Raw genomic sequence first — 72,089 nt, 5'->3', positions numbered from 1 at the left:
TGCCGCGGCGGCACTCGACAGAGTCTTTGCCGAGTACCCAACAAAAGGCACTCGGCAAAGAGAACTTTGCCGATATTTTTTTTTTGCCGAGTGCAATTAGGCCTTTGCCGAGTGCCTAGGGCACTAGGCAAAGACCTAGTCTCCAGTAGGGAAAAAACATATTAGGTATAATCATCATATAGATAGATACTCATGAACCATCTGTCTTTTTCAAGAGTAACCTTGAGATGTATGGCTAATTAATACTGAAAGCAATTTGAAGTAGCCAACAACTAACTAAAAGTAACAGCTGAAAATTCTTCAAATTAATATCTCTACTATCATACAACAACTCAGAATTATATATTTGGTCAAACATTTCGGTTTGTCACACGGATAGTTATTACACTAATGTGCATGTACTCAGATCAATTGAGCTGCCTTCTTTTGCAAAAAAAACAAAAACAAAACTTGTTAAAACTGGATTACTGTTACCCAGTTCTGAAATTTTTTAACTGTATCTAGTGCCCTTTGATTCAATTAATTTTGTGTTATTTATGTTGTAAGATGATGATATTTTGAAGTTACAATTGCTGTTATATTCATTATAGTTTAACAACATTGGATTATATTTGGAAGGTGAATTCATTACGTTAGTATAACAAAATCTACTACAAATATGTGTTGAAATTAGGTTCGAATGAACTAATAATAGGTAGTTATAGTAAATGTCTATCCATTCCTGAAAACATGTGCTCTGGAGAATAAGGCATATGTTCCATATGCATGCTTTTCAATTAAGAACGTCACTGTAACCTGGATTGCATCCGATGCTGGCCCAAAATACACCATCCTCCCATACGCCATGAGGCAGAGTCCATGGAAGAGCTGGAACACCTCGCTGCTGGGCTGGTGCATGGCGGCCACCACCGTGACCCTCTCGTCCCGCGCGAGCCCGGCGATGCGGCTCATGACGTGGAACGACGCCGCGCTGTCCAGCCCGCTGGTGGGCTCGTCGAGGAACGCCAGCGCCGGCGACGCCAGCAGCTCGACGCAGATGCTCACGCGCCGGCGCTGCCCGCCGCTGATCCCCTTGCACACGCGGCCGCCGATGCGGTGCCCGGCAACCGCGGCGAGCCCCATCTGCCTGATGGCACGGTCGGCGCGCTCCCGCTTCTCGGCTGCCGGCACCGAGTCCGGCAGCTGCAGCTGCGCCGAGTAGTGGACGGCTTCAGTCACCGTCAGCGTCGCCATCAGCAGTGTCTCTTGGGTCACGTAGGCCTTCAATATAATGCAAGGGAATTAATTGGGTGGGTTCTTTGTATGTATACACAGCTTGTTTTTATCGTTTCTTTTGAAACATACTATTAAAGACAGTAGAGCTTACAGATGTTCCAAAAGCAAGTTTCTCTCGTCGGCCATTGATCAAGATGTTCCCCGTCTTTTTCTTGTCAGAACCAAGTCGTCCTACACTCAAATATAACATTCTTTTTATTAATGATGGTCATAGCCTCATAAACGCTTGGATAGAGATTCTTTATGTATGTGTGTGATGGAACTTATTCCAAGTGTCTAGAAGACATCCAAATGTTAGACTCAAATAATCGAGCCGGCACATTTTTGGTATGGTATGGTTTGGTTTTGGAGAAATTCAAATATGGCACATACATTATTGTCGGTGCATGATGTACCTGTTGTTGGTCGTATGGCATAATGATCTAGTCTTAGAGTTAATAGTCATTAGAGTGCTAGGCTTACCTTTATTTTTTGTTTAGGCTATGTGCTTTTATGCAGAGGCTAAAAGTGGATTCATGATTATTGTATCAACTTGATGTAATAATTGTAAATTAATAAAAGCTTTTCTTTATAAAATATGGCATAACAATGCAAACATTCTCATCTATTTTGATGTTCTCAAGGGAAAAATAATATGTCATTGTTACTACATTTATTGTCAAAAAGAACTTATGAAGAGCATGAGAAACTTAAAAAGTTGACGCTAGCGACCTTTCCAATGAAACGGACAACCATGCCGAATTCATGGTGGCCAAATAAAACTTGTGGACGGAGAGCATTACAAATTAAGAAAGTTCACACTACCCATCCACCTTTGCAATGAACCAATGATGACATGCATGCCGAATTCATATAGCCAAATAAAACTTGTGGAACCGACGACATACCGTATTCATAGCTGGATATTAACTCTTTTATCTTACTATGTATGTTAAAACTAGTTTGTATGAATCAAGAGGTGGAAACTCCATTATACACGTACAACTAGGTTCACTTACACATATGCTAGATTCAATTTCAATGAGGAAATTCAATCCTAGCTAGATTCCTAAATAAAGTCTTTGTCGGAGTAGGTGAAATGATAAAAAATATGCACTCAATTATCTTGCTGCTCTTGCTCATTTTTATCTTCGGTACAAAAGCTAATCTACAACAGGCCACAGACAAGATGGACTATGCTGACCCTGTTGAGACGAAGACGGCATCTGGGCAGGTTAATATTTTTGAGTTTCGAGGGTCTCTAGTCACTAACGTGGGCCACTCTCGGCCTAGAGGAGAGGCTAAGGTCCAGTTTGTATATCATATGGTCTAAAGTTTAGTTGGTTAAAATTAAGAACTAAATTTTAGACCACTTGTTCACTTTGGTTAATTGGGTGGGTTCTTTGTGTATATATTTGTTGAACTTATTTATTGTTTCTTAATTTTGAAACATAGATATAACTTACAGATGTTCCGAAAGCAAGTTTCTCTCTTCGGCCATTGATCAAAAGACGTTGCATGTCTTTTTCTTGTCAGGCCCAAGCAGTCGTCCTACGCTTGATATAATATTTTTTCATATCATCCACGCTTATTAGAGTCTTTATTTATGTGTGTGAAGGAACTTGCAAGTGTGTGGAAGACATCCATGTTCCACTGAAGCTCTCGGCAAAGACAACGTCAACATTGACGTTTCTCGACAGCGCAGTGGGTTTTGCCGATGGCGTTTCTGGCCTTTGGCAAGTCTTTGCCGAGAGCCTGCCACGTGGCTCTCGGCAAAGATTAGAAGCCTTTGCCGAAGGCTTTTAGGCTTTTGTCGAGGGCTCTCGGCTCTCGGCAAAGAAGGCAGATCAAGTAGTGTTCGTTGTTGTTCAGGCAATAGGTAATTTTGTCATTGCTTAACTACTATAAGAAAAAAAATATGAATTATGTCTTGTGAGTTGTCCTTTTAATTTAACTAATTAGTTGTATCAAAATATTGTACTAAAAGTTCAGGCACCGAAATATAACAACTCCTTTTTTTTAATTTCTTACTTCAGTCATATATGTGTGTTTGTGTGTGTGTGTTTGTGTACACATTATTGTCATGATGAACCTGTTGTTACGGTCATATGGCAGAAAGATGCAAACATTAATTCTCTTCTATTCTGATATTGTTGAGAGCAAAACAATATGTTGTTACTACATTCACTCCAAATTTAATGGCCGAAATTTACTTTTGCCGCCCTTCGAAAAATTTAATGGCCGAAAGAAACTTGTGGACACCCTGACAGATTTAGAAAGTTGATTCTAGCGATCTTTGCAATAATGGAACCGACGAAAGGCCGAATTCATAGCCAAATAAACTTGTGGAGAGCATGAGAAATTTAAAAAGTTGAGGCTAGCCCCTGCCTTTGCAATGGAACCGAGGACATACCGACTCTTGCCAAATATTGACTTTTTTTATATTATTATTATTATTATTATTATTATCTATAAATAGGTAAAACTAGTTTGTGTGATGAGTCAATCAAGGTAGAAACTCCATTATTTACGTACAACTAGGTTAACTTATATATGGTAACTTCAATTTTAGTGAGGGCATGCAGTCCTAGATAGATTTCATAGTAAGTTTTTGTTGGAGTACGTAGGTGAAAAGATAAAAACTATTTACTCTTTTATTCTGCTGCTCTTGCTCATTTTATCTTCGGTATATATAAAAGCTAATCTACAAGCAGAGGCCACACGCGAAGAGGGACTATGCTACGGCAACCGTGCAGGTTAAATTTTTTTGTGGGTTTGCGGGGGTCTCCAGACTGGGCCTAGAGGAGAGGCTAATTGAAGAAGGCAACCTTGCTGCTGTGGTGAGGTTCCTACTTACTGGTGGTGTTGGCAACAAGTGTCTGGTGGCATGCGTGAGGTTCCCAGGCCACTGGGGCCTTGTCTACACTCAAAATCTAAATTTTTCTTAAGATTATTCTCTGTCACATCAAAACTTATGATACATACATAGAGCATTAAATATAAAAAAATAACTAATTGCATAATTTATCTGTAATTTACGATACGAATCTTTTAATTCTAGTTAGTCCATAGTTGGACAATAATTGTCAAATACAATTGAAAGTGCTACAATATCCAAATCTAAAAACTTTCTGGATCTAAACGAGGCCTGGGAAGGGAGGAGGCTATAATGCTAAAAACATCTTATCACTGTTGATTTTAAACATATCTTCAATGTCGGTTTATAAAACTAATAGCAGTGGACAAACAACAATGATGCCAAATGTTATCACTGTTAGTTTAGCGAACCTACAATAATACCCCCCCAAAAAAAGATGCATGCTTCTAAAATTTGTATTGAATATAAAGGTTGTTAGCTACAAAGTTTTTCATCTCTTTGAACTTTACGGTTTCCATATAAAGTTTGTTGATCCAATTTCATATGAAAAAGTTATGCATTTTTTTCATACAAACCAAGCAATATATAGCTACTAACGGGTAGTGATAAGTAGGTTTTGATTATGTTGGTTCATGGCTACATAATCAGCATTGATACCTATCACACCGTTGGTTATCTTATCACTACTGGTTGTAGCCACGAACCAGCATTATTAGTGTTGGCAGTGATGTGTTTAGATTTTAGCGTGTAGTGTTACTCCGAGAACGTATCTTGTCCATTCCTCCTTTTTCCAGTTTTATTACATTATAAACGTCGCTACTTTGGATTCAACAAGAAAACATCAATCCAGAGTCGGTTGCAGTGAAAATGTTGCATAAAGACATAACCATACACAAAGTTAGCTTAAACACATTATAAGGTGAAATAACAATAAGATTCTCAAGTTATATATATATATTATTACCAGCTAGGGCATCAAGTAGGGTTGTCTTGCCGCAACCCGAAGGCCCCATCAGAGCCAACACTTCACCGGGACGTGCATACCCGCTGATCTTGTCGATAATCACCGCGGCTTTCGCCTTCCCACTAGAGGCTGTCACCGAAAGATCCTCCCATGTCAGGAACACCTCATGGCTAGCCTCCTCTGGTAGACTGGAGCCTCTGGCTCCAACACAGTCCAATGGATGAGAGCCGAGTCGGTGATCATCCACGGCATTGTTGGCGGGATCACCCGCTGGCGACGGCGGTGGTGTAGAGCGCCTCCATGGCGAATAGACGGAGCCGATGAACGAGTGGCACAATGCCCACCAGCTGCTGCTACATGAGGAAGGCATGGCTGTTTGGCCGGTGCTGGACACCCTGAGTGGTCTGGTTGGGCTTGGTGTCGGTGCCCATCTCGGCAGTGGGGAGGCTGCCATGGTTCAACGATTATCTATAGTTCACTATAGCTATGACTATAGTCTATAGGTATATCTTTGTGTGCATATGCACTTCTGTTTGAAAACTTTGGTGATATGCTGTGTTGTGGCATATGAGGGCTCTAGCTGTCTAATTTATAGCGAGTTGCACAAGAGGATGCTGGCTAAGCCGGGAACGACAAACGAAGAGCACCCACGTAGTACTTTATTTGAAATCGACGTCAACAAGAAAGGAATAGCTTGCTTTTGCTGTATTTAATTTCCTGAAAGAGAAAAAAAATGTGTCCAAGTTGAAGTGTATTGCATGCTGACTTGATAAGAAGGAATCAAATAGGGAACCGTAGCTGCTAACAAACCTGTTGCGCTATGATGCCTCCGTGGAGGCACCAAAGCCGTTAATTAGTAATAATTACTGAAAACTGTACAGATTATTGCGGTAATGGAGTATATGTGAAAGAACATTTCTATTATGAAACGACATAGTAGTGTATACGAAATCACAGTCTACTAATTGATGATACTGTTTGCAATAAATTTTGTCATGTGGCTTGTTATTGTGATTAACAACATTGAAGATTAGTAGTAGTGGAGCTGAGCAGATGAATGTTTCCTACTATTTATGTTCCGCCATCAATGCGCATCTACATATAGTTGAGAAAAACAACCTAAGCCATCAACTTCATTCCGTGGACACAGTGGTACCGCTAAAAAATCACTGGCTTACGGTCCTACAGGTATACCGTATACCTCATTTCCTTGACTCTCATTTATCTATAAAAATAGCTCCAGCTCTTCCATCTCCTCGCAAGAAGCCATTTTTAGATGCCCATTTAGCAAAGCTCCTTACAAAGATCCGCTAGAAGCTAGAGCCGGACGTACTCCTGCCAAAGAATCTAACACATAATGTAGAGCACTGTTTATGAAAGCAAAATGAGCATCTCCAAAGGCTTTGGCAAATTGAGTTGGCATGGCATTTGGACTTGGCAAAGAATAAAAATAGAAGGTCTCCACGCGCGCACGCTTTCTTCGCGCATGACTTTGCTCGCACGATCGGGTTTGCAAAGTCATCCACAGCTTGACATTTTTGCCAAGTTTGCTGCCTCATTTACTGTAATACCCGATTTTAAGGACAAAACCAGATATGCACCATATGTGAGTTTTAGAGGTCAAATCTCACATATAGCTACAAATAAGGGGTAATATCAAAACACAATGCATAAATATATAACGTACTTAGTATAAAAGAGATAACCTTTGATAACAAACAGCGGATAGACAACTCCAAACTTCGGGTATTAACTTCTCTCTACAGGATCCAACTGACTGTCTACAGGATCCAACTGACTGGTTGATCACAAGCCTAACATCTCCTGAAGTGTGGGGGAAATAGCAAGAGTGAGTCCATGTCGAACTCCACAAGTATAGCAACTAGATTGTATAGCTTCCACAATCTCATGATCGATGTGACATAAATAATGTAAAGCATGAAACAATAAATAATGAGCATATTTAACACACAAGAGTCATCACCCTTAATGTAGATGTCCCCAAGGCCGCTCCTGACCGTGAGCACGGCTAGTATACCAATTTTACACTCTGCAGAGGTTGTACATCTTTACCCATGAGTCATGATTTACCCTTTCGTCCGAGGGGATCAGCCTCTTAACCCACTTCCAAGGAAGGTCGGCAGGGATCACTATGAAGCCTTCCAAAGGTTTCGTCTAACAAGTTAGGGCCATTAGATTCACTCGGCAGGCAGATATAGAGCCCCTCTTCCATGGCACATAACCCGCAGCCTATACACACGGACAGATGCCACACTATACCCAACGTGTCTAGCCATTCTTACGCCATTTAAGGTAACCGCTAACAAGCTAGAAAAAGGTCCTCATACTGAGCTAAAGCCAGAGCCATTATAGCCCTCATGGTTGCACTCTTATCCCGGGTGATCACGTACAGGCAAATCATCAAGTTACTAAAAAGTCACTTTTATCATTTATTACTTAACATTAATCTAGCCACAGGATCATGATCACAGAAATAAAATCCAAATGCTATACTTGCCTTAATCCAAATGCTCTTGCTGATCCTTTTAGCTCTACTGGTCTTACTAGTTGTCCAAGGCTCAGATCTTGATCACTGAAGTACTCTTGTTCACCACGAATTGTTCACCGACTAAACTCGATCATCGATCATCAACACACAAACAATTGGAGACAACATACACGAAGCAAACAAGGCTACAATTAGAACAGTACAGCAATCATATAAAAACAGTATGAAAAGTTTGTGAAATGATTCTACGCATCGCTACGATATCATAGACGTAAAGATCACGAAAATCGGAGTTAAAACGGAGAAGATATGGCCTAAACAAGCTAGTGTATTTTCTATGTATTTTTAGATTTATTTTTTAAAGAAAAACGGCCACAAAATCTTGTGATGTCATCTTTTGGTCACCATGACATCATCAAGCTAGCAATGAGCAGAGCACACGTATGAAGAGACTCCATTGCCTGGTGACCAAGATCTCATCGGCGTTTGATGAGAACGGCTTATATGACTAGGGTTTGGAGGGAACATAGAGAAACTCATGATGAACTCACCTAGCTGTTTACCGGAGACTATAGGAGAGCTCGTCCATGGCATGGCGCTTCTCGGCACGGATGACGGCTTCAAGACTCGTACGGCAGGATGGCTGGATCGGCTCTACAGCACCAGGAGTCGAACGTGATCTCGGATGACCAGTCTTCATCTGCGATGAGATCACCACGGTGTCTGCTCGCGGCATCTCCCAGGCAAATTCATGGGAGGCTCTTTGAACCATTGGCTGCAACGGAGAGGGAGATCTCACTGCAGCGACGGTGATGTTCCAGGCGATGCTCGTCCACAGCGTCGACGTTGGTCATACGGGGCGAAAACAGGAGGTGATTGGTGGCGGCGCTACGACGTCGAGAGATAGGGCATAGGATGGATGAGAAATTAACGAACTAGGACAGATATATATGTACTGCCTGAATTTATTGTGGCCAAGATATGCGTCGATCTTGACTTGCAAGTCCTGAATCAATGTGTGGTTGAGTCCATCTTGAACACGGCTTGGTGTTTGCTGGCACCTGATGCATGGTACCTCTTCCGACTTCATATGGCAGTATATCCTCTGTATATATATTTCTCTCCTACTTGGGATAAGAATTAAAGAAAGATAAAAGATAGAAATTGACATGTGATGATCAGAAGATGATTTCGGGAAGCTCCGAACATAAGAGGGTTAAACTGCCGACACAATGAATTTGGTTTGAGAAAAAAAATGTGCCACAGACGCAAGATCGATCTACTAAACATATTTTAAACATTTTGCTCACTCACAACACGCAAAGGAGCAACAAGCAAACATCATCTCAAATCATATGCACCGGCATGTATGCATAACAATATTGCTAAGCCTTATGTTAAATTTTAATTTAAAGAAAAATTTTATTTTACTATGTTCTCAAGAGCACAAAAATAGATAATTAAATTATTTTAGCCCTACTTCGAAAGGAGCAAATTTTTGGGTGTTACATTTACCAAGTTGCCCAAATTGCAAACTCCAAATGCAAAACCACTGGATACCTCTTTTGGAGCTTTTTGGCAAATTACTCAAATGCAAACCTCAAATACAAAATCCTTAGAGATGCTGAGAATCATAATAATTTTAAGCTTAGCACAGCTCCTGGTTAGTGTAGTGGCTCCTACAGAGCCACCGGCCATGTGCTTCAACCTAAACGTGTACTAGCTACCACCTACAGAGCTCTACAGAGTACCATAAAGTTTGTACTAAACTTGTGGACCAATTAGCAAAGCAATCTATATTTAAAAAACAAGAAGAAGAAATAGAAGCAATCTGCTTCATGTGCAGCGTGCTGGCCTAAGGCCTTGTTTACTTCCACCCAAAGTCCAAAAACTTTTCAAGATTCTCTGTCACATCGAATCTTTGGACATATGCATGGAGCATTAAATATAGACGAAATTAAAAACTAATTATATAGTTTATCTGTAATTTACGAGACAAAGCCTAATTAGTCCATAATTGAACAATAATTTTTAAATACAAACGAAAATGCTACAGTATCCTGAAAAAATTTCAAAAAGGAACTAAACAAGGCCTAAACGTGTTCACCTAGCTGAGCCCAGCCACCCGCAATCTGCTTCATGTGCAGTGTGCTGGCCTAAACGTCTTCACCCAGCTGAGCCCGGCCACCATCCCCGGGTGGCCAGGCCTTAGCTCCGCAAGTGTTTAAAGGCACAAGAGCATTACTCACAAGAAAAGGAAACAAATTAAAATAGATATGATTAATTGATTCCAAACATGGTTACAACAGGTAGACTCAAAGTTGAGATCTGTAATTTGATTAGGAGAAAAGCACAATCTTTTGGTCTATATGATTGACTAGAAATAGTATGATATATATTTTTTTTAAAAAAAGTACTCTATTTATAGGTTACTTTCAAGGCGACCTACTAGATTTGGTTCTAGTCCATACTTCCAAACGAGTCTGACCAACCAAATTTGAAAAGGCAGAGTGATGGAACTGTAGCAACGAAGATTTTTGTCAAGTATGAAAGATTATTTTCTAATTGGCTTAGAGCTTAATTTTTTGCTGGTTATATGGTCTGCCGCACTTTTTACCACTTTTTGAGAGCTCTCTTCATCCGTTGATGCCTGAAACTTAAAATGGATGGCTCAGTACAAAACCCTTGCAGGGTCAGGAATAAAATTCCTTTGTCTAAAAAAGAATCCCAGAGTCCCAGGTATAGTTCTGTCATATGCTCATTTAATCCTAGCTAGTTCCTTAGTCATACAGAGCGTCCTAGTACCTTTTTTTGAAGGGCGGTCACAATGCTAAAAACTATATATAGTTTTTATATATATATATAGTTCTATATATAGAGAGAGTATATTCCGTAGCTAGCTACAAATAAGTTATTTTGTAGCCACTTCCATTTACGATAATTTTATATACTAATTTATGATAATATATATATATATATATATATATATATATATATATATATATATATATATATATATATATATATATATATATATATATATATATATATATATATATATATATATATATATATACACGATAGTTGGATTACTATAACACATGAGGATATTTACCGTAACGCTATAGCAAACCACTTAGTAAGAAGTTACTATAATCTCATAAATTAACATAATTATTATCGTAACTCAAAGTGGCTACAAAATATGTTATTTTGTAGCCAGCTGTAGGATAATAGTCTACACATAGAAACCATGGTCTCAATAGATAGTTTTTACAAAATTAATTTTTTATCCAATCACATATATTCTCTCTCCATTCTACGCCAATCATATATTTTTCTATCTTGGTTCTTGTATAGATATGGTTTCTAATTTAAACCCGGTTTTCTATGGTTTTTTGTTCTCTCTTCAATAACCACCTTGACACATTAGCAAAACACTTAGGTGATAGTACAATTAATAGTTTTCTGTATTGGGAGTGCCCTAAGAGTTATATCACATAGCTCATCCCATTAATACACACCCACATGAACGTAATCAAACAGGCGGCGATGCACCATGAAGTGGGCAACACCATCCATAGGTTCCCTTAAGCGTAGGACAGGGCCTGTATGTTTCCATGAGAGAAGGGACTAAAGACTAAATTCTAGTCTTATTCCCTTTTAACCAAACACCAAGGATTAAATCAGAGTCATAGACTAGGGACTAAAATGCAGAAGTCCCTTGAGGTAAGACTTATTGGGACTTATGGGAAAAATTGACACCCTATGCCCCTCATATGTTACTGGTCCCCACCATTCTTTCTCTCTCTCTCTTCCCTCGCTCTCTCCTCTCACCCGATGTGCCGCCCCGTGACCCGTCCATCACGCGGTGTCTTGGCCGAAATTCACCCTACACATCCGCTGCGACGCGGCATGGCACCAGCGCCAGCGAGCGAGGCTGCCCCAACCCCATCCGCCCCACCAAGTAGTGTGAAACTTGAATTTTTTAGATTTTATAAAATGGTCAAATTTGCTTTTATTTCAATATGAAAATATCATATTTAGTTGAGTCAAAATTTTTGGTTTTCCAAATCAACAACAACAAAAAAAAACCATAGGCAAACAAACTTATTTATTATTGCACATCAACGCTGCCGCATAATATTTCCTTGCATGCATTTTCTAAATTTTGCTGTTATAAAAAAAATGTATCTGAACCTTTAAATCAGAGTTCTGAAAATCCTGTAAATAGAAAAGTTGTGTTCTCTGTGGGAAAACGAAATGGAGAAGCCTTTTTTTTTTTTGTGTGGCTGATTCTTTTCGGCCTACTCCTGCATCCTTCTGGGTTCGGTCCTTTCCCTCATGAGTCGTAACTAGTTGGGCCAAACCCAACTCACCAGCCCAGGATGCTTTGGTTCTTGCCTGCCGTGAGCCGATTTCGTGTGTGGCCTTCTTCAATTTGATCCAGAGGGGGACTGCACGTCGAGGAGAGGTCGGAGCCAGACGCGTTCAGACTTCAGGGTCCCATGCAGCAGGGCCTCGCCTATTTTTCTGGCTAATCTTCTGACACTCTAATAATATAAATAAAAATAAAAACTAATTGTATAGTTTAAATATAAATCATGAGATGAATCTTTTAAGTATATTTAGTTCATGATTAGACAATAATTATCAAATAAAAATAAATATGCTACAATACGTAAAACTAAAAAATTTTCGGACTAAACAAGACCAGAGCCTATGATGCTACCTGCCCTCTCTCTCTCTCTCTCTCTCTCTCTCTCTCTCTCTCTCCTGTGGTTTAGCTGCCGCCATTGCTCTGTGCTGGTGCGGCTTCTTCTGTGCAAAGCAACGGCCGACCAAGCTCGACGTCTCTCATCCTGAATTCCTGGTGTCGTGGGACTGCACGGCGCATCGTCTCGCAACTTCTATGTGGACATCTGGAGCCGATCGTGTCTAATGTGTTGCCCAGGTTTAGCATCCATGGCCAGAGCTAACAGAAGCCAGAGTAAGCTTTTCAAAAAGTGCCAGGGCATTTCAATCAGAGTCCCTATTAAGTCATGGTAACCGTCCCAAGATATAAGACTATTCTACGGTATGAATTCAACTTATAAAATGTATTGGACTTGGACTCTTTCCTTCCAAGTTGAGATCGTTCTGTAGTCCGGAGTTAACTTTTAAAACGTGTTAGACTTAATTTTTCCTTTGGCTAAAAGTGACGTGGTGGCCATCCGTGCTTTTCATATGCCATCAAACCTTCTATTTGTCCATGTAAGTAATTCTTTGGGTTAGAAGTGGTTAATATGGTCATATCTGAGTTGTTGATGTCCTCATTATTTTTTCCTTCTTGACAGCAAACCGTCCTTAGTTTAACCATTGTTCGAGGACTGTTAGCCAAACATTTTTACTCCATTTTGCGTGACTTATCATGTTTCTATCAACAAAACTAGGGGAAGTCAGAGATGGCATGATTACAGCTATTGCGTAACTCTAGTTGATCATTTTTTATAACAAAAGGAGATTCCATATTTGAACAAATATAAATTCGGTGTACCATAAGTTCTCTTTACAATTATATTTGTCAATAGCACGAAACAAACATTAGAAGAACATGGCAATTCAGATCCAACAAACAGATTATTCTCTAAACAGCTAAGCTCACAAAGATCATAAAATTCAATGTACCCCATTGTATGTAAAGATGACAATAATTGAGCTTCTTCATTTTCATTTGCAATATGAACAACATGTTTGAAATCAGCAATCATTAATTTAGAATTTCTAGCTTTATTCACTAGTTATGCTATGGATATAAGTGATGCATTATCAGACAACTCTTGTTTGTCACAAGGAACATCAAGCATATCAAAGTGCAACAACGGAAAATCGGTAACTACAGTTTCACAATTGGGTTGCTCTATGATAGCATGATTAGTGGACAAATGCAGTTCAACCAAAGCATGCTCACCTTGATTTATGTTACAATCATTTGACTTACTCTTGATGCTCTTCTAATATTTTGTAGGTGCACCTCGATTCACTTTTTTCTTTTAATGTTTCATCGAGTATCTTAAATTGCTCGCTCCGCATTTGTATATTGTCGTCTACTTGCTGCAAATTGTTAGTAATAGGATAGACACGTGCTTCTATAGTATCTGTTTGATCCTTTTTTAATATTTATTTTATAATCAACAAGAATGTTCTGAATTTCCATATTAAGACCCTGCAAAAATCTATGTTCCAAAAGTTAATTGGTTTCTTCTAAGCCATAATAATGCAGCAAACATAACTTTGGTTTATCCAAGTATTCTACTACATTTTTTGTTTCTTGTTTTATACATTGCAATTTTGTAAACAAAATTTTAGAATAATACTCGAGAACAAAAACATCTCTAAAATTTTTTTTACATGTTTTCATGATTGAGGAGATTTACTAAATCTATAAAGATGTTTCCATTCAGTTAAAGTATATTTTGTGAAAACACTAGAAGAAACTCTAACTTTTGTTTTTCCAAATGGATCGTACTTTTAAAATTCATTATCCATTGTTAGCTCCCATTCAATATATGTATAAGGATCTACTTTCCTTGAAAATAAGGTAGTGTTGATTTTATTCTGTCAACCACAACATCACATACCTCATGAGTAGCATGCTTATCACTTGCCAAACCTTTAGCAAACTGATGAGAATATGCAACTTGATCATCTCATTTTCAAGTGGATTCCTACCATGATTAGAAGAAAACAAGAAGCACACACAATAATATGAGTGCTCCTATCAACTACTAGGATGTGGTTGCTGTAATGCTCTCGCTCTCAACTTGTTCCGTTCTTACCAAGCCAAACAGGAGGTGGCAGTAACTAATAAGCCAGAAACTAGGAAAAGAGTATATCAATGTTGCAGCAACAACACCTGTCAAGTTGTTGTCGTATATGTGTACCTGTAGGAGATTGAAATTACATGGGAGTACTAGCAAAGCATCAATCACAATAGAGCAATGCAAGCCGAGAAATCATTCAAGGCTGGTACTATGCTGGATACACTATACCACACACTAGAATTAGCGTCAGACATCTGTACCTAAAACTAGTTATTTAGCGATGCAACATTAGTCGGTAAAGAATTTCCACTAAGTATCGGACGGTAAAGGTGCCTTGAGCAGCTGTACATTAGTGTCTAGAGATTATGTGATGCTGGATCAACACCAGGCAGATCTGTCTAGTAATCAGTGGCGTTATTTTGTATTTGAGTAAGATGAGACATTATACGGAGTGTAAGGCCAATATATGCCATTTGATCTAGTTTCTAGACTGTGTATGTTGTTGCTCCTTTTGTAAATATGGCACAATTACTAAATGTTGGCTTCATGAAAACTTGAGACATGTTTATCCATGTTATCTAGCTATGTGTATTGTTCTGTGATATTTATACATAAGGTATATCTAGGTGCATACCGAAAGCTATCTACCTAGGAAAGCAAGAACTACTTAGGCCTTGTTTAGTCCATGAAATTTTTTAGCTTTGGAACTGTAGCACTTTTATTTGTATTTTACAATTATTGTCTAATCTTAGACTAACTAGGCTCAAAAGATTCGTCTCGCAAATTATATATAGACAAACTGTACGATTAGTTTTTGTTTTCATTTATATTTAATGTTGCATGCATGTGTCGCAAGATTTGATGTGATAGGAAATCTTAAAAAGTTTAACTTTTAGGTGGAACTAAACAAGGCCTTACAATTAGGGAGTCTCCTTACAACTAAAAAGACTAAAAGTAAGACCACCAAATGGTGCGACATTTTTTTTGGGTCGCTTCCGTCTCCCCTCGGTGCGAAACAATCGACGTCACGGGAGGTGGAAGGGTGGAAATTAAAATAAAGAATAAGAAAAGATTTCTGATGCAAATTTATAATAAAAAATAATATATAATCAGGGATGTGAAAGGGTGCGAAAAGAAAGGATTCCTGATGCAAATGTAAATGTAAAATAGCAATCCAATTTTCCCCAATCAAATCAGTCGGCCATAGAAAGGAAACTCAAATCAAAATCGCCCCCATGCCTGACCGTGCCCTCGTCCCATGGCCTCGCCTGCCTGCTCCCCGCCCTGACTCCTGCGGGCCACTGCAGGGCACGCCGCCTCTAGGCATTGGGGGGGGGGCATGGTGGATGGCAGCGTTGTCTTGGCTAGCCTTGCCGGTGGCTGGCCCATGCGACGATGGTGCACCGCTTCTCCTTCTCCTCGCCGGTTGCTACGCTCGGCGACCCACCCGCTTCCGCCCAACATCAGGTGCCCATGCCTTCATCTTCGGCACTTTCGCCTTTGGCGAGCACCAAACAGGTACGAACAACCCTTATCTTTTGTTCCTGGTGTGCGAGATCGGCCACCCAAACCCTGCCTATCTATATCCTGCTCTGATATGATCCAGTTACAAGTGTCGATACATGTATTATGCCTAGAAAATTTTTCCGTTTTGTTTTTGTAAAAAAGATTGGGTTTACATGTGGACAACCATGTTCTTTACTCCTGATTCGTCCTTCATTGTTCGTTGTAGGTACATTAGGTGGCACACCTTCTGCCGGGATCATCTGCATTGGAGCAAGTATGCATCCTAACCCCTGCGAAATTCAACTAGGTTTGGTAGTTACTGCATGATGGTCACTACAATATGCACGAAATTTTGTATTGAAAGGTGTCATCTTCCTCCTAATCGCATATAATTATGCAATGCCTGTTCTGGAAACAAATAGAAAAAATCCATAAATATTAATAGCTTATTTAGACTGGCTTTGGAGCCCCCATATTTTTGACAACTACGACATTTTCAATTTTCTCATTTGTTTGAAGCCAAATTAAAAGCTTGTTACTTAGCCAAATTACATTGCAGATGCTATGTTTGACTGACATTGGACTAAACCTTTGTGCATTGAAAATCGGCATTTGGAACTGACATAATAAATCTCACTGAGATTGTTTTCTGGTGATTACGTTTGCAGGAATCAAAAGGACTACCTGATGGATGTCCTGAACACTGAATCACTTTTGGTCAAGGAGGCCAGCTAGACTGACAACTCCGTCTTCGCATTGGACGACCTGACTCTCACCATGGAAAAGCTGCAGCTCTTCTATAGCTCACCATTATAGAGTGTTTTCCCTCTTAATTAATTGGTACTTTTTGGCTGATAGTCTTAATTGAGCATACACAAGTCTGCTAAAATGAATCGCTTTTGGGCCATGGCTGGCTGCACAAGGGGTCACTAGGAAAAGAAATGAACATAGCTGTGAGTATTGCTTTCTCTTCTCTATGTGCAAGATGGTTATAGTGAAATAGCTAGGGCTTTTGATGATGTTTCTGAAATGCGAAGAAGTGATCCAGATGCTTGGCTACTTCTGCCATTTTAAGATGTGAAATCAAATAAAAATTCACTAAACTAATCCTAGACCGTAATCAAATTTGAAGATAGCTAGCCATGAGATATCATAGCTATTTCTGCTGATTGGTCAGTATGAGGTGTGTAGCCGCATAATAGAGTTTGTGACTATCATTCGTACTTCTATTTTCCATGTATGATGATAACCTCAATTTGGTTTTAGGGTTGAAGTTTCTCTGTTTGATTTCACCCAAGCACGTTGGCACTAGGTATTGCATCAGGTGAAAAAGTAAGTAGCTAATCAGCTAGCCTGTATCTTCTTTGCTCAGTTTCAGAAGATTGTGTTTTATTATGCCAGTCATATGGTTTTTTTAGTTAATCGTTAAAGAAGCCATATGTTAAAAAAGTTGCATGAATCCTGAATGATGGAGATACCAATATACCCATGTGTTGGACGATGAATAGTCAAGCAATATCAAGCAATGAATAGTCCTAAATGAGTTATGGCCAATTCATTTGCCATTTGCATTCACTGATGGTGGTGGTTGAATCTAATTATAGAAACTGAAGATTGGTGCTCCTACTGTAGTCAATTCAGTTAGGAACTCAGGATACAAAATAGGAATGCCGATTTATTCATCCTTGGTCTAACTAAAAAATTATTTATGATGTTTCAAAAAAAACATGATGACTGCATTTTGGCTTGTGGTGATGTTCACTTGCGTTTCATCGTCTAGCACTGTTCCTATCCGACAGTTTCATATTAATAGTTTTTTATTCCATTTGAGTTACTTCTTTCAGTCTTGCATGCATGTTTCTGTCTACCATTATTTAGTCAAGACACTTAATATAATGGTTGTCAATCTATAATACTACTTGCATCACTATGCATTGCCATCAGCCATCACTCTAAAACATGAATGGTATTACTGGGATGAGAATGCACATAATTTTTCATGATAATCTAGATCTATATTAATTTTAGTATTAGAGTCATCAGCCATCAACCATCATGATACAATATGGTCACTCATATCTTGAGTACACTACTTAATTAGGGTTAGGCATTGTGTGCTGAATTTGGAGAATAGAAAAATAAATTATATAAAATTTCTAAATCATTCGTAGGTTGGTAAAGACAATATATCACTGCAGCTCTGCTTCCTAACGAAATAGAATGAAAGAGCACTCGATGATCTTAAAAGTAGCTTATTTAAATTGTTTCAGTATACAATATTTGTTGGTAACCTTTGGGTATTTCCTTAATTAATTAATGCTACCGGGAGGTGTTTCCCTGTGGTTTTCATTAAAAAAATAATTAATTTACCTAGCTATGTACTGCCACAAGCCCATAACAATTCAAGTTATCATGTTTAGGTGAATTTTCTCAATTTTCTAAGAACTGTACTATTCTAAGATTACCATGAGTTCTCACCATCAGATGTGCGTAAAGAATAAATGAACAAACAGAACAAGTATCATGTATTAACGATGGATTCCTATATGATTTGTTATAGTTTGAAGGAATGCATATATAAGAATAATCACTTTTGAGTGGACCTTAGCTTACTGAATTTATTATGAGTAAGATAGTTGTTAATGATCATCTTTTACCTAAATTTTTTTGATATATTTCTTTATTGTGAGCAGATGCACCAGGGCAAAAGAGCACAAGATGCTTACAGCAGTGGGTTCCGGCCCATCATGGATCCACAACTGGTTGGGTGGTGCCCATTAGCCGCCATGAACGAGCTGCCCAGCATCGTCGAGCACTGCCTCAGCAAGTCGGCATGAACCCAAAGAGTGTCTCGTGCTTCAAGCACTCCATGGAAATACTGTATAGGAAATTTTACCCATATCTTCTATTCTTATGGCTAAATTAACGAATGCAAGAATGATTATAATTCTTTTTAGCATAAATTAGATTACATGTGCTTCATCAAACTATACGATAATTGGGAACCATGACGAACTACACTATGCTACAATATTATTATCGTATCATGCGATTCATGTATTTTTTAATATAAATTATTGACTATCCCGTAGCAATGCACGAGCACACTACCTAATAGTAACTATAGTGTTAGTACATATTTATTTATGTATTGTTAGTTGTTATTATTTTTATTTAAAAAATATAACTAGCTATAATTAGAAAACTGGCTCATTCCATCCATCCCACCAAGCACTCAACTTGGATAACTATATCTTTTTGTAAACATGCATGGATATGATCATCCAACCTTCAACTTGCAATTTCCACAATGGGGTGAGCACGCACCCGTTATCAAATGGACGCCGTGAGATAGGGAGAGGGCGTCCACCCGTTGTGGTTTGTACGTATTTACTGTCCAACCTTGTCCTCAGTCCAAACACACTTTCCGCAGAGAAAAGTTAACTAGAACAATCATCCGTAATCACTTCATCTAGAGGTCACATGTTAATAATCCAAAGAAGTTCAACAATATAGTATTGCCTTGTACATGCAGAGATCAAGCAGTTCTTGGCTTTATTGCACACACAAATTGACCTGACGTCAAAGACAACGAAGCAGTCATGTTTAGCATCAAAAACACTCCTTATATATATATATATATAGATACATACAGAGAGATCGAGCGAGCGAGAGGGCACAAGATGCAACTTTTGCCAGGCAGTCACCCACACTACCGAAGTACACATCACACACATGCGCGCGTACGCACAAACAGTCCAACAAACCAACCACGGGCATGTTAGTACGTGACAAGATGTACCAACGACGACACACACACACACACACACACGCCAGCACGGAGCACACACGACAAGAACATATGCATGTTAGTACGTGACAAGATCGATGTGGCACGTACGTACGGCCGGGCCCCCTCCTGCTGCAGATGTACACACAGTAATAATAAATATATATAATGCAACAACACACGTAGTACAACGTAGGGCAATGCTAGCCAGGCCAGCGCCCTTGCTTAGCTTATTATTAGCATGGCTAGCAGTTGGGTGGCGTGGCGAGGCCGCACTTGGCGGGGAGCTCCATGGCGCGCTTGGGGTCGATGTTGTACACGCTCATCCACGGCGAGTCCTTGTAGCCGCACAGGCACTTGAGGTCCGCGCCCGCCAGCGCCTCGCAGCACGCCTGCGACGGCGCCGCCGGCGGGTCCGTCGTCTTCGCCGCCGCCGGCTGGCACGACATGAACTGCTCGTTGCTCATGTCGCACACCGCCTCCACCGCCACCAGCACGCCCGACGACGACGCCGCCACCAACACGACAACGGCCACAAGCAGCGCGCCGGCAGCCAGCTGCTGCTGCGCCGATGAGCTCGACGACGAGGACTTCCTGCTCCTCCTGGTGGTGCCCGCCATGTCGTCGCAGCAGATGGAGCTATATATAGCGCTACACCTAGCCGCTACGTTTGATGAACTACAACTTTGCAAATGTGCTGTGTACTGCAGTGATTGTTGCTAGCTCCGTTCCCTGTCGTCGGGGGTATTTATAGAGCGGGCGGGGTACTACTGTTGCCGTTGCGGCCAACACAGTGAGGTCTTGTTTAGTGGAGGACCTGAAAATTTTTTACTTATACTAGCATTTTCGTTTTTATTTGATAATTATTGTCTAATTATAGACTAATTAGGTTTAAAAGATTTGTTTTGTAAATTATAAAAAACATTATTTAATTATATATATATATATATAGTCGTAAGATTTAATGTAACGAAAAATCTTGAATTTTTTTTAAAATTTTGGAATGAACTAAATAGGACCCCGAGAGTCTTAGAGGTGTGTGGCCATCTGTAATATGGAGCGAAGGCAGGGGGTCTGCGCATGCATGCAGAGTCAGCTGCATGAGAACAGGCAGCAGCTAGCGGTGCAGCCCGTGAAGGTCCGGTGTCGGTTTGTAGCCTGGTCATGTCAGCACGCCTCTCGCGATCAGGTTCACGGGAGGAAGAAGAGCCTGTGACCTGTGACCTGTGAGTGAGTGCGGTGGTCCCACGGGGAGCTTGTGGCCGAGAGAGTTCCCAGGATCTGCTGATGTGGCATATGAGACATAGCTAGCTGCATTCTAGGTCTTGTTTAGTTCTGAAAAAATTTCGAATTTCGGCACTGTAACATTTTCGTTTTTATTTGACAAATATTATCTAATCATAGACTAACTAGGCTCAAAAGATTCATTTCGTGATTTACAGACAAACTATGCAATTAGTTTTTATTTTCGTCTATATTTAATATTTTATGCATATGCTTCAAGATTTTATATGACGGAGAATTTTTAAAAGTTTCTAGTTTTCAGAATGAACTAAACAAGGCCCTAGTTTTGATATATGATGGCCACTAGCCAAACAATGAAACAACCACTCATATGATTGGACTTTCACCAGCCGTTGGATTGCGGATTTCAGATACTAGTCGTTTGCATTGCATTGTCCTGATTTTTAAATAAGGCCTTGTTTAGTTCCAAAAAATTTTGCAAAATTTTTCATATTCCTCGTAACATCGAATCTTTAGACACATGCATGAAGTATTAAATATAGACAAAAATAAAAACTAATTACACAGTTTGGTCGAAGTTGACGAGACGAATCTTTTGAGCCTAGTTAGTCCATAATTGGACAATATTTGTCAAATACAAACGAAAAAGCTACAGTGTCGATTTTGTAAAATATTTTGGAACTAAACAAGGCCTAAGATATTTGATTTCGAAGAAGTACAGAAGCATGGAAGTGACTACATAGAACACAGTCACAGGTGAGGACGGCATGACCAACTGTGTGACTACATGTTAATTACGGAGTAATTAGACCAGATAGGAGAAACGTTTCAGTTTCTGATGAGAATCACTTTTAAACGGTCTTTCAGCAAGTGATTCGAAACCGAAACATTTTACCATTTTTACATACACACGCGAAACTACTGGAGAGGCTAGTTTTGCACAAATTCTCATCCCATTTGTTCTTACCTTTTTAGTTTATTTTTTCGGTTAATTATTTTTTGGTGCAATAAGTTAAAATTATTTTTATTTAAGTTGTTCTCCATCCATAAAAGTTCAGAATTTTTTGACCATATTTTATTTAAATGATTTTTTAATTGGAATCTAGCTAGATTGCTAGCCAAGCAATTTTATAAGTTGATTCTGATTCACCATCTGAATTTGAAATGTTTCCGCGAGCGTCCTACCACGACAGACCCTTAGTAACACACTTGTGTCAGCGAGGACTTCACTTTTCTAAGTGCTTGCTTCACTGGTTAATTGCCAACAGTGGTTGACACAAGGTCTACGTCACGTTAGTTGAGCACAACACACCCTGTATTCTATTAGTCCATTCATACCATGATACCCAGACAGTTACGGACGTTTTGGATCTTTTCTATTTTGGAGGATTTGGAATATACTTACTAGATTAAGCTATTTGGATTTGAGATTCTACAACTTTTCAAAGTTCACATATAAACTTATCTCAAATTTAAGGTTGGGAGATAGAAATTGATTTTATAGATCATCATATTATATTTCTATTCTGCAACTTATAGCATGCTCTTTAACACGCTTTCTTAGTACAAATGCAACATATAAACAGGTCTCTTAGATAATAGTAGTATACAAATACCCTATGTACTACCATATATTAACTTAATTAACATGTGTCGAAATTAAAATTTATTAGAATAAATTTAACTCCAAAGATCCGAACGGTGCTTAGATACTTTAGCTATAAATCTTAATAATGTGACAACTATTTTAAAACGAATGAAATACCTTTCAAATACCTATAATATAAATATTATCTGAACGAACACCCGAGAACTCCTAGCATTAGTAACTCAACAAAGAAATTAAGCGTGCAAACAGACACGAGGAGTGCTGTCGTTTGCCCCCATTCTAAGAAGTGCCTAACTTAGGGTGAGCCGTGATCATGACCATGAGTGCAGAGTGGCGCCTCTTGAACGGCCGTGAAATGTGGCGCCTTGCCTGTTTGGATTGTCAATCTCGTAATAATAAATAATGTGAACAATAATCAAAATCCTAAGCTCAGCCACCAAACGAAAGCACTGGTACTATTTGTTTCCAGACTACTTTTTTTTTGAACTTTTTTCCAGACTACTTGGTGGAATAGTGGGTTAGCTAGATAGGATGATGCAATGTGTCTACAGTTCTAACCCCAACTGTGGCTACGAACAATTGCCCGATTCATGGTTTTTCACTTTTATGCAGCTAGTTAATTGCATGCCGTCGTCCCCCTCATCTTGCACACAATTCAACTCGTAAGCTACTTGTTTACAAAAAAATAAAAATAAAAAATAATGGTTAGCCTATTTTCTAGACTGGCTATCTACACTGATACATATATTTTTTTTACCTATCAAACATTAGTATTTTGGTGCATGTTCATAAATGAGGTTTTAATATTTGTGGCAACATCGATCACCACTCTATCCTCGGTCACTTCCCTCTTATTTTTAGATTACTTATCGCAAGAGGTCACACCGCCTCTAGGCTCTAAGGGCACTCACAATGTAAGAGTCTATCACAGAGTCCAAGATACTTAATTACATATTATTTATGTTATTTTGTTGATGTTGCAGCATATTTATTGAAGAAAGAGGTAGAAAAAATAAGACTCCAAGTCCACATTGTTCGAGGTAATAAATAACTTAGACTCTATGATAAAGTCTGCATTGTGAGTGCCCTAAAAATGCCTTCAGGCTAATCAACAAATTAAACACTTCAATATACCATGCATCTTTTGGATTATCCGTTCTTACATTCACACGAGGGTTGAGTGCTTGCTCTCTTCCAACCGATTGCATTGATTACAAATATACAATTTTTCCGAAGATGCATGGAGCATTGACGACAAATATATATTCTTCATCCACAGATGGAGCATGTTTCATTTTTGTGTACTTTGTGATATCATCATGAATGATGAACAAGATATCATTCCACGACCCCGAAGTATGACATGCACATGGATTTAGCGTCTCTCTCTATATAACAACTGAGGATGCCTGTTAGGGATGCAAGCCCGCTTCACCCGGCCCACAAACCCACAAATAACCTTAATTTTGTAAGTGGTTACACGCAAAATTAAACCTATTTACGGTCTGTGAACAAACCTGCTTGCGTCCCTAACACCCTGTAGCCTGTAGGATAATCCTATTCTAATTCTACTAGAGAACTAGGATTCCAAGGACACCATACATGTCGCTGAAAGTTCCTAAATCATGTGGATTTCTTTTATTCAGATTTTCACTCAAGCAATCCCAGCCCAAGTGACCACTTCGCAAGGCAGAACAATTGGAAGAAAGCTTCCATGGCCAAGCTTCCAATTATACTAATACAAATAAGCAGAAGTTATTATAATTTTAAGGGAAAAAGGAGTACAATTTAAAGGGCAGGGAAGGAATTAACAAAATTCGTAATCATATTATCTATTAAAGATGGGGATGGTGTTCCAAATGGGTATCAGCAGTTTCTTCTCTAGTCTAACTTAATGAACTAAATAAAAAATTCTTTTCTCATTTTTTATTTAGTTCATTAAATTAGACTAGAGAATAACCGCGGGTATCCGTTTGGAGCTCTATCCCCATCCTTATTATCTATAGAACTACAAAAGCACAAATACAATGTCCACACATGTTGCAACCATAATTTGTAATCGTGCACAGGGAATACAACTACTTAATCCATTCCAAATTGTAAGTCGTTTGACTTTTTTAATATCAAGTTTGACCACTCGTCTTATTCAAAGTTTTGTACAAAATATCACTTTTTTTTGTTGTGTATTGGTTTATTAATAAAAGTTCTTCAAGAATGACTTAAATTTGACTATATTTGCACAAATTTTTTGAATAAGACGAGTGGTCAAACTTGGGATAAAAAAAAGTCAAACGACTTATAATTTGGAATGGAGAGAGTACCTTTTAACCAGAGCAACAAATTAAAAGATATGACCTTCAAGGCAACATGATGTAAACACCTCAAAGACGATCAGGTTCCACGTGATTATGGATATATATGGGGAAGCCATAGGTCCTGCCATGTGAACATAATTTGTTCCTAACATATCTTAATGTTTTTTAGATAATGGAATAAACACTATATCAAAATGTTTATCTGAGCCTTATTCCAAGGCAAAGCATAACATATATCTCAGGCCTTGTTTAATTGGCAATTTTTTTTATTTTGGGTACTGTAACACTTTTGTTTGTATTTGGTAATTATTCCAATCATGGACTAACTAGGTTCAAAAGATTCGTCTCGCAAATTACAGACAACTGTGTAATTAATTTTTGTTTTCGTTTATATTTAATACTCCATGCATGTGTCCAAATATTCGATGTGACAGGGAATCTTAAAACTTTTTTGAACTAAACAAGGCCTCAGATTCCATAATATTGCTATGATACAAGACGTTCCTAGCATCCTGATGGTCATCTCTGTAAAACACAACCGTGACCTATTTACTGACAAATATATCTCATTTTGTCTATGAATGTAATGTTTGCACATGGTCGGTGAAATTACTTAGAATTTCCTTCTAACTTGCGGATACATTTGCACCTAGGAATGGACCGCACAATTTCATTGGTCCAAAACAGCACCATTCAATCTGTCATCGTCTCACAAACTATCTTTGTGCATAGCGATCAACTAGTGCCTTTGCTGCCTCTGGGGCAAAGAATTTTGCCTGCATGGAAGGTTAAGGCATACATTACAAATTCTGATGGAAGACATTGATCACTCTATTTTATGTTCACCTCAGTTTACTTCTACATTGTATAGCCTCTTTGGATGAGGTGGAATTCTTTAAAAAAAATAGGATTTAGTTCAAATTGAAATCAAGACCTATAAGTTTGTAGTAAAGATAGAGTTCTATACATGACTTGTAATTGTACCTATGTTGTACTCCAAGCTGTTTTCGGCCATATACACACAAGCTCAGCGAACCCTCATAATGAGTGGGTTTCCTGATTTTTCTACATGGTATCCAAGTCTGGGTTTTTATCTAACACACTTCTCTTGTGCTGCCCATGCTAGGCCTCTCACCGTACATCAGTGCCATGGCACAGACTCCCACACTGGGGCATTCACACCCATCACTACTACACAAATCATTTTGCAAGACATTGCCCTCAGATTTAACCGAGGTGGGCACTATGGGGTGCCGCCTCCATTCAGGCAAAATATGATTCCATTGCACTTGGTTGCTCCACAATTCCTCCAATATCATTATTGCACATGCCTTGGCTGATTTACTTGCAGAAGGAACACGTCTCCAGTCTATGTCTGCTTCTTCTGTATCTGTGCTTAGTGTTTAGGCAGTCTCGCAGCGAACCAGTGCACCAAAAAGGCACCTCCTTAGACCCTTGCAAGCATTGTGGAAGTTCTGGTCATCCTCCAACATCCAGTGAAATTGGCTAAGTATCGTGCACATTGTGCTGCTTGTGGTCGTAGTACTAGCCCCACTCCAAGAGGTTCAGTTTCTATTGCTGCAATCTCACCCGTCAGCACTCCCTCGACGTCTTGGGTTCTTGATTCAGGAGCTTCCTTCCATGTGACATCTGATCACTCCCACTTGGTTGCTTGCAAACCAGTCACGGATGGTGCTTCTATTCAGATTGATGATGGTACATCTTGTCACATCACTCATCAGGGTTCGCTTTGCAATTCTCATCAGAACATGAATCTTCTCTCAGTAGGCCAAGTTATTGATTACAATTGTTTTGTCAGATTTGATGACTCATCTTATTTCATTTAGGATCATTGAAGCGAGACTATGATTGGGACTGGCCATTGTCATAAAGGTGCTCCTAGCCTCTACGTTTTGATACCTTGTGTCTTCCTTCTTCTGCCACATCCACATCACGTGTGTCCTCCGCTGTATCTTCATCCACCTCGTCCTTCGCCAAGTGGCATCACCATCTTGGTGACTTATGTGGATCCCGTTTGTCAACAGTAATAAATAAAGGTTGTCTAGGTCATACATCCGTCGAGTCTAGCTTCCATTGTAAAGGTTGCAAGCTTGAAAAGCAAATACAACTTCTATATTCCTCTAGTGTTTCTCATTCTGCTAGACCTTTTGATATTATTTGTTCAGATGTATGAGGTCTTGCACCTTTTGTTACAAAGCGTGGTCAGTGGTCACAAATATTATGTTATTTACTTGCCCACTGTTTGATTGCTTGGCCAAAAGTCACTAGACCACCTGAGTTAGGTGGATTGGGCATATCTAACCTCCAGTACTTGTGTTGGGCCCTGAGATTGAGATGGTTGTGGCAGCAAAAGACTGAACCAGACAAACCATGGGCTTTCTTGCCAATCAAAGTTCCACCACAGGTCAAGGCTTTCTTTTCTGTAGCTGTGAGGTCTTCAGTGGGCAATGGCAAGAATACTTGTTTCTGGACTGACAGATGGTTACCTGAGAAAAGTTTTGAACACTCATATCCGCACCTTTTCGCTGCAGTGGCAACAAGAGCAAAAGGAAGAACAGTTTTTGATGCCTTAAACAATAGGAGATGGACCTCAGACTGTTAATGTTCTGCTGGAGTACCTTCAGCTTTGGGTTTTGCTTGAAAATGTGGAGTTGCAGCCGGAGGTAGAGGACACACATGTATGGCAGTTCTCTTCCACTGGACTGTACTCGGCAAAGTCCGCGTATGAAGCCCTCTTCACAGGATCCACACAACTCAGCCAGTGGAAACGCATTTGGAAAAGCTGGGCGCCAAACAAATGCAAATTCTTCATGTGGACAGTGGCATACAAGAAATGTTGGACAGCTGATCGGCTAGCAAGAAAAGGTCTCCCACATCCAGAAGTTTGTCCACTGTGTGACCAATTAGATGAGACACTTGACCATTTGTTGGTTTCTTGTGTTTTCTCTCGACAATTCTGGTTTGCCATCTTGGACGGTCTCGGCTTACACGACCTTGCACCACAAGCACAAGAGACGAGCTTTGAAGACTGGTGGGAAAAGATATGCAGAAGAGTGTCAGGTCAAGGGAAGAAGGGTTTGAACTCCATCGTCATCTTAGGCGCTTGGACCTTGTGGAATCATTGTAATCGCTGTGTTTTTGATGGAGCTAACCCAAGCTTACCAACCTCCATCTCAGCCTTTAGGGAGGAGTTACTACAGTGGTTGCTTGCTGGGGCTCAAGGGGTTTCTTTTCTCCTTGCCCAAGCACCAGCAGCCTCTTAATTGAGGGTCTGTTGTTTCTTGGTCAAGTCTTAGCAAATCTTTTTTAGCTAGTTAGATCTTTTGTTTTGTATATATGGGCGGGTTAATGGCCCTTTACTCTGTAACATTTTGGGGCTCTTTACCCTTTTTATCTTGTTAATATATTGATGCGCACCTCTCCTACGCGTTCGAGAAAAAAAGTATTTATCTGATATATTTCATCAGTTTTTTACCTTTGAGGGTAGTCTTGCTCCACTCTCTTGTCCCAGCGCACATGCCTAGAACGATGTTGCCGAACACAAACACCGCCTAGAACACTTCTAATTTCCTCATTTATTTCTTCTCATTTTTGGCGAGAAGTTGTTTCTACTATTGTCTGTCTCATCAATAGACAACCTTCATCCAAACTATTTGGAAGATTTTCTGATGAAGTACTTTTTGGTACTCCTAACTACGATCATCTTTGAGTCTTTACATGTACATTACATGTTATGTTTTGCTTGCACCTCGTGAGTAGACCAAGTTGACCACCCAATCTGAGTGTGTCTTTCTAGGGTGTAGTCCTGAGCATAAGGGTTATCATGGTGTTCCTACCTCTCGTTGTATACGTATCGGTCTAAGCTTTGTTGAGGACTGTCCTTCTTTTATAACCCATCTACTAAACCCTCATATTCCCCTACTGGGTCCACCTCCTTTCTTTGTTTTCCTACTAATTCATCTAGAGGTGATGTTCCTGCACCATCCTCCTCCATTACACCTCATGTGAATATCTACAAATAAGAGTCCTCCACCTCCATCTAAACTGCTTATTACATAGGTCTACACTCGTCGTCCCATAGGTCCCATTGATCCTTCATATAGCCTCTACCACCTTGGCTAGTCCTGACGCTCCCATTGTTGATGTTCCCAATGTTGTTGTTGCTAAACCCTCCACATATCAGGAAGCTTCCAACATTCCTGAATAGTAGCTTGCTATGTCTGAGGAGCTTGCTACCCTCGATCATATATGGACTTGGGATCTTGTTCCGTTACCATCACATGCAATGCCAATAACATCTAACTGTGTGTTCAAGATTAAGAGAAAAATATGATGGTTCTATAGAGAGATATAAAGCTAGACTTGTTTGCTATAGGTTTTTAGTAGTCTCAAGGACATGATGATGGGACATTTGCACCCATTGCTCATATGTCTATCGTTTCTACTCTGATTGCAATGGCTGCCACTTCAAATTGGGGTATCTCTCAAATGGTTGTTAACAATGCTTTTCTTCATGGTGACGAATGAATAAGTTTACATGCAGTCACCCCTAGGTGTTGATGCTCCTAGGATATGTTTGTCATCTTCATCGTGACATATATGGTCTTAAACAGGCTCTTCATGCTTGGTTTGGGAGATTTGTTTCTGTGATACATGGTCTTAAACAGGCTCTTCATGCTTGGTTTGGGAGATTTGTTTCTACGATACGAGCTGCTAGTTTTTCACATAGTGCCTATGATCCTGCTCTATTTATTCGTGCTCCTTCTATATGTTGATGACGTTTTAATTACAGGAGATGAGGAGGAACATATTTCCCATGTAACAAAGCAACTTGGCGTGCAATTTCAAATGTCTAATAATTAGGTTCCTCTCAATTATTCTCTAGGCATTGAGGTTTCGCATTCTGTCAATGGCTATTATCTCTAAATCCAAATACATACAAAACCTTATTGTTCGTTCAGGCATTACTGATAAGACAACACCAACCGATATGCACTTGCAACTTTGTGCTACACTGCTACTGATGGAACGCCTCTCGAGGATCCTTCTCATTGTCAACATATTGTGGGCAACCTTGTTTATCTAATGTTACTCGACCTGACATTGCTCATGTTGTTCACATTGTAAGTTAGTTTGTAAGTGCTCCTACTTCTATTCATTTTGGTCATTTGCTCGTGTGCTATGATGCTAAAGGGGGACATCATCTCAATGCTTGTTTTATGCTTGCGATAGTCCACTTTAGCTTCATGCTTACTCGGATTCCACTTGGGCGAGTAACCCAACAGAACACCACTCTTATCACAGGCTATTGCATGTTCATGGAAGTCCAAGAAACAATATGTTAAATCTCACTATAATAAAAAAGCACAAATTCGAGCACTTGCTTTGTGTGATAACACTAGAGCCATAGAGATTGGCAATGATCCTATTAAACATAAGTTTACTAAGCATATTGGTGTTGATGTCTGTCGCCTTCATCTATTCTCACTATCGTCAACAGACAATTGATTTTCTGTATGTACCCTTTGAGCTGCAACTGGTCGATCTTTTCACTAAAGCCCAAATTTGAGAGCAATATCAGCTTCATTTGATCAAACTCAATGTTCAGATCCTCTGTTTCCACCTTGAGTTTGAAGAAGAGTGTTAATTGTATATCAATGCCCATATAGCCCATGAGGCGCTCTCTATATGGCCATCTCCACTAATGGAGGACTTATCTTCTATATTCTTCAAGGTTAGTAACATCAACACCCTATGTGAGATTCTTCGTTGCAATAAAGGCGAGGATCTCTACAGCCTTTCACTGGATGCTCCTTCCACTAAATTCATGTCAGCCTTACAGTGTCTTCTCTTTGTCACCAATGCCCAGGGCATCCTAGTGACATTGATTTCGACAATATGTAGTCTTATTTCTCGTTCGTGTAATAAACTAGATAGCATGCTTTTGTCACTCTTGCCAACTCGCAAGCATGTGCATCTTCCTATCAGTAGCTCTACATTCATGTACTTTTGCTCCTTTCGATATAATCCATTGTGATGTGGTGACGTCTCCCATTGCTAGTATTTATGTTTTTAGTATTACTAAAAAATTCTTGATAGCTATACTCATTACTGTTGGACCTTTCCTCTATAACGACCGAAGTGCATCAACACCGTGTTGATTTTAAGTACGTAGGTACTCAATTATGTTTGCCTATCAAGCTTGTTCATGTTGATAACGGCACAGAGTTTGTCAATCATGCCGCACAATGCTTTCTAGCCTCTTGAGGCACCTACTTGTGCCTCTCCTATCCCTACACGTCCCCAAAACAAGGCAAAAATGTATTCACCATACTCTCAACAATCTTGTCCGTACACTTCTCCTTCATGCTCACATGCCAACTTCATATTGGATTGAAGCCTCATCTATAACTACATACCTTCTCAACCATCTGCCTTCCTCCACCATAGACCATCCCTTTTGAGCATCTACATGTTACCAATGTTAAAGTATAATAGTTAGGGGTACTAGTGTAATCTCCTAGTCTAGGGTTTCCTCCAATTCAATCTCCATATTCATAACATGGTACCAAAAAGCTCAAGTTTACGATCCATTCCGTCCCCACTCCTTATCCTTTATAGATCTACATGCTATTTTATTAGTCTTTGTCATGCATCAAGCCATCGTTCTTCACCCTCTTTTGCAGCAACACATTCGGGATTCCTCGTCCGCGCACTGCCGTCAAGGGAGTCCATACACCATACGTGCACGTTGCATGTCCACGCTCCATCTGTGTGCGCTGCCCATTGAGGGAGTCCACGCATCGTATGTGCGCACCGACCGTCTAGATAGTTTGTGCTCCTGTCATCGCGGAGTACGCGCGCCGTCCATCTAGGGAGTCCATACCACAAGCAAGCTCATCACTCCATCTACACGGTATCCTCACAACTCGCCTCCTGTGCGCATGGCTCCCTCCATGGTGGAATTCTTTGTGGCGCCCGTCCACGCTAGGTCTATAGTGACCATAATTGTTTGTTTCCTAGTTTCGTGTGCTCCGTCCTTTGTCAAGATTGATTCCTTTCGATCATGGACTTAGATTCTGTCATGGATTCTTCACACAGTTCGTCCATCCAAGTCTAGTTCTACACACTAAAGTTCATCCACGTCGTGCATGTCCACAAATTTATTGTTAGATGAACTAATTTTCTTGTTTTATGGTTAGCCAAGTCTCGTCAATTTAGATAATCATCATCATCATCAATGATGCAGCTATGCCCTCTTGAACTCTTTTGTAGTTGTTTTGCTACATATCATGATTAATGGTAGTTTGTCATCATCACCATTCGTCTTGATGCTTGCCATCTTGTAGCACTGATCTCTACATTCTTTCTTTGGCTTGATTTGACACATCTCTCTATTCTCATCGAGTTTAAAAGTCTCCAAAGAAAGGTTCATGTTTAAAGAGTTGAAGTTTGTGAAGACCTGAGGTATTTGCTGAAGTATGGGTTGTGAAGGCAGCCCTCTTGTGGTCATTTTCTACATCGACATTGTTTTCTTTTTCACGTCTACTTCACATAGTTCTCTAAATGCAACAACATTGCATTCATGTTGCATTTGAGAAGGGGTGTTAAGGTATAATAGTCAAGGGTATTAGTGTAATCTCCTAGTCTAGGGTTTTCCTCTTATGTCTCTCATGCATTCTATATATATAGTACGCATCGGGTCTCAATACAATCATCCAATTCAGTCTCCCTTATTCATAATAACCAAGATCAAGTTCAACCACCTTCGATTTCAACAAGCTAGCTGCCAATTCTACCGTTTGTCTTCTTATTGGCTAACCATCCTCCCCAAAAGGTGGCTCCCTGCTCTACTGCATGTGTCTTCTTAGGCTAATTGTCCACCCCAAAAGGTATCAGTGTCTAGACCATGCTTCTCGTCATACATACATTTCTTGGCAACATTGTTTTCGCCATATAATTTTTCTTCTGCAAGTTCTCCGATAACATCCTTGGATTTCAACAAGCTAGCTTCACGTTCTAACCGATTGCTTCAGCATTTCAGCACTATATATATGACTAGCAATCCCATTCATCATCATAGCACGAAGCATATCGAGATCGATATTCACTTTGTTCGCGAGATGGGACAGGTTCGGGTGCTTCATGTCCCATCGTCACACTAGTTTGCAGCATGACTAGGGGCATACCTGTATAGTTATTTAGTGACTCTAGGTCTAGTCTTTGCGTCCGGGATTCTCCCAGTGTACAGGGTCAGTCACCCAACACTAGAGGATGTGGTGCCTTCCTATTTCCTACTGTTTGGATCTAGATCACATCCAAACATCCTTTGATGGCATAGGAAGGGCATAGTTGGCACATGGCCATCCAGCAGTAGGACCACAACTAAACATGCTGAAACCTATTCCTGATATCTATATCATTTTTTCTCTACTAGCAAGATATGAAATAACTATACTAGTATTTGTCAAGAATTTTCAATGTCATTAGCAAAAAGAGAAAATACTACCTGAATAAACATTCTTTCTGCATCACCTGCTTTACCATTTTCCTTTAATATGATTCCCTAAAATTGGATAACAATAAGTTATGATCATTTGGTAGAAGAAATTAATTGCTATAAGTATGGTCTTTGTTTGGCATTACTTCGTAATAGAAACAACATAATCCATTAAGACAATAGTACTGCAGAAACTAAAGTAATGGAAGCCAAGAGGTGACTCATGGTTTGCATTAGATATATATATTACCTACAACTCCAAATGTAGGCCGTTATAGGATTATAGCTTATTGAACTTCTTTAACTTGGCCCATAAATATGTGGAACGTTACATAGATTGACAACAGACGGTTGATGTTACTAGATTGTAGATTCATGATGGCAAATACTTTCTTGATATATAACTTACACTATTTGAAACCGTATATTTTTACACAAAAAACAAACAAGTCTGTGTCGCATTGGAGCTGTGTCGCTGTCCTTAAAGACTAGAATCAGAGGTAATATTCACTGTTCAGTACGCTAAAACTGGTTATATCTGATTGGCATCTCAGATCTGTTGGAACAATTAAGACCACTTCTGACTTCAACCTTTACTCTGTGCTAAAAAGATTAACCGACTCTATGTATAACTCCAAAAAGAAGAGAAATTCAATTCATAGTACCTTTGCTAAGTAACCACGGAAGTCTTCAGGATGTTCAGTTATTAGTGTATCGTAGACGGAGATAGCATCACTGATATGGCCCCAATCAGAATAAGCCTTCCCTAAAAGCAGGTCAACCTGTGATGGAATATGAGAAAGAAGTTAAAACAAGTTAAGTTCTCCTTTTCAGCACCAATTACACAGACCAAACTGAAGTCACAAGAATTATAAGTAAATAAGCAACTGACCATGTGTCCTTTCTTAATATCTAAACAACATTGTGAAAAAGTTAAGCAACAAATCAATTTGCCTAAACTTCCCATTAAAATTTTAAAATAAAAGGGCAGGAGTTTTGGCATTCAATTAAGGAAGGATAGTTAGTTCAGTGTACAAGGAGAACTACAGCCGCACGCAGGCTACCCACAACAGAGCACATACATAAATGTTGGCACAGCAACCCTGCACCGAGGTGAGCAGCACCTGCTCTCCTCCCCTCTCCCTCTCCCCTGCTCCAAGGTAGAAGAAAAGCCCTGAGCTACTACTGCACACGCACACAGCACACACACAGTTTCAGACTTGAACTGAAACTGGAACTGCATGAGTGGCAATGAACTTGCTGCTGCTTCCATTGCATTGGGCTGGTTTATATACACCAATACATGTACCTTCTAAGGTACAGTTCTACCAACTACATACACCTAGGGTACAAGGCTGAAATCAGCCAACAACTACACTAGTACCAGCCATACAGCTGGTGTACTTCTACTAGTACAAGTATGGCCTATTGCCTTATACTCTACAGGACCAAGGACTTGACCAGCCATGAGATGATCTGATCCACTACCATGTCTCTGTCCTGGTCAGCAAGAAGAAAGGAAGGGGGCAGCAGATTATGTCTTACAATCTTCCCCTAATCTTTGCTGCCCTCATTTGACTTCCACCATGCCAATCATCTTCCTCATTTGACTAAATATAGCCTTGCCTAATATACACTTTCCTAATGCAATACATGGCAGGTGCTAATCATACTAAATATAGCCTTGCCTAATATACACTTTCCTAATAGACATATCTATCAGCCCCCCTCAGTCGAAGCGTCAGGATGCCGGATGCACAGACTGGACCGAAAATCCTCAAAGAGCTGAATCGGCAGCCCTTTGGTCATGATATCGGCGAACTGATACTTGGAGGGCACATGGAGAACGCGAACCTCGCCGAGAGCCACCTTTTCACGGACGAAATGGATGTCGATCTCAATGTGCTTGGTACGGAGATGGTGGACTGGGTTTGCTGTCATATAGACAGCGCTGACGTTGTCATAGTAGACAACTGTGGCGACCTTCAAGGGAACATGAAGTTCCTGAAGAAGCTGTCGAAGCCAACAGCACTCTGCGACCACATGAGCAACAGCCCGGTACTCAGCCTCTGCACTGGACCGGGACACTGTGGTTTGCCGTTTGGATGACCAAGACACCAAGCTGTCGCCGAGGAAGACGCAGAAGCCTGAAGTGGAACGGCGGGAGTCGGGGCACCCTGCCCAGTCAGCGTCGGAGTAGGCAATCAGCTTGTCGACAAGCCCAGTGCCGATGTGGAGGCCAGCCGACAGTGTGCCCTTCACATACCGGGGTATGCGCTTGATCAGCGCAAGGTGAGCTTCGCGCGGATCATGCATGAAGAGGCACACCTGCTGCACAGCGTACGCCAGGTCGGGGCGAGTGAGCGTCAAGTACTGAAGTGAGCCGGCGAGACTCCGGTACGCGCTGGGTCGGCGACGGGAGCGCCCTCCGTGGCAGAGAGCTTGGCACGAGAGTCGACAGGTGTCGATGTCGAGTGACACTCGGCCATGCCCGCCTTCTGAAGAAGATCCACCGCGTACTGCCTTTGGCTAAGGAAGAGCCCGTCGGAGGAGCGAGTGACAGAGATCCCTAGGAAGTGATGGAGCTCCCCAAGGTCCGTCATGGCGAACTCAGAGTGAAGGCAATCGATGATGCGGCGGAGCAGAGCATCCGAGGAAGCCGTGAGGACGATGTCGTCGACGTAGAGCAGCAAGTAGGCACTGGCGCCGCCCTCAGTGTAGACAAAGAGGGAGGTGTCGGTGGCATAAGCGACGAAGCCAAGCTGTCGAACGTACGTGGCGAAGCGCTGGTGCCACGCCCGCGGGGCCTGCTTGAGGCCGTAGAGGGAGCGCTGAAGAAGACAGACGGCGTCGGGGCGCGCCGGGTCAACGAAGCCGGGGGGCTGCTGACAGTAGACGGTCTTGTGCAGGTGACCATGAAGAAATGCATTCTTCACGTCCAGCTGGTGGATAGGCCACTGACGAGAAGCAGCGATGCTGAGGACGACCCGAATCGTGGCAGGCTTGACGACCGGGCTAAACGTCTCGTCGTAGTCGATGCCGTGTCGCTGGGTGAAGCCGCGGACAACCCAGCGAGCCTTATGGCGAGCCAGCGTGCCGTCGGAGTGGAACTTGTGCCTGAAGATCCACTTGCCGGTGACGACATTGGCGCCGGGAGGCCGGGAGACGAGGCGCCACGTGTTGTTGTCGACGAGAGCCTTGTACTCCTCAGCCATAGCCGCGCGCCACTGAGGGTCAGCAAGAGCCCCTCTATAGTCACGGGGAATGGGCGAGGCAGTGGAGGAGGCAGAGACGTGAGCAGCTGGTGGGAAGCCATAACGAGCAACAGGCTTCAGCGAGCCGGTCTGGAAGCGCGTCACAGGCCGGCTCGATGTAGGAGGCGGCGGAGGAGGCGGTGGTGGCGGGGAAGGCACCACAACTGGAGTAGAGGCCGGCTGTACAGGGACAACAGGCGCCTGCTCCACAGCCGGTGGAGAAGGTGGTGCAGCGGCTGTCGCAGGGGCTGGTGCAGAAGTGCCAGCACGCCGCCGAGTGTAGACCCGTAGAGGTGGAGGGCCGGCTGGAGCAGCACCAGCCGGGGCAGGGGCAAGGACCGGGCCAATCTGTAGAATAGTCGGGTCCTCAGCAAGCTCCTCCAAATGACCACTATTTTGTGGCTGCGCAGCATCAGCTGGTGGCGGCGTGGCAGTAGTACGAGGCACCGGTGCAGGAGGACCTGTAAGAAGAAAGTCCAGAGAGCTTGGCAGCACACTGGGAGGGTTAGTACTGAACGGAAATTGCGTCTCATCGAAGACAACATGACGGGAGATGATGATCCGTTTAGTTGCTGTGGAACGAGGGGACAATTTGTGTTTGGAAGTGGCGGTGAGGTTAGGATAGCAGAGGCAACCGAAGACACGGAGAATGGTGTAGTTTGGGGGTTGCCGGAAGAGTTGCTCATAAGGAACATGATGCTGAATGGCTGAACAGGGGCGCCTATTGATGAGATATGTGGCTGTAGCTAGTGCTTCTGCCCAGTATTTAGGTGGCATGTGAGCGTGGATGAGCAGCGTACGGCATATGTCGTTCAGGGAACGGATGATGCGTTCAGCCTTGCCGTTTTGAGAGGAGGTGTAAGGGCAGGAGAGACGTAGGTGAATGCCGCTAGAGGCAAAGAAGGTGGCGAGGGCATTGTTGACGAATTCAGTGCCATTGTCAGCCTGAACAGCCTTGACAGGAAGGCTAAACTGTGTGTGGACGAAGGCGCAGAACTGAGTAATGTGAGTAGCTACCTCGGACTTGTGGACTAGGGGGAAGGTCCAGCAAAAATGGGTGAAGTCATCGAGGATGACAAGGTAGTACTGTGCACCAGAAATGCTAGCGACCGGGGATGTCCAAACATCACAATGTATAAGCTCAAACGGTAAAGAGGAAACTGAACTGGAATTTCCAAATGGCAGCCGCACATGCTTGCCAAGTTGACATGAGTGACATAGAGTTTGGGCTGATTTATTACAAGAAATCGAATTATTTTGTCTAAGAAAATGGAGGGCAGCAGCTCCTGGATGACCAAGACGATGATGCCATAGGTCGGTGGAGATGGCGAGGTTGGCCTGTGGCGTCGCAGGGACGGTGTAGAGGCCGTCGGAGCTATTGGAGCGAAGAATCACGCGTCTGGTCTGCAGGCCCTTAACAGAAAAACCAAATGCATCAAATTCGATAGTGCAATGGTTGTCACGAGTGAATTGGCGACTGAAAGTAAGTTGCGCACTAGAGAGGGGACAACTAAAACATTGCGAAGCGAAAAGGGAGACGCGTGGCCTGGTAATGTGGAGCTGCCGGAGCAAGAGACAGGAAGATGATGACCATTGCCAACAGTGATGGATGGAATAGAAGAGGGTTGACGGGAGAGGAGTATACCATCCGAATTGTGCATGTGAGAGGTGGCGCCGGAGTCCATGACCCAGCCGGAGTTCTGGAGCGCCATCTGGTTCAAGGCGGCGATGAGGCCGGACTGATCCCACACTGGAGCGGATGGAGCTGTTGGAGGGGGAGCGAAGACGGTGTGGGCCTGCGGACTGGCGCCCATGATGCCCTGGCCGCGCCCGCCCTGGTCACCGTGAGGGGGCCAGCCGCCGGTGATGTTGCCCTGCTACCACCCGCTGCCTGGAGGAGGAACGCCGCCCTGGAAAGCCCATGGGTTGTAGCAGAACCAGGGCCCCATGGGGCGATTGCCCCATTGCTGTCCACTGCCGCTGCCCTGCTGCCAGCCAGCGCCGTTCGCTTGGCCACGCCAGCTGCCCTGTTTCTTGCCGCCCTTGCCCTTCTTGCCACCCCCGAAGCTCTTGGGAGCAGCACCAGTGGCCAGAGAGGAGGAGGGGCGGCACCCTGGAGAATTGCAGGTGGAGCCAGAGGCGGCCACCATGGCAGATGCAGCCGTGGTCTTCTCGTCGTTGGCGAGGCGCAGCTCTTTGAGGGAGAGCATTTCGCGCGCCCTGGAGAAGGAAGGCAGCACGGTGGAGTTGGCGATGTCGTCAGCAGTGGCGGTGTAGCACGGGTTGAGGCCACGGAGGAGGCTGAGGACGAGCTGGGAGTCCTCGATTGTGTGACCGACGTCCCGGAGGGCAGCAGTCTTGATCTTGAGCCTCTGGCAGTACTCGTCGATCGACGAATCACCCTGCTTCAGGGAATGGAATTCCTCCAGCAGGAAGACTGCCCGGGGCGCACAATTGGAGCGGAAGAGTCCCTCGATGGCGACCCACAACTCGCGGGCAGTCTGGTTCTCGTCGGTGATGGCGAGGTCGAGAACCGAGTCGTCGACGGTGTTGAGGATCCAGCCACGGACAGTGCACTCTGCGATGTCCCACGATGGATCCGCAGCGGCAGGAGGAGGCCCGTCGATGTGGGGACGGAGGCTGAATTTCCCGCACAGAGCCTGGAAGAACGAAGCCCACTTGGTGAAGTTGGGGTTCTTCATCTCTAGGGTCACCGGGATGTGAGTTTTCACATTGACGGCTGTGTAGGGGTGGACGATGACAGCCTGGGGTGGAGCTTTGGCAGCAGCGGCGGCGGCTACGGTAGCAGCAGCGGCTGCGTCGTTGTTGCCAGGCATGGCTGCTGGGAGAGGTGGAGGGGAGGAGGAGCGGAAGCAGAAGGTCGGATCAGGGATCAATTGATCGCGGCTGATACCATGTAGAATGATGGAAAGATTAGGAGAACACCTCTCACCCAACGTTGGGGGGGTGACATTGATATATATAGCCAATACAATGGCAGGTTACATGCAATACATGGCAGGTGCTAATCATACTAAATATAGCCTTGCCTAATATACACTTTCCTAATAGACATATCTATCACCGCCACGCTTGGGGAAGATGAGCCCCATCTCCGCTGACCCCTGGACGTAACGCAGCAAGCGCTTCACTGCCGCCCAGTGATCGTCCCGCGGATCCTCCATGAAGCGGCTCACATAGCCGACGGCAAACGCAATGTCCGGCCGGGTATGCGTGAGCCACCTCAAACCACCGACGATGCTCCGGTACAAGGTGGCATCCACCTTCTCCGCTGTGCTCTATTTGGAGAGCTTCACGCGCTCCTCCATTGGTGTAGCCACTGGCTTGCAGCCCACCATGCCTGCCCTTTCCAGTAGCTTGAGCGCGTACGCCCGCTAGCCAAGCTTGATGGAGTCCGCCCCCTGCCTCACCTCGATCCCGAGGTAGTAAGATAGCGATCCGAGATCACTCATCTTGAACTGGCTGGCCATCTCCTCCTTGAACCGAGCGATGTCGCTCGCCCGCGCGCCGGTGATGATCAAATCATCGACGTACACCCCGACGATGAGGTGCTCCTTCCCCCGTCGTCGGGTGTACAGAGAATGCTCGCTGGCGCACCGTGTGAATCCAAGCTCCGTCATGGTGGCGTCGAGCTTGGCATTCCAGGCGCGCGGAGCTTGACGCAGTCCATACAACGCCTTCCGAAGCCGCAGCACTTTCCGCTCCTGCCCCGCCTGCACGAATCCTGGCGGTTGCTTGACGAAGACCACCCCCGCCAAGTCGCCATTGAGGAAGGCAGACTTGACGTCGAGGTGGTGGACCTACCAGTCCTTGGCCGCCGCGAGCGCAAGCAGGAGCCGCACCGACTCCATGCGCGCCACTGGTGCGAAGACCTCCTCGAAATCAACCCCTTCCCTCTGCACGAATCTGCGGGCGACGAGCCGTGCCTTGTGCTTCACGATGGCGCCCCGCTCGTCGCGCTTGACCTTGTACACCCATTTGAGCCCGATCGGTCGGCATCCCGCCGGCGGATCGACAAGTTCCCAGGTGCGGTTGTCCTCAATGGACTTCATCTCCTCGAGCATCGCACGCCGCCATGCTCCATCGCGCTCCGCAGCTGCAAACGTGCCCGGCTCCTCTGCGCTCATCAAGAGCAAAGTGTGGGCACGGTCGTCGAGCAACCGTTCGGCCAGTCCTGGCACGGCTGCCTCCCCGACAACGTTGTCCACCCCCGGAACCGCACCTCCTCCCCTTCATGGAAAGCATCCACGAACTCAGAGACATTGGACGGCGGCGAGGCATACTCAACCGTGGCCGTCGTCGGCGTCCTCTGCGCAGGCGAGGCAGGGGATCCATCCCCCATCGATCCTGGCACGCCCATGCTCCCAACCCCGCCCGGGCTAGGAGGCTCCTCTACTTCGACCGCAGCTGGCGGCTCAGTGCTTGCCGCCCCGTCGGGCACTTCCCTGGTCACCGGCTGCCTTGCTGTCTCGCCGTGGCCATGGATCACCAGGTGCTCCACGGTGAAGGAGTCCCGGATCCCTCCGTCGCCTCGTCCTCCTCCGGCCTCGGCCTCCTCCCATCTCCAGGCTGCAGCTTCGTCGAAGACGACGTCCCTGGATGCCAGCACCTTACCCCGAACCGGGTCATAGAGCCGGTAAGCCTTCGTTCCCGACTCATAGCCGAGAAACACCGCCTTGACGCTCCTGTCGTCGAGTTTAGCCTATCCAGGCTTCACCTTCTTGACGTGCCCGATGCAGCCGAACGTCTTCAGGTACGAGACATTAGGCTTGCGCCCATGCCATGCCTCGTACGGTGTCACTCCCTTCAGTGCCTTCGTTGGTGATCGGTTCAGGATGAACACGGCCGTGGTGACTGCCTCCCCCCAGAACTCCGGCGGCATGCTCTTGGCCTTCATCATCGATCGGGCCATGCCCACAATCGTCTGATTCCGCCGCTCCACCACACCGTTCTGTTGTGGCGAGTATGGCGCAGTGAGATGGCGCTCAACTCCCTCGCCTACGCAATACTCGGCGAACTGCACCGCCGTGAACTCGCCGCCGCGATCGGTACGCAGCACCCGAAGCTTTTTCCCGGACTCCGCCTCTGCGCTTTCCGTGACGGCCTTGATGGCGTCCGCTGCCTCGTCCTTGCTTGACAGCAACCGGAGCCACATGTACCTGCTGCTGTCGTCCACGAGCAGCAGGAAGTAACGCCGGCCTCCGTGCGTCGCCGGCGTAATGGGCCCGCAAAGGTCCCCGTGGACCAGCTCGAGCCGTTCCGCCGCGCGATACTTAGCCGCCTTGGGGAACGCCATCCTCCTCTGCTTCCCGGCGAGGCAGCTATCGCATAGCTCCCTGGCGTGCTTGATGCTTGGCATGCCGGTCACCATCTTCCCGAGCCGCCCCAGTGCGTCGAAGTTGAGGTGGCCGAGCCGGCCGTGCCACAACCAGGGCTCCTCCGCGCACGCCGCCACCAGACACACCGGCTGCTCAACCTTCAGATCAAGGAGATAGAGACGATTACGCGTTCTCTGTACCTTCGCCAGGAGTCGGCCATCCTGGTCCTTGATCCTGAGCACGCCGTTGCGGATGAGGACCTCCGCTCCGTGCTCGTCCATCTGCCCAAGGCTGATGATGCTCGAACGAAGCTCCGAGATGAAGTACACGTCCGTGAGCGCGCGGTGTTCGCCGTCCTTACACCGGAACAGCACCGTGTCGCGCCCACGAATCTTCCCCTTCTTCTTGTCCGCCGACCCCTTGCTCTGCTGCTTACCGCCGCCGCGATCGCCGCCACCATAGCTAGAGCCTTCCTCGGACCGCCTCTTCTCCTTCATGCGTGCTGACCACTCCTCGGTCAGCAGGAGCTTGGGCTTCTCCTTCTCCGGCGCCGGTGTGGTGCGGCTCTCTGCTTCCCGCAGCCGCCCGGCCACGTCCTCCAGAGACAGCGTGGAGATGTCCAACATGGTCTCGATGGACATGGCGAGCTGCGAGTACCTTGCCGGCACGGTGCACAGCAACTTGGTGACGAGGTCCTCGTCGTCCACCTTCTTGCCGTAGGTGGCCAATTGTGTGGCCAGGGACTGGAGGCGAAGAGTGAAGTCCTCCACCGACTCCCCGGGCTTGAACTTGATGTCGTTCAGCTCCCTGCGCAGCTGCTGAATCCTCACCCTCTTGGCTCGAGATCCGAGCCAATGCGCAGGGACTCCAGCATCTCCCAGGCCTACTTCGCGGTGTCCTTGGCGCCCAGCGCCTCATGGTACTCCGCCGGCGTCGAGGCCATGAGCGCCTCCATGACTCCCACCTGGGCGTCCTCGGTGCGGGCATCCTCCTCGATCGCCCGCCACCACTTGCGCGCGCGAAGATTCCACTTCATCTGCGTCGCCCACTCACCGTAGTTGGTGCGGGTGAGCATGGGCCAGGAGCCGCTGCCACCGAACTCCTTCACCACGCGCACCTCAACCTGCGGTGGTGCCGGCTGGAGCTGTCGCTCACCACCCTCCCCGCCACCGTTCTGGCCCGCACTCTCCGCCATTGCTGGTCAGTGGACCTAGCTACGGCTTGTACGGCACTGATACCATTTGTTGGCACAGCAACCCTGCACCGAGGTGAGCAGCACCTGCTCTCCTCCCCTCTCCCTCTCCCCTGCTCCAAGGTAGAAGAAAAGCCCTGAGCTACTACTGCACACGCACACAGCACACACACAGTTTCAGACTTGAACTGAAACTGGAACTGAATGAGTGGCAATGAACTTGCTGCTGCTTCCATTGCATTGGGCTGGTTTATATACACCAATACATGTACCTTCTAAGGTACAGTTCTACCAACTACATACACCTAGGGTACAAGGCTGAAATCAGCCAACAACTACACTAGTACCAGCCATACAGCTGGTGTACTTCTACTAGTACAAGTATGGCCTATTGCCTTATACTCTACAGGACCAAGGACTTGACCAGCCATGAGATGATCTGATCCACTACCATGTCTCTGTCCTGGTCAGCAAGAAGAAAGGAAGGGGGCAGCAGATTATGTCTTACAATAAAATCCCCATTACAGAGTCATAAACTATGTTGTCATGCATGAATTCAGTTATCTATTCCAATACACAAAGATTGGGTGTTTTTACAAAAGAAAATGGTAATAAGAGCAGATCCCATAATACCACAAGGTACTTACTTGGATCGGGTCAATATCTTGAGGCTTCTGGCGATCATTGTCATTTGCAGCCTCCAAATCCACTAGTCCTGTTTGACTCTTTTCATTCAACTTTTGACGGCATAACAGAATTATATCAACTGCCTTCAAAAAATTGAGCATGCATTAATTCATCAAAATCGGCATGGTTTTTTTTTGTCTGAGTAATCAGAAGTTCAAAACTAGAATCCAAGTTGCAGAATTATAATCATTCAATAATGGAATTTTTCTTAATAGAGTAAAATATGAAGAAAATGGCAACTTGGAAATATTAGTGGCATGTTAGAAAGATATCTTATAAGTGTAGATCACATAGAGCACATACAACATTCATTTTACAACCCTCAAATATTAGGACCAAGCACTGTGCGCCCAATTGAACCCAGTTTTTACACTAAGAGTGTATCCAATAGTTTTGTAAAAATCACTTGTTAAACCAATGATTGTAATAAGTGAACAAAATAAGTAGGTAGCTTGATTGCCTTTCTCCAATAGTTGCCATATTTGGTTGCTAAACTAGGGCCACCACAAGGATTTCCTAGCACACTGCACCAAGCCTGTCGCAGGCCCCCAGCCTAGGCTACTGCAGCTCCTTAGCTGGTGGCTGGCAACTCCCGGCCAGCCACAGCCAGGGTCAGCCAGCCACGGCCAGGTGCGGCTATGGTGCGGAGCGGCTAGGTGAAGAAACCCAGCATCAGCAAAGAAAACCATGTGAGGAAAGAAACTAGCACCAAGTGTCGATAATAACTGTGCAATGCATGCACATATTTGGAGTTGAGGGGAAGATTAACAAGTGGTTATCTTTAGAGAGTTCATATACAAAACTGTTGAGTGCAGTTTCTTTTTTTCTTTTCGCCGAAAAACAAATTAGGGAATTCTTTTAAGGAGCTCTTGAGATGCTCTAAGTGGTTTTGACACAATCATGCTAAAAACTCAATAGCCAGAGGGATTGGTGGCATGGCAAGCATGCTAGTGACCTCAAGTTCTCTAGCAAGTAAAGGAAATGCTCCTCGCTCTTGCTGGGTTGCTGGGGGGAGGAACACTCGGCTGCTCCTCTCGGTTGCTCTATTCTTGGTTGAGCTCTCAATTACACAGCGTCCTAGCGAATGAAAGTGGAAGGAAGGATTCCCCATCTACGAGGGCCGACCTTCCCCTTATATTCCGAGGAAGGTCGGCACAAGGAGATATGGAAGCTATAGTCTATAACCTTCGTGCACCAGGGTCCAGGAGGGTGCTGCAGCAGCATGGATGGACCTTGGCTTGTCGTGGAGTCAGGGAAGCTGTAGGCCCCGGTTGACGTCTACGATGTTGTGGCATCTGACCGCCATGGCTGTCTCCTTGGACCGGCCTCCACCGGGTGAGCCTTCTCGAGGCTTCCTTGGTGGTGGAGGCACCCGGCTCGGGAGGCTAATGGGTGGGTCCATGAGCCTCCGCGCCCCTAGAGCTGATAGAGGGGCTTGTCCTCTTGTGTCATGCCGCCTGCATGGCTTTGTCGGAGGAGTGGGCGACGGCGCCATGCACTCATTGGTCAGGGCAACGCCATGGAGCCCTCGACCTTGGATGCTCAGCGGGCTGGTTGATGCTTAGGGTGCTGGTTGTTGGCCTGACTGCTGGCTCGGGCAGGGGCCAAGCTCGGGCCTTCGTCGACTTGAACCTCGAGGCTTCGCTGAGCCTCTGAGCTCTGAGCAAAGCGGTGGGTGAGCTCGAGCCCCACCTAGTCTTCGACCAGAGGGTATGCGTGAGCATACCTGATGGGTATAGCTCCTGAGCGATCCTAGGAGGATCGTCCGGGGTATCTGTCAATCGGGAGCCTAACTCCCGAGGACATAGCATGCTCCTATGTTTGACTTCCGTCACCAAGTATTGTCACCGCTACAAGCGGATGGCTAACGATCTTTGCGATCTCGGCGAACACATCACCGACCACACCGTCGTCCTCAACAAGCGCTTCACCGCCATGAGCCACCACCTCCACCGTAGCAACCCATTCACGACGATCTACGCTTGGAGCAGCTTACCATGGACAAGGCCTAACCCGCCACGACCCTTGCTAGGACAAGCGCCACCAAGCCGCCAGACCCCACCCGCCATCAAACACTCCGCCAGCCACTCATCGGCCCCAGCCGCCCCAACGCCCTCAATAGGTGACCTTTGGGGGCAATTCCGGTGGTGGGTTCAGCGATGGCTCCTACCAGTAACGTGGCAAGCGTGGCAGCCATGCACCTAAGGCTCCGGTGGCAATGGCGGAGGCATTGGCTCTACTATTCCCGAGGGCGCTACCGGACAGGCCCCCAATGGCGCGTGGCCTACCGTCTAGCGGGCCTTGTTAGCATCATCAACCCCCTCAATGGCACAAACTATCCTACATGGAAAGAGGTGTTAGTGGTGCTCGAAGTAACGGACTACAATCACATACTACATAAGGATAAGCCTGTTGCACACGCTGCAAATGCATATGTTGATGCACTAAGAACTTACAACACTAAGCAACAGAATTGTCAGCATGATCATTAAGGGATCGATCTCTCCTGCATAAGGGGAGCATTTGCGAAAAAGAATCAAGATGTTGTGGAGTTTACTGCTAAGGAGAGTTCATTGCGTCTGTTGAGGAAAATTTCAAGAGCTCATTTAACACTTATGCCAACACCTTTCTCATGTATGCCTCACACTATGATGGGCAAGATGCAATTAGGGAGCACATTATGAGCATGTGCGACATGGTTGCTAAACTTTGCACTTGATATGTCCATTTCAAAGAGCTTTCTTGTGCACCTCATTATGACTTCACTACCAGCTCACTACACCCCTTTTAAGATAAGCTACAACACCCAAAACAAGAAGTGGAGCATTTCTGAACTCATAAGCTACCGTGTAGAAGAGAAACAAAGGTAGAAATCTGAGAAGAAAGACATGGCTCACCTTGTTAGTCTTGGCAAGGGAAAGCATCAAGCTGAGTCTAGTGGAAGCAAGCAGCCTAAAAAGAAGTTCAAGCCAACTAAGAATAATAATAATTTGGCAAGAACATTAGCAGGAACTATGGTTTGCAGCTCATCTAAGCACTTGCAGAAGCAATGCCTTGGTTTTATGGAGTGGCTTAAGAAGAAGGGTAATGATTTTGTCTCATTTGTTGATGAATATTTCTTAGCTAATTATTCCCCTAATACTTGGTGGATTGACTCAGGTGCTAATGTGCATATTTCCAATTTATTACAGATATTCAATTTGATGAGAACTATAAGAAGGGGGGAGCGAAGTCTTAAGAGTTGCTAATGGACATGATGTTGAAGCCAAAGGCCTTGAGAGCTTCTCATTAGAATTAGCTAGTGGCTTCAGTCTTCAGCTTGTTCCTAGTCTTGCTAATTCTAATGAGAAGTTCCCAATGCCTTTGACTTCAACTTCATGTTCATCAGCGACTCTAAGACTTCGCTCCCCCTTCTTATATAGTTCTCATCGAATTGAATACTTGTAGTCAATGCACCAAGTATTAAAAGAATAATTAGCTAAGAAAGATTCATCAACAAATGAGACAAGATCATTACCCTTCTTAAGTCACTCCTTAAAACCAAAGTTCCGCTAGGCGTCGCCTTAGGCGCGCCTAGGCGCGACTAGGCGCTAGTCGAGGCCTGTCCGCCTAGATTAGGGGGTAGGCGGAGCTCTAGGCGACGGTGGCGCCTAGGCGATTCCAGGCGGCGCGGAGGCGGCGATTCGGCGCGGAGGCGGACGCAGCAGCCGGTCGCGCGAAAAATTCCGCTCCCGCGGTCGCGCGCGCGCGCGCTGTTTTCTTCGAGCGCGGGAAAGGAAGCCGCGCGCGGGCAAAAAGGAAGCCACGGGCTCGGACGGCTGCTCACCTCCCTGCTGCGCCTGCGACCCTACCTAGAAGCTCGTCCTCGCCGCCGGCCGTGCTCGTGCCCGCCTGGAAGCATCCCTCCCGCCGGCGTCGTCCACCAGCGGGCGCACCCCTCCCCCGACGTCGTCCTCCAGCAGGCGCACCCCTCCCCCGACGTCTGCTTGCTCCTGCAGTCCTGCTCCCCTCCCCCGACGACTTCTTCATCTCCTCGACTCCTCCCTTAGCGGCAGCCCCAGGTGGCAAGGTGAATCCCCTCCCCCCCATTGGCTGCTTCTGATCCCCTCCCCTGCTTTTGTATGTGGATGGATTTTGACTGATTCTGAATGCATTGCTTTGCTATTGAGTGATGTGCTATTGTCATTGCCTGAATTGATACTTTCTGGTTAAGGCAGTGTATAGCTTGTCCTTGTGTTTGACTGAATCTGAATGGATTATGTGAACTTTAAATGACTAAATCTGAAGCTAGTGTATAGCAGTTAGCAGTATAGCTTAGCTGCAGCTACTTGAGTTTAGGTTTCTTGTCAATGACTTGTTAGTTGCTCACTGAACCCTTGAGCCTTGAGTTTAGGATGTCAACAACAGAAACAGATACTGCAGCTGCTGCACCTGCACCTGAGAATGAAGGAGTAAATCTCTTGAAAAGGAATTCAGATGATGTGGGATGGGAATACGGGGTTCTTGTTGATCCTAAGAACAAGGACAAGGTGAAGTGCAAATTCTGTAACAAGGTGATGCAAATTCTGCACCTGCACCTGTGACTGTTTTTCTTCTTTTCTGAGAACTATGTGTTGTCTGAACAAGACCTTTTATGAATTGTGTTGTGCACTTGTACTGCTGTCCTGTCCACTTGTCTCTGATTACTAGCTGTTGCTGATCTGCTATGCTGTGTTCATTGAATGGATGGGAGATGACTGGTAAACAGATAAGTATCAACTTGCTATTTTCTATTTATTTGATGAACTACTTGCTGTGTATTGAAGTATTGAGTTTTGCAAGCTGTCAATCCTTGCTGTAGGACTAAGAACAACATGTCTATTGATTATTGAGCCTAAGCCACTAAGGTATGTCTACTACCCTCTATTTTATATAGATTCAGCTAGTATATGCTTCTTATTTATTCAGCATTTTCTGCTGTATATAATATATATATGTATATATATTATTTAGTAAATTGGCAAAACGTCTAGCAAAACGCCTAGGAACGCCTAGGCTGGCCTAGGCTAGCCTAGGCGCTAGGCTAGGGGTCATCGCCTAGAGAGCGCCTAGCGCCTAGCTGAACTTTGCTTAAAACCAAGGCATTGCTTCTACTTAGGCAAGCTACAAAAACTGCAAACTAAGTTGTTATGAACTTGCTGTCAGCTTGATGCTTTCCCTTGCCAAGACTAACAAGGTAAGCCATGTCTTTCTTCTTAGATTTCTACCTTTGTTCCTCTTCTACACAGTAGCTTATGAGTTCAAAAATGCACCACTTTCCCTTTTGAGTGTTGTAGCTTATCGTAAAAGGGGTGTAGTGAGGTGGCAATGAAGTCATAATGAAGTGCACAAGAAAGCACTCTCAAATGGACATATCAAGTGCCTTAAGCATAGCATCCATGTCACGCATGCTCATAATGTGAGCCCTAATTCTACCTTGCCCATCATAGCATGAGGCGCACATCTTCATGATTAGGGTGCTGGCATAAGTCTTTGATGAGCTCTGAAGACCTCTGTAGCAATCAGCTCCACACTCGGAAATTGCTCCCTTATGCCAAGAGAGATCGATTCCTTAATAATCATGCTGGCAATTATGTTGCCCTTTTCCCACTTCTCAAGCTGTGTTGTAAGTTCTTAGTGCATCAGCAGATGCATTTGCAGCGGGTGCAATGGCTTTATCCTCACGTAGTGCGTTATCATAGTACGTGACTCCGAGCACCACTAACACCTCATCAGATTGGCTCCTCCCGCCTATCCACCTATTGCCCAGTCTGTTGTCACGCCCCAGGATTGTCTTCAACTTCTGCTGTATCCCACCATGCAGCTAAGTTCAACCTCAGACACTTATCCACCCATAATGGAATCATCTCTGTCCATGGAATTGGCTCGCATGGCCGTCATGTACCATGACATACCCTTGCAGCCCTTCATCCTGCTTCTGTTCATGCTTGGTGAATGGTGAAGGAGAATGGAGGAGTGAAGGTCAGTGCTGCTGGAGGCACAAGGTCATTGCTGGAAGGTCGCTGGTGCTCTCCAGTTACTGGTATTTGCTGTTATCTCTCCCTGTTTCTCTTCAATATGTCACAAGCCCAATGCAATCACTTGACGGTCAGAATTATCAGGAGCGGATAGTTTCCATAAATACGACTTTCAGGGGTTTTAGGCTAGCTTCCCACATAGCTGATGATCAGATGATCCCCCCATAGATAAGGCAGATGGTATTAATGCTACAAAAGCCAAGTCGTGGCTAACCAAAGTTTGTTAATAGCATTAATCAATCTACAATTATGACTGTATCAAGGACAGTATACATTATAGGCCCACACCACATTTCCAATAGAGTGATGGAATCTATGTATATTGTCATCAGAACTAATGATTAATTACCAGCTTGAATAATACCCAAGGTTAGTAACACTAATTACTATCCCAGAAGCCGAAAATGAAAATGCTATTACGATGTTGAATAGAGCCTTACACACCTGATCTGGCTTCTTAGCAGCAAGTAATGAATTTGTCAGCCCACGGAGAACTTCAAAATCAATATTATCTGATGACTGTTTCAATTGTTAGTCTGAGAATAACTCAAAGTGTTGTTGAACAGGAAGTAGTGCAGTTGCTACACAACATAAAGCGGAAAACGTAGAAGCGCATACAGATTTACTTACAGATAAAGCGCTTCTGTATGACGATGAACTCCCTTCGTAATCCTTGAGCTCAAATTTTACTTCACCAAGCAAACGGTATGCTTCTGCTTTATCAGGGATTACCTGCATCAAGTAGAATATGTATTTGTACAGGATAATAATTCCATACAATTGATAGACCATCTAAATGATAACAAGGAGCGAACAATTAGCACACCTTAATTAGCTTCTCAAGGAACGTTGATGCCTTCTCATACTCACCTAGTTCAACCAGCGATACTGCTGCACCCTGTGTGGCGATATGAAAACTGAATATGCATAGTATGAAACAAAAAGAGTAGAAATTAAATAAAAAGCATTTCACAAAAATTGGAGTATCTAAATGGATGTGATCAAAATCTATTCAAATGTATGCTGTCTTCCAAAAAATTTCATTTCCTACATACTAATACCGACCGCGACCAGAGAAACAAACGTGTATAACAGTGATCTAAATACCACCCAAGCCACCTATGCGCCAACGTTGATCTTATTGGGAAACCCGCATCTAGATGTTAGATGGTCTGAAACCTACTTTTGACATTGGGAACTAGGCCCTTAGCAGAGTACCAATTATGGTCTCTGAAAGGTTGGAACTATATAAACTGTTTCCGAGCAACAAGTGATTTTCAACTGTTCATCCCAATGCTTTTCCTCACAGTGCTCTTGGCATTCCCCTCAGCCTTGCCCCTTCAAAAGCATCAGCGTTATTTTTTCCATGGATATAGGGGGGCGACGGGTTGTCTTCCGAATGCAACCAGGATGCATGAGCCAGCCAGGCCCCTAGCAGCCATGTTGGGTGCATGGGAGGAGGGTCTGTTTGGTTTCTTGTGTTCTGTCAGCTTGGTCCAGCAAGGCTGTTGTTTGGTTCCCAGGATGCACAAGCGCGAGAGTGATTTCAGCCTCCCGCGTGCGCTGGCACCACCCCGGCCAGGCTCCATGGGAACGAAGAAAAATCTCGCATGGGGAGAGCCAGGCCCAGCACCTCCTTTTGCACGGGGTCAGCCTGATGCTGGTGCACCAAACCAATCATGCGGTGCTTGCATCCGATGGCCCTGGATGGAACGAATACAACCAACCAATCACACACCCATATTGCTTATGTTTATGTCAAAAATTATGGAGGTAGAGGCTGTTTTCTAAGGTTTTCTCTGGACATTGATATGAAGTTGTGAATTGTGAAATGTAGATTCTTGTTATGAAGGTGGTGAAATCTGCAGTCCTGATTGATAAGAACACTCCTGGATCCGAATTCCCAGCTGCTACTTGTGGTCATGCTGTACTTTAACCTGGTGTCTTCCACTGACTCCAAATTAACAGTTCTTTGAAAAGAGAATCCACCCTGAACACGATTGAATAACAGAGGAATTGTGCTCGGTTCACATTCTGAGGGCTATAAACTGTGTGTCAATTAGAGGCTACAAATATACTTGAAGGATACTATAAAAAAACCTTCATTTTCAGGCAAGATTAGAAAATAGAGAGACTTCCAATCTTGTGCGGTGTAGGTGTTTGTAAGGGTTTCTTTACCCCCCTCCCCCTCCCTCTCTCTCTTTTTCTCTTCTTAATATTAAAGGTATGCAGCTGTCCTGCATGTACGACGAAAAAAAAACTTCCAAACAAAAGGTTTAGATCAAAAGGCTGTTCCAAGGTATACCACAAACAATCTTCCAAACACTTTTTCCCCATTTACACCACAAATCTAAAATTGAGCATCCATAGACACAGTTAAAAAAACTTTTGTGAAACATGCACCAGCACATAAGAAACTTCAATACGAATTTGATATGTGGAATAGCACTTCACCTCAAGAGCGGTAGGATCATTAGGCGACTTACTCAGTGTTGCTTGAAAGCCTTGCAGTGCATTCTAATAAAAATGAACTGATAATATCTTAGTATGATAACAAATTAGCAAAAATGAATGCAAATGAATACAATTCTTTGGCCCTTCAATTCTAAAACAATCATACCATTAGAAGTACAACACAGCAGTATTACACATTCAGAACTTGTGCAATACCTGAGTAATTACGGTGTGGCCATGCTGACTTTTAAATAATAACCCTAGAGCCAAGCTATTATTCTTTGATACTCTGCTATATGCCAGTTAGAGTTTAAATATTTTCTTCGCTGCAAATTCTTGCCTGAATAATTTTACAGTGCAGGTGAATAGCTGATAGAAAAATGTATATTCCATTGTCATTGAAATATTATCTATCAATGGATATTATCTTTTAATTAATTCATTTATTTTTTCACATGCAAGTAAACAAACAAAACATACAAAATTGGAAGAAATGGTTACCTTAAATTTTTCTTCTTCCTCTTGAGAAAGCTTTTGTTTAACTACTGCACTTTCTTTGCTAGGGCTAACACTGAAAAAGTGTAGGATGTACAATGTGGTCACAACAAGCACAAGAAAAATATTCATAAGTGTATCTATTCTATTTCTACAGTCATCTGATGGTTGCCGTAGGAGAGAATGCTCTTCCCCTTTTCAGTCCTCATGCGAGTTTTCCAGTTTTGATGTTTTTATTGAAAAAAAATATATAGTCTGATTCCCTAAAGAACTAAATAAGAAGCTTTATTTCCCACTTGAGTTCCCACTATTTTGGTGTTTTTTTATTTCCTTGTGGGGCTGTTTTTGTGTGCCTACAACTCTGTATTTTTTATGTTCCAGTGCTCTGTTGAGGGCATCCTGCGGGTGGCTGTGGTGCTCCCTGCGACGCAGCACACAGCTCTCTTTGCTTCCCTTCCAAATGGAATGGCAGAGCCCCTGCCCTTTTCTTTCAAGAAAAGTGTAGTTTGAACAGAGAACATAAAACATTCTAACTAAGCCTGGAATTTTTTATAAATGATTCCAATTTTCAAATTAGAAGATTTGACACCAATTACAATTTTGAAAAAAAAATATATTCATGTGTTTCCTACTCTTTCATTACTAGAAGAATGTCCCGCACGTTGCTGCGTGAATTGCTAATGAAATTGTACTACTTATATTTACTAATATGATTAAATAAATATCATAATACATGTTAGTGGATGATTTTTAGCATTCTGATGTGGACGACTAAATATATGTTAGTAAATGATGTGGTTTGCTAATGTGAATAGCTTGAATAAAGACATAATGGCATCTGTTGGTCGGATGTGTTAGTGGATGCTGATGTGGGCACTTTGTATGGCGAGATAGTTGAATGTGCTAGTGGGATGTTCTAGTGGATGCTGATGTGGACACTTTGCACGGCAAGATAAATTGCTAGTGGGGTTTATCTTTATAAGAGATATAGATAGATATAGATTCTGCATGCTACCAGGACATTTGACAAGGGCAGAAAACTTCTTGGTTGCAACAGTTATATAATGCATTGCACTATCTTAGCAAGTGAAAAACATTTATAAAAATAAATAATACAGAATGCAAACACTGATAGAATGTAATGAAAAATGGACTATTGGTGGCCCATTGTGTGGTAGATGTAGATTCACCTTCCGTAAGGAAGGAAATCCCCAAAAGCGAAGACTAGTCCAAAGACAACAACAGCAACGCCAATTCCAACCTACTGAGAGAATCTGATAAGCATGACCTGAAGATTAATTACTAATTTACCATGCAAATCATGGGAAAGTCCATAAAGTAAAACTGACCTTAGTACCAAAGCCAATTGTACTTTTATCTGACTCAATTGGAGCATCATAATCAATAGCTTGATAATCTTTGTTCTCTTCAGCTTTCTTTTTCTCAAGAGCAGACCTAAACAGAACAGAAGCGTCCGAGTTGAGAGCAACAAGAAATGCTTAAGTAGAAGTATTCACAAGGAATATGCCAAATAATATATTTTTCAGAGCCAAATAAGAGTGTATCTATTATCAAGAGTTAGCAATAATGGTGCAAATTATGAAATATTATCCAGATTGCACTGATTGAGACATGCCTTCATGTAAGGAATGTTTCTGAATAAGTCAGCAAAGCTGAAGAAATTCTAACAATAATCTCAAAGATACAAAGTGACATTGGCCATATGGATGTCTATGCAGAACTGGATCAGGTGTAGGCTAGTCCTTGACAAAACAAAGGTCAGAAATTCAAAAACACAGCATGCCAAGTCTGGCTAAAATGGAATGCTCAGCCAAATGCCTCATACAAGTATTTCATATTTTGTAACAAATTAGCCATGCATTCTGAGTCCCATTTATAAATGGTCAATAGGCAGAAACATTTCCACTTACATTAACAAAGCATTGTATGTACCATCTATAAATTGTCAAGAATCAGCAAATTTCTACTTATATATCCAACAACAGCAAGAACAATATCTGTAAATTTAATCCTACAAAAATAGAACTTATTTTTAACTAAATGTAGCAGGATAATTGTGGAAACCATAGTACCTTCGAACTGCTTCCACTTTTTCCAAAAATTTCTTATCCATGACTTGTTTACCAGATTTGTTTTCACTTCCACTTCTTAATTCTGGCACCCCTGAAAACAATGAATGAACAAGTATTGACATATGCAGCTGGTAAAATTAAGGTTGATTTTTACGTAAAGAGAAGAGAAAAATAGGCAAGGTAACAAAATAATGACATATATACCAAATATCAAAGCTAAAAGCGGAACTTCAAGAATACCAAACCTAAGTCAATGAGATACAACTATATCAGAACAGTAGCAACGATTCTAGTCACTATTCATGTAAGACAAACAAAAGAATGGGTTATCAATCCAGATAATTGGTTTTTACATCTCAGCGGTTTGACTTACAGGTTAACACAATGAACAAAAAAACATAAAATAGTAGGGCAACCATTTAAGTGAGTCAATCAACAACTGTACTATTTCTAAATCAGACAGATAAGTTTTTCATGGATAGGCTAGAGTCTAAATGAATTTTTGCCATTGATCAAGTATTTTGCAATTTCAGGGAACACAAAATACTTTAGTCAACACGAGGATAATGCACACAGAATATGCAGGAGTGCAACGGTTTTTTTTTTTTTTTTTTTGCAAGAGATAGGTGTAACAGTAATTGCAGTTAACTAAACATTGAAGCTGACTTACATTGCTCCCTGTTCTTTGGATTTCCAGATATTACCTCACTACATCAAAAGAAAAATAAAACTGATGACTAAAGAAACAAAGATATGTATGAAACAACGTAGTACTACTTTAAAGTCCTAAAATAAGTATGAGCTATTTACAGCAGGTCACACCCTTGGTTCGACGCTTTGAACAAACAGATTTGATCAAAAGCTGCTAAAATCCTTAGTTGGAAGCTTTGAGCAACAGATTCTAGCCATAAAAAAGGAAATAAGTAACACCATTATGAATCACATTAAACAAATGAACAACTTACAAAATTCAGATTTAGATGCAGGATTCACTTATGAATCACATTATCAACTGATTTTACCCGTCTCATTTATTGCTTACTTTCCTTTCAAGAACATGCAGGACATCTGTGTATCTTTTCATTAAGAAGAAATAGAGTTTAAGGTTTAGAACACGGGCCAAAAAAGATTGCGTGCAGAGAGAATGAGGAAATGGGAGGAACTTATATTGCTAACAAGAACAAACAGAGAAGCCAGCATTACCATCTGCAACGCTCTTCTACATATGGCTTCTTTGATCTACTTACCTATGGGTTATTGGACTTAGCATTTTCGGATTATTTTCTCAATCCAGAGAGTTTAGTTAAATAATTATTGGATTAACAAAACGAACAGAAGGGAATGCAATCATTTAATATCAGGAATTAAATTAAAGGGTGTCACTCTGAAAATCCGAAGTCCAGGATGATGATGTTATGAAGATCATCACTGGACAAACACCACCAAAAGGACTGCCAGTAAATTCGACTAGTATCATGGTATGAGATGACTATAAATGGGAGAAACAAATTGAGATGTCAAACTAAATTTATATAAATCTCAATCACTAATCTGAAAACAAGTCACTACCAAATATTGGGGGTAGCCCTACAATTAAAATTTTGTCTTATATCTATTTATAACAAACACAAAATATTACCCCTAATTCATATTATAGCACATATAATCACATATTTTCTTCTATCTTGAAACAATTCTATGCTGTTTGTGCACATCCTATGAAACAATTGCTCTAAAAGGCTAGTTTGCCCTTAATGTTTCTGAGTTACTCACTTTCACATTGGAGTTACCAATGTAAAAACAAGTCAACTATTCTTTTCTCCCTAATAGTATGCACAGAGTTTATATACATTGATTTTAGTACTAATAATCAACTTTTATAGTAAACATAAATGTTTAGAAACATAGTCATCAAAATGTTGGGACTGCATAGCTAAATTTCCCTTTAGTATAATTCCTTCTCTTTTTTCCCAATTTGAATCCATGTAGTAATTAATAACCAAAAAAAGGAGAAAACAATTCAGCAGGAGCAGCTCTATTCAAATGTTCTTACACTGGATCACCAAGTAATGACAAACAAGGTTGGATTTTGCATCAAAGTTTACTGTTAGGATGTGATTCTAGGATCTGGGTAGCTTCCGTGACAAGTTTGTATTTTGAAATCAACTATAACTGTTATAAAAAATATAAGAGACCATTTAAAAAAAAAGAAAACAACATGCCAATCATAAAAATTCCTGAAAAGATTATACTTTGTTTCTAGTGCGAAGAGGATAAAACCTATAACAATACAATGCTCAAGGTGAGTACCTCGGCTCCAGCGCAACATCTTTTGGCCTCTTCTTGCTTTTAATCTGGGAGAAAAGCAAAGACATAATTGGCCATCAGTGATTCCAATTTCTTCAGACATAGTGCAAACTGGCTTTCCTAATCACTGAACAAGATGCACAACTTCATCGCAGAATTTACCATAGTTAGGAATATGTAGTATCTTTTGAAGATGAATTCATTTCCTTCTTTGCTAACACTAGTGCTTGAGAAACATGTAGTACGCTGCAGAAGGGAGGAAGCAGGGAGGGAAATATAGCATTGAGGCTACCTACTTTTCTCTTATTAGTAGAATCTGCACCAAAGCCACGCCCATTGGCAGCAAAGCATCGAAAACTGAACGCCCTGTGGGTTATATGGAGAACCATCTTTGAACCACTGATATCAACAACGCTATGCCCAGATTGTAGCAACCATCCCTACAACATAGTCAAATTCTCTTCCATGATGAACGTATCCTCTGAATAAAATACTAGTCCCAAAAATCAAAAAGCCCAAAGATATTAGTCACTGTTTTCATTTCAAATTGTATGCAAAATACTGTAATCAAGAGCTGCAACAAAATTTCTGCCCCTCCATTCAGGAGCGTACCCAGTGAAGTGACATGGGTGTACACATCTACAGTCGATAATTTTGCCAAAAGTTGGAAGTTAATAGGCATCAAATAGCAAATAGCTCTAAGGTTTGGTGCTCGGTTTCGCTTCCCACAGCAGGAAGGGAAGAGAAGGGATCGGGATACCTGGTGGGTGCTCATCGCCGGCGAATAGACCGACGAAGGCCTCGTCACTTGGCGTTGGGCGGCGGCGGCGGTAGCCCACCGCCACACCCAGTCGTGGCAGAGGGGTGAAGCCAGGTGAACGGACGCGGCGGTGTGAGTGAGATGTACACAAGGGACGAACGGGATAAGGCGTTCGAAACTTCAGAATCAAGAAGAGGAAGGAACGGGATGTTGTTAGTATCATACCAGTTGGGCTGGCCACGAACACGGCCTCGAGCTTGCTCGTGACATAGGCCCGCTACGCGCAATCGTTGGGCTGGAATCGATTTGAGCGCTTCGGTGAGCTAGTTGGGCTCAGCCCGTGTAATTCTTCCCTACCTTCTTGCGCTACGGGTCTTGTGTAGAAGAATGAATTTTTTAAAAAAATTACATAGTATATCGCAGAAACTCACAACGCACGCACACTCACATCTGTAGATATATGTATGCAAATTCTATCTCTATGAGCGTCTCTAAAGAACTGAGTCGACACATCACGAGATTCACGAATGAATGAATTTAACTAAAAGATCTTGACTCACCACCTCCCTCCTCGACTATTGTGTATGTAAGTCCGATTTGCCACCTTCAACTACAAAACCAGCTTTTTAGACTCCCTCAATTGAAACCATTCAATTTACCAACTCGAGGAGTTTTGAAAAGGGTTTTAGTTGGCGTAATGTTACGTCAGTCGCGAAGAAGATAAATCAGACTTTTACGATAGCTAAGGAAAGTCAATTATAATTTGAATCTATTTAAGTATGAACTCTTCAGAAGTTAAGATAACTTATAATTTGGAACTAAGTGAGTACATTCTAAGACATTAAGATGCAGGCATGCACAAGATGAAGGTGCGCATGGCAGTAAGTGGTTGCGGCAATCATCTATGCGCTACTTGATCCTGCTCCCGTCAGAGTCGTCATGGGCTTCCTTCCGCTTGACCCTCTCTACCAGTACATATTTATGATGCGCTTCCTTGTCCCGCCTGTAACGGTGGTGCGCTCACTGTCTGGCGCTCGACAAAGGAGTTGCCGAAGGCCATAGAGCTCTCAACAAAGTGCATCGCCGTGACATCATCAAAAATTCTTGCCGGAGCTTTAGAGTTCTCGGCAAAGAATTTTTATTTTTTTTTAAAAAAATATGCTTTGTCGAGAGCTCCTCTACAGCTCTCGGCAAAGCTGGTGTTCTGCGTGTTCCAGAATTCCTAGCTTTGCCGAGAGCATGACCATAGCCCTCGACAAAGCCACATAGAATTTTATTCTTTTTTTGTTTTTCAATTTCCAGTCACAAAATAAACAGATATATAGCAATGCTAACATATTAACCACATCATCATAACCACATCCACATCACTATAACCACATCCACATCACATAATTCACATATGCCAACATAAACAAGTGTCCATGTGCATCACCAACATAAACAAGCGACAACAGAGGCGCCAAACTGCTCACAATGACAGTCTGGGCTAAGAAGAAGGCCTTGCGTGCGATCCTAGGGAGTTGCCGGGGAGAAGGTGAGGGGAGTTCGACGTCGTTGACTAACTCTGCAGAAACAAGAAGATGCAGAACATGTTAGACAAGAGCTCATGTTTTGCCGAGCGTCTCCATGCTCTACTCTCGACAAAGGTGATGTACACCGAGGGTTCACCTTTGCCAAGAGCTCTGTCAACTGCTCTCGGCAAAGGGTCTTCTTTGCCGAGACCCCGTGGTTTGGCTCTCGACAAAAGATCGAGCCCTCGGCAAAGGTGGCTTCTCCTGTACGTAGTGTCTCCAGCAGTAGGAGAAAATCTTAACCCCAAAACTAGTTATTAGGAGAGCTACAAGTCTCTTTTGAGGGCTTTGAAAGGCCTCGTTTCCAACAAAATGAGAAAATCTCATCCCCAATATCTCATCTATCATGCGTGGTCAATTTGTCATTCATACACTTTCTTCTATTTCTTCTCTCCCCCACCTGTTCTTTGCCCACAACCTCCGACTCTGACTTTGAGCGCAACGTCCTGTACCGTCGCCGCCGCTCCTATTCCTCCATCGCTATTCCTTGCCTTCATATCTCCTTCTTCGATATTTCTCCTCCTTCGTGGTCCCTGGCCATGGCACCCAAGAAGCTATAGGTCTTCTTCCCTGTCCCCACCCATGGCGCCTGTGGCCACCATCTCCTTGGTGTCGGTGGTTGCAGCTTGTTCCAAAAATCTCAGGTACTAGAGGGAGGTTTCTCTCATCTTTGAGGGGTTAGAGGATGGATTTTCAGAACTGAGAACAAAATCTCATTAGGGGTTAGAATAGGGATCTGCTAGAGCTCTCAAATCCGCGAGGAGACCTTGAAAATATAATGCCAGTCTCAGTGAGGTTTCAATAGAGTTTCATGAGTATTAAATGTACTGATGTGACACCATATTAATAAAGAGAGAGATAATAAGAGTTTCATCAGAGTAGAGAGTGTTTCATGGGGATGAAATTCTTCTGCATATTTTCTAAAATATGGATGTGTTGGAAACTAAGTCATGAAAAACTTTCACTGAGAATGACTTTAGTGCAATGCACGAAGATAATGTATGCATGTTCAGCTAAAGTGAAGCATATTCAGTTTTGACTAAATTTATATAAAAATATATAAATAATTATAGTATATAAATAATATTATTAGATAAGCTATCAAATCTATTTTTATATATAATAAAATTATTTGGAGATACCCTAACATTTCTATAAATCTTGGCACGTAAATCACAGCAACAAATACTAAGGGACAAAGGAAGTATTTATCAAATGCAGATGGATATGAAGATCAAACTATCATTACAATTGATGATATAACGGACATATCCAAATTGCAGAAAACTGTAACTGGCTGGCTGCCCTCACTTGTGGAAGAGCACTTCCATGTCCTCTAGGCTCCGGCCCTTGGTCTCCGGCAGCCGTGTGTACACAAACACAAACGCAGCCGCAGTCACCGCAGCGTAGAGGAAGAAGCACCCAGGCATGGTGATCCCGTCGGCGAGCGAGATGAACGTCATGCTCACCACCCCGCACGTGAGCCTGTTCACCGCCATGGCCAGGCTCGAGCCCTGTGCGCGGAGCCGCAGCGGCAAGACCTCCGCGCCGTACGCCGACACCACCGACCCGTACCCGATCGAGTACATGGCCACGACGGCCAGCACCGACGCCAGGCACGCCGCGGCCGTCGCCGGTGACGACGACATCGTGCTCGTGCTGCCTACGTACAGCGTCACGGCGAGGGCGGCCGTGGTCGTGGCGACGCCCGCGGTGCTGGCGAGGAGGAGAGGTCGCCGGCCGAGGCGGTCGGTGAAGAGCATGCCCACGAGGATGAAGCACGTCTTCACCGCTCCAATGGCCACGGTGGCGCCGAGGACGGCGGAGTTGGACGCCATGCCGACCGCCTTGAAAACCAGCGGGCTGTAGAGGAGGATGGCGTCGACGCCGGACGCCTGCACGAAGAAGTGCAGCCCGAGAACGCACGTGAGGATCCGCCGCACGCTTGTTGTCGATGGCCGCCGCCGGACGAGGAGCTGCTTCCAGTCACCAGCACCGCCGCCGTGGCGTGCGGCAGCGGCGGGTGGCGGCTCAGCGTCAGCGACGGCTCGCTTGATCTCCCCGAGCCGGAGGTCGGCGTCGGCCGGGGTATCCGACGTGCGCAGGAGCACCGCGCGCGCGTCGCCGTGGCGGCCCTGCATCGCCAGCCACCACGGTGACTCCGGCATGAAGAGCACCCCGGCGGCGATGAACACGGGAGGGACGACGCCGATCCCGTACATGACGCGCCACCCGAGGTGCAACGGCAGGCCGGAGAACGCGTAGTTGGACACGTAGCTGAGCAGGATGCCGACGTTGATGAACATCTGCACGTACACGTCGGTCGATGAACGTCTTCATGTTCCCGTTAATTAATACTCACAAAGACGACGGCGAATATATACGTACGTCAAGTATGGATGAGAGGGCGCCACGCGTGGACGGCGGCGATATCTCGGCGTTGTAGACGGGGGCGACGACGCGGGCGAGCCCGGAGCCGACGCTGGTGACGAAGCGCGCGGCCATGAGCGCGGCGAAGCTGGTGCCGAGCGACATGGCGAGCGCGCCGGCCACGAAGAAGGCGTTGGCGAGGACGAGGGTGCGGCGGCGGCCCAGGTGGTCGGCCACCCAGCCGGCGGCGAGGATGGACGCGAGCATGAAGACGTTCATGGACCCCGCCAGCACCTCGACCTCGCCGTCGGTGAGCCCCACGTCCTCCCGCATGAACAGCTCCGCGCCGCTCATCAGCGTCAGGTCTGCAAAGCAAAAAACACGTACGGATCGGATCGGAAGCATGCATGAGCTAGCTAGCATCTCTTCGTGATCCTCCATGGATGGTGGCTGCATGGTAACTTGCAGCAACGACGTACGTACGTACTGTAGCCATGTAGCATGGTGGTGACGGAGGCGAGCGTGGCGCAGACGAAGGCGAACCTGTTCCGGCGCGGCGCACCTACTAGCAGCGGCGCCGGCGCCGGCGGCGTCGTCCCCGCCGTCGACGAGAGCAGGAGTAGCGCCTCAGTGGTGGCATCGGCGCTGCTGACCGCCTGATGAGCCATGGCGCGGCGGCGGAGGAGCTCCGATTGATCGTCGGCTTGGTTGGCTGTTTAGATATTCTTATAGTATAAAAGGGTCGTGTTGTGGTTGTGATCACTAGCAGCTCGATCGGTGATATATAGAGTACTAAGTTTTTTTTTTATACTGGCAAATTATATATATGCATGCCTATATAATTATAATGTAATGTGACACGTGAAAAAATATGAATACCTCCTGGAATCCTTTGCAGGTCAACGGGTTTCCTTTCCGATCCAGTACCTGGGGCTGCCCCTCACATTGGGCCGATTAAAGCTAATGCACGTACGTCCAGAATATATTAATATTATTGACAAAACAAGGGCGAAGGCGCGAAGCTAGAGGGATGGCAAGACCGGCTCCTAAATAATGCAGTTGGACGCGAACTAGTACGCAATATATATATATATATATATATATATATATATATATATATATATATATATATATTGTCGCTCTCAAGGCCTCAAAACAGCTCAATGAAGACATAGACAAACACATGCTGTCGCTTCCTTTGGGCTGGTGATAGTGAAATATCATGCAGTCATTGCAAAGTGTGGCTTAATTGGCCTCTAGTAGCTAAACCAATTGAATTTGGAGGGCTGGGGTTCTGGAACTAGAGAGATTTAACTAGTAGAGCACTGCGACTGCGGATGGCTTTGGTTCTCTTGAACAAATCCTCGGAGGGCATGGGCCGGCAGGGCCGGGACAGTGCTACGGATTGACAGTGTTGACGCCTCCCTATTTGCAGCAGTACGTCACAGCAGTGACAGTTCAGAATGGCCGAAGGCGCTTTTGTGGCAATCTAGCTCTGGGCTTGAGAGTATTTACATGCTGTTGACACCATTTTTGGGCACGTGTCCAGGATGGCAAGACAGGGTGGCAGTATGATATGGGTTGCTGGTAAGGATGGTTGCCGATGAGGGAAGAGTTGAATGTGACTAAGTCCTCGGACAGTAACATGGTACCGATGACCGAGTAAAAGGGTCTGCCGATGACTATGGCAAGGGGATTGCCGATGACGCGAAGGAGGAGTCCGGAAGTTGCCAGTTGTCATGTGGAGGAGTTTCGGTTTGTCACAAAGGGTGGTTTTATTATTTCCTTATGTTATTCGTGTCGTTTTATGTACGGGTTCCGTGTAATTTGGAATTCGAATTCTAATCGTGTCTGGTCGTAGCTCTTTGAGCAGGGTATAAATATGAGCCCTAAGACCTTGTAATCAGATATCAAGAAATCAATCAAACATACGTTTTACTCATATTCCAGCGTCTACTTTTCGACGACTTCGTCACCCTTTTTTCTTCTTATTACGAGTTCTTAGGAATTCGTCGACTTAAGCTCGGCGTGTTCTCGAGTTCCGCGTGAGTACCTCTTAGCCGTGACATCCGGGCGCATCGCTGTTGTCAGGACTAAAGTATTCGAGTTATCACCTTTGCCGATAGTAAGGTCAAATCGGCTGGCACGCCTTAACGTTTGAATCGGGTATTAGCCCTTTGTGTTTGCAGATCAATTTTGCATCAACACATCTTTTGGCACGCCCGGTGGGACAGATTCAAGATCAAGATCAACATGTCGATCTCTGACCTCGATCAAGACAACGTCATCCCCGTGACGGAAGCTAACCTCAAGGATGAGCAGAAGCAAGCTATTGCCCAAGCTATGGAAGAGTTCAAGCAGCAATGCCTGAAGTCTTTCAGCATAAACCGGAGCGGTGAAGTGGTCCAGAAAGATGCACTGCCGGCACCACGGCAGGTCACCTTTGACGCCAACCCTGGCAAGCTTCAAGACATGGTTGATAATGCCATCAATCGAGCGTTGATTAACCAAGCTGGTGTACTATCTAATACGGTTTTCAACGCCGTGGCAAGAACCTTCAAGGAAGGACAAATCCCGCCGGATTATGTGGGCCCCTCCCATCATCAACCCACGGCACCAGAGGTCACGGCTCCATCGGCTGCTTTGACAAGTGCGAGTGCACAGTCTGCCGTTCCTCCGAATACATTGGGGACTACTGGTGCACTATCTATGCCGATGGCAACTAACCCACAAATTTCTGTTGGGCAGCATAAACTGACAACAGATATGTTGGCATCGGCAATGTCGGGATTAACTCTTCCTCCTAGCTGGTGGGGTTATGGTATGCCTCCAGAGTTGACGCCGGGAACATCACAGATAACTGACATGAGGGGCAAAACTCCTATGACATCGGCACCCTCCAATGTGCCGGTGAACCAGAGTCCTCGGTATACCACAACTACTACTGCAAGGCCTCACGCTGGAAATCCTCAAGATTCAATGTTCCAGATGCCTAACGCATCGGCAGAGTCAATGCTGATGCAACAGAGGCCTATGGCCCAGTCAGGGTATGTCAATTCAACGACGGTACCCAATTACCAATCATCGGCAACACCTATGCCGATGAACGCTAATAATGGATGGCTTGGACAGCAAGCCTTTCCACAGTCGCCCCAGCAAGGTTATCAGACTACAGGGGTCCAGCAAGGACAGGTGTATCCCGGGTTCCAAGGTCAGGGAATTCCCAACCAGCCAATAAATTTTGGACAGCAACTCGGAGGACAGCCAATCGGTGGACAACAGTTTGGTAGTCCGCAGATTGGAGGACAGGTGACCAATACGATGTTCCATACAGGTCACGTCCCGAACAGACACGTGGAGGTTCGCCACCAAATGCCAGATCCGCAGCCGCCTCATCGGCAAGATGCCGATGCGTATTGGGCCGATAAGATTGCCGAAGTAATGAGGGAACAATTTGGGATAAAACCCAAAGTCAACACTTATTCTTATCGGACACCGTATCCTCCAGCGTATGATTTGATCCCGCTTCCACATCGGTACAAAGTACCGGATTTTACAAAATTTTCCGGACAGGACGATACGTCAACCATGGAGCATGTCAACAGGTTCATTATTCAATGTGGAGAGGCTGGTAACAGGGACGAATTGAGAGTTCGCCTATTTTCATCATCATTGTCTGGATCGGCCTTTACTTGGTTCATATCATTGCCTCCCAATTCAGTAATTACTTGGGCCGATCTAGAGAAGCAATTCCACAGATACTTCTTCTCGGGGGTTCATGAGAAGAAGATCACCGACTTGGTCAAGCTGAGGCAACGCAACGATGAGTCGGTTGAGGGATTTGTGCAGAGGATACGAGAAGTCAAAAATAAATGCTATAGCCTGGTTCTGGATGATCGGCAACTAGCCGATTTGGCTTTCCAGGGTCTGTTGCCACACATCAGGGATAAGTATGCCTCTCAGGAGTTCGAAAGTTTAAGTCACTTGGTGCAGAGGATATCTGATCAAGACATCAAGCCTTTCGAGCCTAAGAGGGCATGGAATAAGAGAGTCTCATTTGTTGATGAGGCAACAAGCTCAGATTCCGATGAAGAACCAGTAATCGGTTTGGCAGAGTGGGTAAAAAACAAGAAGCCGATGTCTTGTCCTTTTGGGCAGAAGGAACCAGAGAAGTTTGCATTTGACACCGCCAAGGCCGATAGGATATTTGACTTTCTACTTCAGGAAGGTCAAATCAAATTGTCACCTAACCACGTGATCCCGTCGGCAGAGGAATTGAAGAGGATGAGGTATTGCAAGTGGCATAATGCAACTTCACATGATACCAATGAGTGCAAAGTATTCAGACAACAGCTGCAATCGGCCATAGAGTCAGGGAGAATCAAGTTTGATAGTTCCAAAGCCCAGAAGCTGATGAAGATAGACCAACATCCTTTCCCGACGAACATGTTGGATGCTAAGGGGAAGGCTAAGGTCTTGACGTCGGAGACAGCTGAGAAGAGTGCATCGGTAGATCCTCAGCATCAAGTTACTACCGCTGATGCAAGAAGTAAGGGCTTGGTCCAGGAAGGAACTAGCTCAGGAAGAATTCCTCGACCTGGTATTGTCATAACTCATAGAAGGCCTCGAGAGAGTTGGCAACAACGGGAAGATCGGTACCGGCGCCAGCAGGAAGATTATCAACGGGAAGAAGAGAGACGCCGACAGGAGTGGAATCGGCACAGGGATCATTGGAATTGCCCATTCTTCATCCATTGTTGGGAGGAAAATATCAAGCTTCCTACTGTCAGAGACTGCCCTGAATGCAACGGTTATGATCGGTACGACAGGAACGATCGGCGTTATCATGATGATGAACGACGATTTAATGGGCCGATCAGAGGAAGGGCATCAGTTCATGATCGGCTGGGGGGCAGGCTTAGCGTTCACGATCGGCTTGGTGACCGTGTCCAGTATTTTCCCAGGAACCAAGAAGAGCTTGAAAGAATGGCTGATGCGCGGGTTCCCGATGAATTCATATTTTGCAGGGATGCCAATACGCATCGCATGGAGTTAAGAGAGGACCAACGCCCGACGGCAAGGCAAAGGCCACTTCCTCCATGGTGCCCTCAAGGATTAACTAAGACACAGAAAAGGAGATTGCAACGTGAAAGGCAGGAAGAGCTGAGTAAAGGAGAGAACTCTGGAAGTCAGCAGCCATCAGACGCTAAGAAGAAAGGTCCATCGGCAGGCGTCAACATGGTCTTCATGTTGCCGATGGAGTTTCTGGCACCAGCCAGTGATGATGAGGTGGAATTCTCTGATCAGATAGCTCAGTTGGCTCTGGATCCGATGACGGCTATCTTTGAGAAACCTGCCGATGACGAGAGGCAGCACCTCAAAGCTTTGTTCCTCAAAGGAAGGGTCGATGGGCAGCCAATGACCAAGATCCTGGTTGATGGTGGAGCCGCTATTAATATTATGCCATATGCAGTATATCGGAAGCTCGGAAAAGGGGATCAAGATTTGACCAAGACCGATATGATGCTAAAAGATTTTGAAGGAAACGTGTCTCCAGTCAAGGGGGCGATATGTGCAGAGTTGACTATCGGCAGCAAAACCTTGCCGACAACTTTTTTCGTGATCAGCGGAAAAGGTGCTTACAATTTATTATTGGGGAGAGATTGGATTCATGCCAATTGTTGTGTCCCATCTACAATGCATCAGTGCTTGGTTCAGTGGGTAGGCGACAAGATTGAGATCGTCCCAGGGGATTCTTCTTATGTTATCGCATCGGCAGAAGCAGATACTTATGAAAAGACTAGGTGCATTTCAGGAGAAGTTTGGGAGAAAGATTTTCTCAAGGTTGCCGATTACGAGATTCCACCGATCCAAGCAGTCGGTTCTGACGACGGTTTTTAATGGATAGATTCGCCGATGATGGAAAATTAGGCCAGGGATTCACATCGGCCGATGATTTGGTGGAAATAGATATAGGTAGTGGTGATAGGCCTAGGCCTACTTTTATCAGCGCTAAATTAGATCCTGAGTGTAGACGGCAATTAACTAGTTTGTTAAAGGAATATAAAGATTGCTTTGCTTGGGATTATACAGAGATGCCTGGTTTAGACCGATCAATTGTTGAACATCGGTTACCCATTAAGTCTGGGTTTCGGCCACATCAGCAACCAGCCCGCCGATGTAATCCTAACATTCTACCTGATATTAAGGCCGAAATCACTAAACTTATTGAAGCTAAGTTTATTCGGCAGTGTCGGTATGCTGAATGGATTTCCAATGTCGTCCCGGTTTATAAGAAGAACGGGAAGCTTCGGGTGTGCATTGATTTCAGGAATCTCAATAAAGCTACGCCAATGGATGGATATCCAATGCCTGTCGCCGATCTACTGGTTGATGCTGCGGCTGGCCATCGAGTCATCAGCTTCATGGATGGTAATGCGGGTTACAATCAAATATTCATGGCAGAAGAGGATATTCCAAAAACCGCATTCAGGTGTCCTGGTCATGTTGGACTATTTGAATGGATAGTCATGACTTTTGGGTTAAGGAATGCCGGTGCTACCTATCAAAGGGCTATGAATTTTATATTTCATGAGTTCATCGGCAAGATCGTAGAAATTTATATTGATGATGTGGTGGTTAAGTCTGGAGATTTCTCAAAGCATCTTGCCGATTTACGAAGAGTGTTGGAATGCACGAGGAAGCATGGATTGAAGATGAATCCCAACAAGTGTGCATTTGGTGTATCGGCAGGGCAGTTTCTTGGTTTCATGGTACATCAGAGGGGTATTGAAATTAGTCGAAGGTCTATTGATGCTATCAACAAAATAGTGGCCCCTACCAATAAAACCGAGCTCCAATCGTTGATCGGCAAAGTGAATTTTATCAGAAGATTTATATCGAATTTATCTGGGAGAATTCGTGCTTTTAGTCCTCTCCTTAAATTGAAAGCCGATCAAGAGTTTGTTTGGGGAAAAGAACAGCAGTTGGCTCTAGATGAAATCAAAAGGTATCTAGTAAACCCTCCGGTTTTAGTTCCACCTCAACAAGGGAAACCCTTCAAATTATATTTGTCTACCGATGGATCGGTTATCGGTTCAGCTTTAGTTCAAGAATTTGAAGGGAAAGAGAGGGTAATTTATTATTTGAGTAGGAGGTTAATTGATGCTGAAATCAGGTATTCGGCCATTGAGAAGCTGTGCTTATGCTTATATTTTTCATGCATCAAGCTAAGACATTACCTGTTGTCAGCCGAATGTGCTGTTGTTTGCAAAGATGATGTGGTCCGATACATGCTATCTATGCCGATTATGAGTGGTAGGATCGGTAAATGGATTTTGGCGCTGTCGGAGTTCGATTTGCGTTACGAATCGGCTAAGGCGGTCAAAGGGCAGGTCATGGCCGATTTCGTGACTCAGCATTGCGGTCTAGTAGAAACCTGGGAAATTGCACCCTGGACGCTCTTCTTTGATGGATCTACCTGTGACCGGGGAGCAGGAATCGGCATTATATTAGTTTCTCCTAAGGGGAGGAAGTATGAATTTTCCTTGCCGATTGTTGCTACATCAACAAATAATCAGGCTGAGTATCAAGCTCTGATCAAGGGATTGGAGTTGTTACGAGAAGTTCGTGCTGATGCTGTTGAAGTATTCGGAGATTCCATGTTGGTTATAAATCAGTTGGCTGGGAGCTATGAGTGCCGAAGTGAAGTTCTCATAACCTATTTCGAGAGAAGTATACAACTGTTGAAGGAATTCAAGAACTTCCGATTGGAGCATATTCCCCGATTGCATAATGAAGACGCTAATCGGTTAGCCCAGCATGCCTCGGGATATCAGCCAATGATTAATGCGACATCGGCAGTCACTGCCGGTGATTGGAGGGAAGAAATTATTGATTATCTAAAAGATCCGTCCAAAAAGGTTGAAAGACGGGTTCGATTTCAAGCAACCAAGTATGTGATCCTTGAAAATGAATTGTATTATCGAACTATCGACGGAATTCTTCTCCGATGCCTGGGTGATGATGAAGCCAGAAGTTTGATGGGAGAAATCCATGAAGGAGTGTGTGGAGCGCATCAGTCAGCTTTCAAGATGAAGTGGATGATTCGAAGGAATGGATATTTTTGGCCAACCATACTTGAAGATTGTTTTAAATATTTCAAGGGATGTCAAGGTTGTCAAAAGTTCGGTAATATCCAGAGAGCACCTGCATCGGCTATGAATCCCATAATAAAACCTTGGCCGTTCCGGGGGTGGGCCATCGATCTGATCGGCCAGATTCATCCACCATCTAGCAAAGGGCATAAATTCATTCTAGTTGCCACTGACTATTTCACCAAATGGGTCGAAGCTATTCCCTTGAAGAAAGTCACATCGGCTAATATGATTGATTTTGTGAAGGAGCATATTATTTACCGATTTGGGATTCCTCAAACGATTACTACCGATCAGGGCACCATGTTCACGTCGGGGGAGTTCGATGAATTTGCAATCGGTATGGGAATTAAAGTGTTGAATTCTTCTCCTTACTATGCTCAAGCCAATGGGCAGGCCGAAGCGTCTAACAAGGGAATTATCAAGCTTATTAAACGAAAGATTGAAGAAAATCCTAGGCGGTGGCATACATTGTTGAATGAAGCACTGTGGTCTTATCGGATGGCTTGTCATGGATCAACCAAGGTGTCACCTTATCAATTGGTGTACGGACATGATGCAGTTTTGCCTTGGGAGATTAAGGCTGGATCTAGGCGATTATCTTTTCAAGATCAATTGGCTGCCGATGATTATGCCACTTTTAATGACCGATGAGTTAGATGATTTGGCAGGGCATCGGTTAACGGCTTTAATGAGTATAGAAGAAAATAAGAAGAGAGTTGCCAGATGGTATGATAAAAAGGTGAAGGCTAAGGAGTTTGCCGATAAGGATTTGGTATGGAAGTTGATTTTGCCAGTCGGAACTAAAAGTTCAAAGTTTGGGAAGTGGTCTCCTAATTGGGAAGGTCCTTATCGGATAAAACGCTCAGCTCCTGGTAATGCCTATATTCTAGAAACTCTCGAAGGAGTTGAATTTCCCAGAGCATTGAATGGCAAATATTTGAAGAAATATTACCCCAGCATATGGATCGATGCATAAAAGGTTAAGTGCCGATAACATTCCTATCGCCTGGATTTAAATGTTCAAGGGCAGACTTAACGTTTCAAAAGATGCCGATAACAGTCTTATCGGCTAGACTAAAAGCTAAGAACGGAGAAATAAAGATGTGTCGTTGGTGAAAGCTTCAGGTGTTCAGCAGTGCCTGGATTGCAGATATGGCGCGCAGCCGAATTTGGTTGGCTGTCTCTATCTCTTTGATATCGTCATCGGCAGAACCTTCAATCGGCTTCAATTTCCTCTTCAGTTGCAGCGCTTTACGACCATGGATGTTTCGTTCCTGTTCAAGATGCTTGATGGTCTCCGGCAGCTGACTGTCTTCTTGTTGGGCTTGGGACAGGGCGTCTTCTACTTGCTTGAGTTCAGCCAGCAGAGCTTCTCTTTTGGCCGATAGATCGGACATTTTCTGCTTCAGTGCGTCACCTGAGGACTTTAAGATGCCGATGTTCTTATGTTTCTCATCGGCTAAGAGTTTTTCTTTTATCATCTCCTCAGAAAGTTGGATTTGAGCAGCTCTGTCGGCAAGGCGTCGGGTAGCTTTCTGGTACTGTAACTGCCGGCTTTCTAGATGTGCAGCGTGGAAGAGTGCTTCTTCGGCATCGGCAGGGATTTGGCCTCTAAGAGTCTTGAACAGGGCCTTGGCTGGGTCAGAATCATCGACCAGTTGAGTTGTGTCTTGATGAAGTATGGCCGATAGCTCCTCCAGCCTAGCTTTGGTTTCTGCCGATACAATTCCAACTGCCCGAGAAGAGCTTGCTTCCTCGCCTTCTTCTTCAAAGATATCAATAGCGAAGGAAAATAAGCTGTCGGGAGAATCTTGTTCCTGAAAATGAAATAAGTCAATTTTATGGTCAAGACGTCGGCAGATGATACCGATGGAAAAGTGGATGACTTACTTGCTTCAGGGCAATTTCCTGCCTTTGACTCAGAGAGGCCGATAGAGCTGCAGGTTGATCGGCAG

The 72,089-nt window shown here is 44.1% G+C and overlaps 4 protein-coding genes and 2 long non-coding RNA genes across 6 annotated transcripts in view; 2 read left to right on the top strand and 4 right to left on the bottom strand.

Annotated features, from left to right (window-relative positions):
• Positions 1 to 5,726, bottom strand: part of LOC8057299 (ABC transporter G family member 11) — an 8,882-nt gene extending 3,156 nt beyond the window's left edge. The window contains exons 1-3 of the mRNA XM_021454458.1: positions 5,097 to 5,726; positions 1,367 to 1,446; positions 796 to 1,260 (exon numbers count right to left, since the gene is read on the bottom strand). Coding sequence (XP_021310133.1) covers positions 796 to 1,260; positions 1,367 to 1,446; positions 5,097 to 5,550 — 999 coding nt within the window. The 5' untranslated portion in view covers positions 5,551 to 5,726. The remainder of the gene's footprint in view (positions 1 to 795; positions 1,261 to 1,366; positions 1,447 to 5,096) is intronic.
• LOC110432398 lies at positions 16,756 to 18,911 on the top strand. Its single transcript, XR_002449845.1, has 3 exons — positions 16,756 to 16,867; positions 17,181 to 17,246; positions 18,608 to 18,911. It is a non-coding gene; the product is annotated as an uncharacterized LOC110432398 (long non-coding RNA).
• On the bottom strand, positions 19,520 to 20,543 carry LOC8057298 (putative lipid-transfer protein DIR1). The gene has a single exon (XM_002459672.2). The coding sequence runs from the start codon at positions 20,322 to 20,324 to the stop codon at positions 19,950 to 19,952; it is 375 nt and encodes a 124-aa protein (XP_002459717.1). The 5' UTR covers positions 20,325 to 20,543; the 3' UTR covers positions 19,520 to 19,949.
• LOC8057297 lies at positions 25,302 to 58,217 on the bottom strand. Its single transcript, XM_002459671.2, has 16 exons — positions 58,032 to 58,217; positions 57,568 to 57,711; positions 57,275 to 57,318; positions 55,635 to 55,672; positions 54,965 to 55,055; positions 54,221 to 54,326; positions 54,062 to 54,132; positions 52,878 to 52,947; positions 52,377 to 52,439; positions 50,749 to 50,820; positions 50,553 to 50,654; positions 50,367 to 50,441; positions 43,827 to 43,949; positions 34,060 to 34,176; positions 33,404 to 33,460; positions 25,302 to 25,649 (listed from the first exon to the last, which is right to left on the bottom strand). The coding sequence occupies exons 1-16, from the start codon at positions 58,044 to 58,046 to the stop codon at positions 25,590 to 25,592; spliced, it is 1,248 nt and encodes a 415-aa protein (XP_002459716.1). The 5' UTR covers positions 58,047 to 58,217; the 3' UTR covers positions 25,302 to 25,589.
• LOC110432830 lies at positions 47,727 to 48,531 on the top strand. Its single transcript, XR_002450093.1, has 2 exons — positions 47,727 to 47,935; positions 48,260 to 48,531. It is a non-coding gene; the product is annotated as an uncharacterized LOC110432830 (long non-coding RNA).
• LOC8084628 (polyol transporter 5) lies at positions 60,834 to 62,643 on the bottom strand. The gene is made up of 3 exons (XM_002459670.2): positions 62,463 to 62,643; positions 61,994 to 62,340; positions 60,834 to 61,911 (listed from the first exon to the last, which is right to left on the bottom strand). The coding sequence occupies exons 1-3, from the start codon at positions 62,641 to 62,643 to the stop codon at positions 60,913 to 60,915; spliced, it is 1,527 nt and encodes a 508-aa protein (XP_002459715.1). The 3' UTR covers positions 60,834 to 60,912.

This window comes from Sorghum bicolor, chromosome 2 (assembly GCF_000003195.3).
Source record: "Sorghum bicolor cultivar BTx623 chromosome 2, Sorghum_bicolor_NCBIv3, whole genome shotgun sequence".
NCBI classification, from domain to species: Eukaryota; Viridiplantae; Streptophyta; class Magnoliopsida; order Poales; family Poaceae; genus Sorghum; species Sorghum bicolor.
Note: the sequence above shows the minus strand (reverse complement) of the source record. Positions and strands in the feature narration are given on the sequence as shown.

What these genes read in the sequence shown, in the direction of transcription:
- LOC8057298 (XM_002459672.2), bottom strand. Translation starts at nt 20,324, where the DNA reads ATGGCGGGCACCACCAGGAGGAGCAGGAAGTCCTCGTCGTCGAGCTCA.
- LOC8057297 (XM_002459671.2), bottom strand. An exon ending in GATTTCCTTCCTTACGGAAG is followed by an intron (nt 52,948 to 54,061) that starts GTGAATCTACAT and finishes ACACTTTTTCAG; the next exon opens with TGTTAGCCCTAGCAAAGAAA. An exon ending in AAGATATTGACCCGATCCAA is followed by an intron (nt 34,177 to 43,826) that starts GTAAGTACCTTG and finishes ATTCCATCACAG; the next exon opens with GTTGACCTGCTTTTAGGGAA.
- LOC8084628 (XM_002459670.2), bottom strand. Translation starts at nt 62,643, where the DNA reads ATGGCTCATCAGGCGGTCAGCAGCGCCGATGCCACCACTGAGGCGCTA. An exon ending in CACCATGCTACATGGCTACA is followed by an intron (nt 62,341 to 62,462) that starts GTACGTACGTAC and finishes TTTGCTTTGCAG; the next exon opens with ACCTGACGCTGATGAGCGGC. An exon ending in CCCTCTCATCCATACTTGAC is followed by an intron (nt 61,912 to 61,993) that starts GTACGTATATAT and finishes GTGTACGTGCAG; the next exon opens with ATGTTCATCAACGTCGGCAT.